Raw genomic sequence first — 69,265 nt, 5'->3', positions numbered from 1 at the left:
ATCCTTAGTAGGTTACTGGCGATGGGAAGTGGCCTTGATCTTTTTAGAGGATTCAGAATCGGCTTGGAGGAGGTGGAGGTCTCCCACTTTCAATTTGCTGATGATACATTATTATTTTGTGAGCCGGAGACTGGACAAGTGAGAAACTTAAAAGCCATTTTGAGATGCTATGAGCTCATTTCGGGCCAAAAATCTAATTTCCACAAGTCTAAAATTTTTGCTTTGAATATTCCTGAGGAGAGGGCTCAGGAAATTGCTGTGATTCTGTGATGTCAGCTGGACTCATTGCCTTTCTCGTATTTGGGCCTTCCGTTAGGGGTTGGTAGACCGAATAAAGATCTATGGGATCCTATAGTTGAGAGGGTCGAGAGAAGATTGGGTACATGGAAAAGGAATCTTGTTTCTCGTGGTGGTAGGCTTGTGCTGGTTAAGGCGGTATTGTCCAATATACCTATATACTTCATGTCTTTATTTAAATGCCCTGTTAGTGTCTCCCTTAGGATTGAACAGATCCCGAGGAGATTCTTGTGGGGTGGGAATGTGGATAAGAGAGGAATTGCTTTGGTCAAATGGGAGGAGGTTTGTGTTCCCATCAAGTTGGGTGGTTTGCGTATCAGGAGAATTAGAGATTTTAATCATGCGCTCTTGGGTAAATGGTTATGGAGAATTGGGGATGAGCACGATCGTTGGTGGGTCAATGTCATTAGTAGTAAGTATGGATGCGATATGGGGAGATGGGAATCCTTGAACTTGTTTGCAAAAAAAGGGTTGTCGGTTTGGAGAGACATTCTAAAATTGTCTTCTCTTTTCAAGTTAAAGGTTAGATTTAGAGTGTATAGGGGTGATAGAATATCATTCTGGCAGTATGTGTGGTGTGGGGATGTGTCCTTTAAATGTAGATTTCCGAGATTATTCAATATGGCTTCAAATAGGGAGGCCTTTGTTAGCGGTTGCTTTGAGTGGAATGAGGGTGTTCTTGTGTGGAACCCTGGGTTTAGAAGATCATTTTTTTAGTGGGAGGTGGAATTGGTCTCTAGCCTGTGGGCTCTTCTTGAGGGTTGTTACATTAAAAGGAATGGGGAGGATAAAAGGCTTTGGATTGAGGAACCTTCTGGGACTTTCTCGGTTAAATCTTTGTATAAAAGTATTATGCCCATTTCTAACCTTTCATGTTCGGCAAAGGTATGGAAGTTTCATTGCCCACCTAGAGTTTGTATCTTTGGTTGGGCGGTTTGTCGTGATAGAATACAAACTATTAATTTTGTGAGAAACCGTGGTATGTGGCTTATTAATCATTGCCCACTATGTCTGCATGATGGGGAATCTGTGGATCATTTGTTTATGCATTGTTCGTTCACCAGGATCATATGGCAATTCATCTTCATGAGATTTGGGATTTGTTGGGTTTTTCCCAAATCTATTCTGTCGCTATTGCACCAATGGGGAGGGGTTCCTTGGAAAGAAAAAGGAAAAACCTTATGAAATTTTTATTTACTAGCTACGTGGTGGTCTATATGGAAGGAGAGGAACTCTAGAGTCTTTGAGGGGAAAGCCATGAATCCTCATTGGATTTACTTGAAGATCATCACCTTGGTTATATCTTGGGTGAGATGCTTCCCGTCATTCCGGTTTGTATCGGCTTTTGATCTTTGGGAAAGATGGCGGGAGGTATGCTTTAGTGTTGAGCGCAGAGATCTTATTTTGCAAAAGTGGAAGCCCCATGCTCAAAACATGTACAAGGTTAATTTCGATGGTGCGAGTTCCGGCAATCCGGGTCCGGCAGGAGTGGGAGGGATTTGTCACAATGATAAGGGGGATCTTGTGTGGGCATACTACGGCTCTATTGGTGTGTCTGATTCCTCAGATACGGAAGTGAGGGCGGCACATTTTGGCATTTTGAATATTGATAGAAGGTTGATGGATCAAGCAATTGTTGAGGGAGATTCGTTAAATGTGATTCGTTGGCTGAAAGGTGGGGTGGCTCCTCCGTGGAGATTTCTTTCGATTTTTTATGAGATTGAGGACTTAACTGTGGGGTCCGCTATCGGCTTTCAGCATGTTAGAAGATCGGCAAATGATAAGGCAGATGCGCTAGCTAAGCGTGGTGTTTCCGGTGGTTCTATTATATGGTTCGACCACCTTCCTCCCTGAGAAGGGGTTGTCTCTGTATTTTGTTTTTTCTTCGTTCCTGTTTCTTTCTTGCTTCATTTTCTAAATATGGGGGGTCCATCTCGGCCTCCTTAATTTGCTTTGACATAAAATTATTGCCATTTCAAAAAAAAAAATCTAGTCAACCCTATTGGTGGTCCATGGAAAACCCAAAAAGTACATGTTGATAAAATATGGTAGAAAAGCTAAAACTAGACTTCAATGCAAAAATACCCACATATCAGAGTCTCTAAGATTTTATTAGGATTTTTTTGCAATAAATTGGCTCTAACAATTGTGAGCATGCCATAGCCTAAATATCACCCACACTCATCAGATCATCCTGGCCTTGTGACGACTCAATGGATTAGAAACGGAATTTTAAGAAACTGACCAAATCATGTACTCAAATCTTACGGTTAGAGTCATCAGATGAGTGCATGTCTAAAATTGAAATTGCTAGATGAATGGTCCCGATCATACAAAAATGACAAAGGTGGGGCAGGTTACCATACAAATTGTCTAGATCATGCCAATTACCTCACAAGTGTCTCATGGATTAGTGAAAGAAATAACTTGGATTATGAAAATTACCTCTTTGTTCCAGTCAGTTCGGAAAGTGAACCATAGAAGAATTATAGTTTGTATCAAAGTACCCGCCATCATCCCAGACCATATTCCCTGCACATATACACAAACACATATGTACAAATGTGTATTCACTCTTTCAAAAATAAGTGTTAATTATTCAAGGATTTTGAAGTGGATATGGTTAACCACAATGAAACTTAACAAGGTTGACTTTCTGATTCCTCATTAAGGGTCAAACAGAAAGGTTAGAACGGAATACTGAAGTCTCAAACAGAAAGAGTGGGTATAATGATAATCAAAGGAGAATGTCAAAACAGAATATTGAGCGGAGGTGCAGTCGAAACTAAATAGTATCAAACAGTAATCAAAGCTAGTATCAAAATAGAAGTCATAGCCAGAATCAAAACAGAAACCAAAGCCAAAAAGGGTGTCCATAATATCAGAACAATAGTCAATGCCAAAGGGTGTTCGAAATTCAAAGTTCAGAATGCAAACTCCACTTCGAGATCATCGGCTTAGTCCAAAAAGCAAGTTATTTTCACCCTGACTAGGGCTGGCAATTTCACCCGAAAAAGCGGGGATCCGCCCCGCCCCGCCCCGTTTGGGGAGGGGATTCCCCGATTTGAAAGGGGAAGGGGAAGGGGAAGGGGATTATAAAAATTCCCCGGTGCGGGGAGGGGAAGGGGAAGGGGATGGAGTTGTCCCCGCCCCGCCTCGCCCCACCCCGCCCCGCCCCGCTAATCAATGCCATTTTTTTGTAAATTTTTAAGTGTTTTTTTTAAGGAAAACTACTAGAAACTCTGTGGATCGGCTACAAGATTCCCCCAAACATAAACTTAGCTTGTCTTTTCCTTTTAATTAGCTTCTGAGAGCATTTTGGGAACTATAATAACCTTTTCACAGATGTTGAAATAATAAAGACAAGCTGAGAGCCTGAGACGCTGAGTGTATGCAATTATCAAAAAATCGTAGTGCCAACAAAATTTTAGGGTTGGATTGCAGGTTTTAATTTTCAACAAGAAAAATTTAGCTACTAGAAATTTGTTTCATGTCAGCACTAGACTGAATTGCAGTTAAAGAAATAAGTCATTTGTTGATTTTGTTCTCTTCTCCATTCTCATTTCTCATGCTCATCTGGGGGTTAACATGCTATACAGAATGAACTAATGAACATTATTTTGCGTGTGTGAGTGCCCACTTATGGACTTTTAAAGTTCATTGTGACTACTGAAATAGTTACTTTTTGCACATTGGCTGTCTGTTAATGAAGGTAATCCTGGTGCTCATTTCCTATTTATCATTCCATAATTTATGCAGAAAATTGCTGAAAGATGAAGTCCTGTTGTTATTTATGTTTGTTGTCTCATCCATGCATTTTTTATTTTGTCCATCTGTTTGTTGATCACATGAATAGAATCATAGCATTCATCACAATATTGTCTGTAATGGACGTAGAAGAAAGAAGCTCTGTTTGCTGGTTTGATTGGGTTCCAAAGAGGGGGCGGGGCGGGGATTTTGTCCCCGAAGGATGCGGGGAGGGGAAGGGGAAGGGGATTAGATATTCCCCGCGGGGAGGGGAGGGGGATTCCCCACCATCCCCGCAGAGGGGAAGGGGAAGGGGAGGGGGAAAATTCCCCGCATAGGGGAAGGGGAAGGGGACCCCAACATCCGGCCCCGACCCGCCCCGTTGCCACCCCTAACCCTGACTGCCGACGGGTCCAAAAAATGAGTTATTGCTTACACCGACCTCCCACGGTGTCGGAACTAGTTCCTAGGTTCACATACCTGTCGATAGGGCCAACGTTTATCCCCATTGGCGGGATCACAGTTCTTATGTTCACATATAGGCTAATGCCCATTCCCCACTGACGAGCATGAACATGAGTTGCATGGTTAGGCACAAAGGCCTACGCCCATGGGCGAGCGCGAGATCACGATTCCCACTTTGAGAAAGCATCAACACATGGATTGCAATGAGATTAACTCAAAACCCACAAACCATAACTCTTTTTCCTTCTCTCTCAAACAAAACCGTATACTTCTCTTTTGCAAAAGAGATAAAGCCCATTCGCCCCTTCTTCTCACAACAGGAGAAAACCAAGGAAAACATTCATTTCTTGTGGTTTTGTGAATAATTAATCAATTTCTCAAAAACAAGTAGTATATGTAGTTCTCTCTGTCCTATGTTATTAGCAAATACATACAAGTCGTCTATGTATATAGTTCTCTTTGTCCTATTTTCGGGAACAAGCCAGGAAAAATTTAAACAAAAGCATGTGTTTCTTTATTTCAAGAATTACACACTTACTATGCATGTTCTAAATAAACATGATTGTGAGGAAAAAAAAAAAAAACATACTGACTATGCATATTTATACCTATTCTTACTAATGCGATACAACTAAGTTGACCAAAAAATAGCTAAATGTATATATTTGGTAGAATATGTTGTGGGTTCATTTCCTACCTTGTCATCTTCTAAAATAATTTTTATCTCATAAGAATTACTAATAATGCATGAGAAATTGATTAATTATTCACAAAATTCATGTTTAACGCAGAACATTCACATTAAATTCAAAAAATGCATGCCTTTTAAATTGTTCGCCCACTTTAGAATTTCAAAACGGGGTATAAAAGACTCTTGATTGTTTCAAGAATAACTCAATTAGTTGAGACTTTTGTAAATATGGTTGCAAATCCTAAAAGGATATATGACAACTGCAAATGAGACGAGTTTAGACAAAGAAGAAGGATAGGTACATATCAAAGCAAGGCGTGGCAATATCGGCTCTCTTCCTAATGAAAATGATAGGACTTAATAATGTGCTCTTCATTGATGTGTGAGCCTCATCTATTATTTTCATCCATTCAATGCAACGACATTTTGAACTATATTAGTCCCAAAAGATGAGTTAAATTTTGGGAGGATTCAAACCTCTTTGAATTTGTTTTGTTTCTTGCAAACTCATGAATAAACAAATGACAAAAAAATAAAGAAAAATAATGTACCTTAGCTCCCAAATCAAACTTAAAGCCGAGAAGAGCACCCAATGGGACACCAACCACGTAATAACATCCCACATTCACATAAGCAACGAATTTTTGCCACCCACAACCAACAGCGACACCTTATAAAAGAAAGATAAATGATTAGAAAACTTGCATTAATCCCACCTAATTAAGCAGAAAAGATTGTTGGAGCTAAATCATAGTTCAAATACTTCTCTATTGTTATTGCTAGATACAAATGTGTACAGCAAGTGCACACCATATAGCTAAGATACAACAGGTTGTATTGAACGAGCAATATGAATTATATTGTTTTTCATATAATTTTTAATGTAAAAAGTTAGAGAAAATAGGATTTTCTCACTAATCTCAGATTAATTACACAGAACCCTAAACAATTCCTATAGAAAGCTCTTAGGAGAGAAACGTAGAGAAATAAATATAAGAATGAAGGATATTATCCTAATCTAACCTACTACCTAGTTTAACATAGTTTTCTAATCTAATACCCAAACAATTCAATGTACAGATCTTCGTATCTGCAACAAATAAATATTCTATACTTCTTTCTTTATTTAAATAAAGTAGGATTTTTATGTGATCAGGAATGTACATCAAAATTGTAAATTGCATAACTTTTCAAAGTATAGTACTAGGAATCTCCAATCAAGGGCCCTTTTCCGGCTCCTTATGCAAGGGCGCCCTTGCCTCTATCATTCGTTAGATACTAGGGATGAAATCATTAAAGGGACTTTGCAAATTTTTATATACTAATCTAAATTAAAAAGAAATAATGTCATAATCTGTCGTATCTTCCTACTAATTAAGAATAAATCTTTCTTATTTAATAAAAATTAAGTAAATAAAACCAAATTTCCAAAAAAATAGTGATAAACCATCTTGTTTTGATATTATCAACATCTTTCTAGTGATGATTATTACAATACCTAAGTAGCTGCAAGAGGTCATAAAAGAATTCAAAATAAGAATATGAATATCCTTCCCAGATTGAGACTGCCCGTGTTAAATAAAATACTTTCCAGCAATGTTGTAAAAAGGTATAGTGTTTTAGAGGCATGTAATGTTGCAACTGTTTGATAGAATAGAACAATTACATTATTAATATTTGAATTATTATCAAATATTTATTATATCAATATTTGAATGAAGAGTAGCAGTTGGTCTTCTCTATCGGTGGGGATCTCCTCCTGTTTCGCTTCTCTATTAATTTAATTCTTTACCATTTAAGTGGGGTGAAATGCTCACCAGATAAAACGGGTTGGACGCCGTTTAGAATGAGGGTAAGGACTAGCAACGGGCAAAGGTCCGAGACTGCTTTAGAAACAATTTCTCCTTCTGTAAAGGCGTAACTGATTACATCGCGTAGTGCGAGGACGATGACGGCTATAATTACGGAAATGATGAAAGCGCATACATTCACCACGATTACAGAGAATGCCGCCGATTTTGGATTTCCAGCTCCTAACTCGTTGCTCACCCGTACACTGTAGCTCAAAATAAACAAACGAGTTGAGTTAATAACACACCAGAAAAGTTGAACATAAAAGAAAGGATAGTTGAGAAATATAAAACTCACCTTGCCGCTGCGTTGAATCCAACTGAGATCATGAAAACCCAGCCATTAATGTTCATGCTGCACGTGACACCAATTAAACATCATTTAATCAGGCACATTCATATCTTTATTATTTTCATATGCATAAAATATAAGAAAGAAAGATACGAAGCCCACATGCAAAGACACAGGGAGAAGGAACATGGATGATGATATCTGCTCTATACAATTTCATCATTTATTGTGGCCCGTTTTCAATCTCCACCGTACATTACCATCTGTAGAGTCATGGGGTCTTAAATAATAAAAGACAAGAAAAGTCAATGCAATTATTAAAACACGGTTGTGGTGATATCATTTCCCAATAATGATTACTAACTAATATGCGCTAAAAGTCTTGACGAAGTTCAAGAAAAAGAATTGGATACAGATATTTGACGTGCACTCAGCTTCATTTATTATTTAATCAGCAGCCAAAAGCTATTACAATCCCCAAAAAGTTGAAAAAGATCTCCAGCATCCAATTAAAATGCAAAAGATAAGGTGAGTTTGTGTCATTATAAAAACATGGTTGTGCAAGTATCGGTCACCAACTTCAAATATTGGCAATAGTTAAGGGATTAAATAAATAAAGGGAAATATTATCAGCACAACCATATTTTGATATTTGCACAAACCCAGATGTATTTTCTTCTTTAATTGGCTCTTGAGAGCTTTTTGGGAAATGTAATAACCTTTTGACAGCTCTTTAAATACTAAAAGACAAGATGAGTTAGTGAAAATATCAAAATATGGTTGTGCCGATATCATTTCCCTAAATAAGATCCAAAGTTTTCTTACCATATGGAAAGAGAGTCCAAGGCTAGTTCCGGATTCTTGAGCAGCCCCGCGAGCAACACTAGTATCTGATAATACCATGCCTCTAGACATAACATCACTGCAGATGCTGCCGATAGTTTCAAGAATTCGGGCAGCCCGGAAAAGGCGCGCATGGAGAACCCCGTCCATGTATACTTACACCGATCGCTGGTTAAAATATAGATGAATTGTGCAATGACCACGATCCACCACGACAAGCTCAAGATAAGCGAAGTTCCGATCAATCCGAGCCCGATCTTATAAACTGCGAGCCAGGTCAAGAAGATATGAAGAACAAGAGTAGCTGATGAGATGTAGGCGCTGGGCGCAATTATGCTTTGAGCTTGCAGAAACTTTTGTATAGGAAAATTGGCCGCGTAGGCGAAGATCTGTGGGATAAGACCGTAGACAAACACTGCGGCCGAGGCCGCGATTGTCTCCGACTGGCCTAGGAGGATTAGGATTGGCTTGGAGAAGACGTAAATTATGGTAAGGGGAATTCCAGTGGCTACTAGAAGGATCGTAGATCTTTGGAGATAAACGCCGAGCATGTCATACTTGCGAGCTCCGTAGGCTTGGCCGCAGAGAGTTTCGACAGCACTTCCCATTCCCAGCTATGAAACAAAACAAAATAAAATAAAAATAAATTAGTGAGTTGAAACTGACTCGTCTGAGTTGACTCAATGTGTTATTTGACAAGATGACGCGCAAGGGAAGAAAAGTGGAAAAACCATGCCTGTGTTTTTCATGCATTTAAATAAAAGAAATCTTCGAAATTTATAAAATTATTAGGGGTGTCAATGGACAGAGACAGTAAGAGCTACTCTTGATTAAGAAACATTCTTGAGTGTTATTTTATAGAAATGGAAGAAGATAAATTAAGAACATGGATTGAAAAGCTTTGACTTGCCATGAGACCATAGGCAAAGACTTGCACACCGGTGCCACCGAGAGAGGCTGCGGCGAGCTCAAGATTTCCCAAGTGACCTGAGAAGATCATAGTAGCCATTGACATGATGTAGTTGAGCATGTATACAACAATGGCAGGTGCCGCGAGTCGGAAGAGGAGCTTTAGTTCTATGAATGTAGCGGATCGGATCCGATACAAATACGGAGTTTCGGCATCGGAAAGGATGCTTTCGAGCTGATTGCTCGATCGATATTCTGCGGCCGATAATGACCTAATCAATGGTGGCGATGATATGAGAGGTTGTCGGAGATTTTCTGAATCCATGGTGGAGGAAGATAGAATGTGGAGAAGGAGTGGTAATGGAGAGCATTTAAAGGCAAGGATAGACCATAGAGAGGTGAGTTTCAAGAGAACAACGGCCAGGATCAAACCACGTGTACCCATCAATGTTATCTTACTCGGGCGAGTGAGATTAGCTTTTCTCGTCTGAATATATTACGGTTTCTTTATTATTATTATTAAAATATAGTAGAGCTTCCCCAGAGGCAACAAACTGTCATTCGCTCGGTCACTCTTGACCATCCAACCATAAAATCAGAATTCTTGGACTCTTGGTTGGTATCAAGTTTCTTTTAACCACTGGTCTCATAAAAGAGCTTAGAGTTTTTATACCGTGCATACAACGTGGAGTACTTCTATTCCCCAAAAAGTACAGTGGGCCCACATGAATGGATGATCTCAACCATTTATTTTTCGGCATCACTAGGATGTAGACCTGGCAAACGGGCGGGCCGGGCCGGATTTGACCCGGCCCATACGGGTCCGGGTCAAACGGGCCGGGTCAAAGTGACCCGGAAAATTCTAGGGTCATTGGCATTGGACCCGCACCCGGCCCGTACGACCCGCGGGTCACCCGGATTTTTGACGTATTTTTTAAGAGTTTTTTTTTAATTTAGGGATTTGCTAGCCACCTTCTCCTGGGCTATTTTTTGGCTTATAGCCCCTCCTTTGCTTCAAAGATTGGGTGAAGTATGGTCTGGGTCAAAGGTGGCTAGCAATAAAGAGAAGTAATCATTACGGATTTTTGAAAGATTCTCAGTTTGAAATGAAAAATTACCGCAAAAAGGCCAAAAGTAAAAAAATTACATATAAAATATGACAATTACCGAGAAAACTACGGAAAAAAGTAAAACAATATGACAATTATAAGAAAAAAACCGTCTTTTGCACTTTTCTACGGGGCACCCGCGGGTCCACCCGACCCGGCCCACTTTTGACGGGCCGGGTGGACCCGCGGGTCAATTTCTAACGGGTCACCAATAGGTGACCCGGACCCGTAAATTTACGGGCGGGCCGGGTGGATCCGCGGGTCCGGGTCACTTTTTGCCAGGTCTACTAGGATGATCCTAACCATTCGATTTGTGGCCTCCATTTTAATATAGCATTATATAGAAAAGCTACACATATCTAGGAGTTAGAATCATCATCTGGCCTCATTTTTAGTACACACCCTATATATATACTAGTAAAAAACCCGTGCGATGCACGGGCCGACAAAGAACTATACGGACCACGTCATAGGTTGATCCAAAGCGTCCATGTGATGGAACACAACTGTAGACACCCCATTTTGACCGGACCCATGTTCATGCTGATTGACCAAAACCCTGTCCAAAGAGTGAATGGGTGCTCCAAATTTAACCCCAGCATAGGTTAGGGTCTCACCAAGGTCTCTGTAAAATTTCATCAAGAACCGAGCCCATTTGCATAGTGAACGAGCTGAGAGAAGGTGCGCAGTAGCAAACTAAAAGGGGGGGTGGATTATCCTAGATGGGGCTGTCCAAGGTAATAGAGGGAGTGCAAATTTGGCATTTGTTTTTATAAAACCCATTTTTTCGTTACAAAAAAGAGAAAAAATTCATTTTCGTGGAAAAATTTCCACAGAGGCAGAGAAAGGGAGTGCAGAGGGTTTCGGATCTCCTCCTCCGGCAACGGTGCCGGAGCTCCGATCATGCTCAAATCTCAGATCTGAGATCTGAGAAGAGAGAAGAAGAGGAGAGGACTGTTCATTCGAAAAAACCGAGAGAGAGAGAGAGAGAGATTGCAGAGAAAAAGGGAAAAAATGGGTTTTCTTCCTCCGTCCGATTCTTCTCCGATCAGATCCATCGGATCTCCGATCCTTCTCCGGCAACCACTAGCTCTCCAATCGCCTTCCCCGATCTTTCTCCGGCCATTTCTGCAAATCCGAGATTCATCTTCTCCGATCTAAGCTCCGGTACTCCTCCTCCTCCGGCCACAAACTCCATCTCCGGCCGATCGCCATCAAATCCGGCTGCCCCATCCAGCTCCCCAATCAAAACCCTTTCTTCGATGATCCTTAATCCCTAGATCTAATCTAAACTCCATTGATTCCGGCAATCTTGCCGGAATCCGGTCATCTTCTCCGTCAATCCTTTTCGACTGACCCTCAACTCCAGCCAATCACTTCCCCATAGCAGCCATCTCATTTTTCCCCATCACCTCCCACCATCTGCAACCCCCATTCCCATTTCCCTATAAATCCACCGCCCCTCCTTGATCTAACCCCGTGGCCTCTTAGCAGTTCATCTTCCCTCTACAATATCAACGGCTGCGGAGCATCCTAATTCTCCGTCAACAACTACGGCAATATCGCCGTCCGGCCACATGGCTCTGAAACCCTACCTCACCAAGAGATTGATCTTATGAAAGTTGTTTAAAAAAAGAAAAAAAAAAAAAAGTTTCAGATCCAAAATCCTTCGGTGGATTAGGCCTTCAATTACCTCTCATAATCCGCTTACCTGATGTTCTAAAAAACCGCCTTCAATCCCTTCAATCTGCATTCGATTTTGCAATCCAATCTCAAGGCTATGATTCTCATTATCAAGGAGTTTATCCTGTGAAATGCAATCAAGATCGATTCATCGTTGAAGGCATCCTAGAGTTCGGATCTCCGTTCAGATTCGGCCTCGAAGCCGGATCTAAACCGAAGCTTCTCCTCGCAATGAGCTCTCTCTGTAAAGGAAGCTCTAAAGCTTTTCTCATCTGTAATGGCTACAAGAAGAAGAGCTTGATACGGTTATCTCCGTTAGCCGGAGACTCGGCGTTCGTCCGGTCATTGGCTTAAGGGCGAAACTGAGAACAAAACATTCCGGCTATTGGATCACTTTATCCGGCATCTTCAACCTTGAGCCTTGGCAAGGTTGCCCCCTCAGAGAGAGGGAGGAAGGGAAATTGCAGAGGGAAGTTTCAAGTTCCACTCTCAGGCCGTCTCGATTCCGAGTTCAATTTTCGCGCTCCAACCACCACCCACTCCAACCTTCGCCAGAATCCGAAGCTCGGTCCATCTCCATTCCAGATTGCAGGTATTTTCCCTCTTTATTTCATTTACATGGGCAAATACATGACCAAAATTGCTTGAAATCATTTCTCCTTTCTGTGTCTTGGGAGTTGATACCAATACAAGCATGTTTGATAATTTGCACTAACCCTCTGCGCTTCTTATGGTGCTATCTTTCTTGGCACATTTGGGAGTTGCTATGGCCACCGTTAAGTATTGTGATGCTTAAAGATAAGTTAGGTCAGTGCAAGTTTGAAGGCCTAAGTGCAGTGGTATCATTTCCCTAAACTCGCATTGAATCGCAGGCTTCATCAGGGGCCCTGTTCAGAGTAGGGGTGGACATGGTTCGGTTCGGTTCGGTTTTGGGGTATACCCAGAACCGAACCATATATAATCGGTTCCCTGAAATTGGAACCGAACCAGAACCATATAAGTTTGGAACCGAACCGAACCAGAACCATATATAATCGGTTCGGTTCGGTTCGGTTCTGGGTTTACCCGATCTTCATCAAATCAACGGAATTTCTTCACAATAGTTGTTTGAATGTTTGGTTTTCTTTTCTTGAGATAGAATAATTTTTTGTTTCCAGCTTGTCATCATCATTATGGGAAAAGCAGAGCACAAAAGTCTCTAATGAAATGATGAATATGACTTTGTGGGGGCGTTATACAAACTACTCTCATAATATTTTACTATTTTTAAAAGCCTTTCACTTTCTTCTTACACTTACAAAAACTTTCAAGTTAATATTAAAAACAAAAAGGATTCCCACATCTTCTTTCCTGCCATTAAAATATTAAGGCTTGTTTGGTGAGATTAAAAATATTTGGGCAAGTGCTGAGATTAAAAAACTTGTTTTCCAGTCTGACTAAGGGTTTTAAGGTGGGTCGGTTCTTGGTTCGGTTCTCGGTTCCGGGATCCAAACCCAGAACCGAACCGAATTTCCATCGGTTCCAGGTTATTAGAACCGGAACCGAACCATATAACTATGGAACCGAACCGAACCGAACCATATGTGCCGGTTCGGTTCGGTTCCTCGGTTCGAACCGGAACCATGTCCACCCCTAGTTCAGAGGTATAGAAATAATCTCTAGTGGTTGTGTCAATGGATGAAAGACATAGATGAAACCTTTGATTAGGACCTTGAATTCATAAGGACCGAAATTTTGCTCATAAATTCGGCAATAGTAGGAATCTGAAATTTTCCTTAAGGCCCTATTCTCTTGTCTCTGTTTGTGATTTTCATGCTTGGATAATGAACTTTTTTATTTAGAATGAATTCCTGAACTCGGTTCCTTGATCCATTATACCTTTTAAGATTTCCCGTTCGAGGACCTGAAAGACTAAATCATTTTCTGTGTCCCCCTTGACTCTATTTGAATGTTGGTTCTTTACCTCTTTGTTGGGTCAGGCGATGAAGGCGTTAGCCCAAGCCCATTCTTAGGGGATTTGCTCAGTCCAAGTAGCAGTCCCCTCTTTTATTTAGTGGGTCAGTCCAGTTTTTTTTATACCATTAGACATAGTAGCCCCTTCATTGCCTTGGGGGCAATGAAGGCGCTAGCCCAAGCCCATCTTTAGGGGACTCGCTCAATCTAAGTAGCGCTCCCCTCTTTTGTTTAGTAGGCGTACTCAACCTTTCAGATATGCCCCTTGTTATGCATCAAAAATTTATAAAAATCAGAAATATCATTGCGTGCATTTGTATAATCTATTAAAAATTTTAATATTCTTCTTTTTGTACTAAACTTTGAGTTAGGTTCTGAAGATGAATGGACTGTCCAGGTGAGACTATTTTGGAAGCTTATTTTACTTAGGCTACCCAGCGGCTGGTCTGGGGTAATTAATTTTATTTCAATAAATTGTTTAATTGAAGGAGGAAATCAGATGACTACTCTATTCGATATTATCGACATGAGTACTGTCTGATTTCAAGGCGGTTTGTAGGAATATTATCCTGTGTATTTGTGATATCAGATGATTACTTTAGCATCATCTGATCTCACCCCCATATCGGGGCAGTGGTACTTGTGGTTGGGCATAGAAGTGTTTAATGTTGTTTCTTGCTTTATTAGGCTATCCAGCGGCTGGTCTGGACTAATTAATGTTGTTTATCATTGTATGATTGCTATTATTACAGATTGTGCACTCTTTAGTTGTAGATCATATTTTGCTGATATTTGATTTGTTTTTATAATAATTGATTGGAATTTGCGATTATCTGGTAGTATTTTCCTCTCTCTTTGATTAGACTAGCACAGTCTTTTAGATTTCTGTTAGATTTCTTTAGATACTATAACTTGTACTAGGAGACATACTCTGTCTCGTTAGGCAATCCTCCTTTGGAGGCAAGCCTCATTTGTAGAATCATCTCTGAGATTGCCTCGATTTTCTCTATGTTAATTAGAGACCAATTTGGTCAATTAGTTGTCTTGGCCTTGCTTCCCCCTTTGCAAGGGCAATGATAAGGTTGCTTAGAGCCCATCTTTGTGTGTTTGGGAGACCCGTCCGGTCTCATTCTCTCGTTAATCCTCTTTGTGTGCTTTTTGGTTTTGGAAGAGCACCCTATTCGGCTTGGCTTCATACCCCTACCCTTATGGGTATTGGGTTGCACATTTGTTGCACCCTGATGGCTAGGTAGCTGTCCGGCCCGGTTGGGTGTTCTACCTTTGCCAAATGTGCACAAGGTCTCTTATTCCTTTTGCTTGTAAGTTTCTCCTTAGTCGATAGTCCATTCGCATAGGAGTCGGCTTTGATTAGAGAGTCTTTGACTCATTCATCCTTTAGATGGTGTTATTAGAGTGCGCCGTTTGGTTTTGGAAGAGCACCCTACTCGGCTTGGCTTCATACCCCTACCCTTATGGGTATTGGGTTGCACATTTGTTGCACCCTAGGGCTAGGTAGCTGTCCGGCCTGGCTGGGTGTTTTACCTTTGCCAAATATGCACAAGGTCTCTTTTTCCTTTTGCTTGTAAGCCTCTCCAGATTCGATAGTCCATTCGCATAGGAGTCAGCCTTGATTAGAGAGTCTTTGACTCATTCGCCTTTTAGGTGATGTTATAGGAGAGTCTTTGACTCATTCGCCTTTTAGGTGATGTTTTAGGAGAGTCTTTGACTCATTTGCCTTTTCGGTGGTGTTGTAGGAGAGTCTTTGACTCATTTGTTTGTGTGATGTTGTTATCAGTGGAGTCTTTGACTTGTGTTGTTGTCAGTGGAGTCTTTGACTCATGTTTCCATCTCTTTTGAAGAGTCTTTGACTCTTGTATCCCTCATTTGCTATCTTTTGAAGAGTCTTTGACTCTAGTATCTCTCAGTTACTCTGTTTGAAGAGCCTTTGACTCTTGTATCTCTCAGTTGCTCCTTTTGAAGAGTCTTTGACTCTTATATCTCTCAGTTACTCTGTTTGAAGAGTCTTTGACTCTTGTATCTCTCAGTTACTCTGTTTGAAGAGTCTTTGACTCTTGTATCTTTCGGTTGCTCTTTTTGGAAGTCTTTAGCTCTTTTATCCTTCAGTTGCTTTTATTAGAGAGTCTTTGACTCATTTATTCGTCAGTTACTGCTATTAGAGAGTCTTTGACTCATTTGCTCTTATAATAGTATTATTAGAGCATAGTTTCCCCTGTTAATCCTAGGGTTCGTCCCTAGGGTGTTGTTGTGTATATTCCCTCCGGTCTTTGGCCAAAAGGGTGAAAACATCAGAAATTTTAAAATCCATAAGCATTGAAATCATTAAAAATCTCAAAAACATTAGAAACTTAAAACATAAAAAATAGTTGATTTGCTGTAAGTGTTTGTTAGTTTGAGAGTTCGTTTCGAACTACGTTGGCTTGATCCTCTTCCACGAGGTACGTAGTGCAGCTTGGGATTCTTATCCCAGGTCCAGCCAAACTTTGTAAATAAATGCTTTAACCCTTCTTCTTCAAAACCTTGTTTTCAGCAAGATCTTCCTCTAGAGTTAGGAGTCTGTCCTAGATAGAGAGTTTTAGAGTTAGGGTTTTTGCCTTTGTTTTGTTGTGTGCTTGTTTGTGATTGTTTTAGAGTTAGGGGTTTGTCCTAGAGTTATAGGAGCGCCTCCGTCCGGTCAGTCGGCGATCCACATCGCCGAGTGATGACTAGAATAGGATTCGCTAGTCCACCCTTGGTTTTCCTTGGGAAATACAGCCTAGTTACACATAGGTTGTAGGAACCACCTGCATTAGCCTAGGGCTAATCTGCATTTAGTTAGGGCATATAGGGTGTCCTAAAAATCCACAATTCACTGGAATTTAAATAATCGTACAATAAACTTTAATAATTGGTCCGGTCTTTTAGATCGAGTTTAGGATAGAGGGCTAGGTGTCTTAGGCATCATAGCTTAGAATAGGCGCGAAGAACTACGTTGCCTTGATTCTCGTGGAGGCGGGGATACGTAGGCTTCTTTGGATGAATACCAGACCATCCGAGGACTCGGGCTAATAATTTAGAGTCTTAGGATTTATTATGTTGTTATTATATGTTTTGATGTGTTTTCTTACTTTCTCGTACTGATCCTATACCTTTTGCTGTAGCTTGCATGTGTTTGCACATCAGAACTTAGACACCCATTAGGTTTGTCACTCATAACCTAGCTATGCTTAGGTGGCACATCTTTCATTTTAGTTTATATGTGTTCATTATCTTTATCCTCAGGAAATGCATGCTTAGGTAGACGATTCTTGAGGATTGTTCCCATTTCAGATGATTTTTACCCAAACTTCTTTGGAGTTAATAATAAATGGCATAAGAGACCAAGTGCTTGCACTCGGACGAATCGGGGGTGCTCTCAGACCTTCCCCATTCGTAACCAGGCACGAACCCATATATATTTCTGGTTATCCATTGCACAGAGGATTTGATTTTAGGGTTCCATGGCATATCCATGGATGGCGACTCTGAGTTTATTTCAGGTATGTCTTGGTTTCGAGCCTTGGCTCCGGATCGAGACATATCTCTTTCTTTTATATCGCCACTCGTGCTATGCTATGAGGGTGGCATCCTTTTTAAGAGTTCCTTGGTAGAGCTCTCCACACACGTGGATGATCCAGAGGATGGTGTTAGGGACCCGTTCCCTCGCCGCCTATCTCGGATCGGGGTCCACAGGCTGGCGACTCTGCTGGGGAGTTCTTGAAACATTGCCTAACTCTATATAAATGCCATTTTTGCTAACTTTGGAGAAATTTGGATTAAAATCATTTTAAATGGGAACTTTTTCGCTTAGAATCCAGGGGCACCAGACAGGTGCGTAATTAAAACGAGGGATTCACACACTGCACATCATGCATTATCATATTTGTTATTTATTTCATTGTTTTTCCTTCTTGGCTCCACGGGATAGATTCAATGCGTACCCGACTGGGATGTCTTCACCCTGATGGTACTGTTGAATCTATTTCCAAGCTATGCGCTAGAGCTGCAGTCGTAGACATTGGGCGTACTTTTGTCTACAGCAGCCGATGAGCAATGAAGCATACTATGTATGACACGGGGCGTACTTGTGTTATACATGTTAAGTATGTTTCATACGCATAGTACCCATTAGATTGAGTCCGGAGCCCTACTTTGTTTTATATATTATGTATATACTTACTGGCCTAGTGAAATCCAACTAGGAAGTACATGTGTTTATATACATCTGTATTGCATTCATATAGGGTTGAACGTGTGTTGCTTACACATGTGGAGCTTAGAGTTAGGAGCTTTGCCCCATTTGTAGACTAGGGTAGTTCATTTTATATGACTACGACAGTCCTTGTACACTTATCAGTCTGTCTTGAGTCGAGATTTTCTTGACTTAGCTAGATTAAAATTAGGGCTGGTGCCCCTGGTCAGGATTTGTGTATATATGTATATACCTATATATATTGATTATATATATTAGGGTTCTCCTCTTAGTCAGAGATTCCTTATTCCTTCTAGTTGGTTATATCTTTTCCTTATTCAGATCTAGATCTAGTTAATGGCTTTTTACTGCCATTTCCTTGGCCAGGTTTGGTCCTTGATCTCTTCATTATAGGATTTGACCTGTTGTTGTATATTCTCACCTTTGGTCAGTCTTTCAGTTGATCACCTTTCTCTGGTAATCATTATTCATATATCTTTGATTGAGTTACGAGGATCCCTTGTCTAGCGCCGTTATGCTGCCGGATTTTATCCAGAATATTTTGAGCATGACCGCTATCTCTTAGAGTTAGGAAAGCCATGAGTTTACCCTACCTTTCTTGTCTAGCGTCGTTATGCTGCCGGATTTTATCCAAGACATTTTGAGCATAACCGCTATTTCTTAGAATTAGGAAAACCATGAATTTGCCTTACCTTGACTTCCTTGTATAGCCGTTGTGCTGCCGAATTTTTCGCAACACATGTTGAGCATGATTGCTATCCTTTGGAGTCAGTCTACTTTGTCTTGATTCCCATATATACATGGCTCAGTAGGATTAGATCCTTACCTGTGTTATCTTGAGATCTGGCCGATAGCTCGGTTGCTGTCCTTATGACCATGGTCTATCATTTCTGATCATATTGATCATACAGTTGTTGATATCCATCATTCAGATTTTAGATCTGGTCCTTGACCCTACTTTTGTCATTCTTATGGCCATGGTTTATTATCTGAGCCATTGATTTTTCATTGATCCATGTTTACCTATCATATATCTTTTATCCTTGGATCATATCGAAATCATTGATGAAAAAGTTTGATCTTACCGGTATTCTTTGAGTGCATGATCATTGCTGAGATCGAAACTTATTTTGATTAGGGATATTTATCGTTCCTGACTCTTTCGCATAAAAATAGAGCAGTTATACCCAAAGAGCACCTTAAGGAGTAGATTGAGAATTCTTTCCAAATTAACATGCCCATTGATGTGCTCAAGATTACTCTATCTCTATTTGTCTAGAATTTTTTTTATCCCGGGACCATTGATCTAGTGTGTGCACTTCCAATTCAAAAGTCTGGGTTCAGCAAATGACTGTCTATCCATAAGACTAACCATTTCCAAACTCTTTTGATTCAGGTAGCCTTTTGCTTCGCTTATTCTACCAGATATAGTCTTCACCTGTTTCGCCCGGTCTTTACTAAATGACTGAATCTGAGGAAGTGTTAATGAAGATAAGAGACATGTTGAAAACCCTCTGCACGGAGGTAACAGGGATGAAAGAAGACATGACTCATTTGAAAATTCAAGCAAAAGAGAAGTTACCAGTTTCTGAGAATCTGATTATCCCAGACTCTTCAATGATTACAAGTTCAAGTCAGCTTGTGAAGTTATCAGTAGATGTTGATGATGCATTGCGTGCCGAAGAGAAGTGTAGCAGAAATATGACCCAGGTGGATAAAGGAAAATCATTGTTAGAAGAACTCGGGCTGTTAGACCTTAATAATGAAGATACAAGAGTTCAGAACGAAAAGGAGCTTGACCTTCACGACTCCATATTTTTCCCAGATGTCACCCTCCCTCCTGAATTTGAGATTCCAGAGTTCGACGAATATGATGGGATAGGATGTCCAAAGAGACATTTGATATTATTCATTACTCTTTTAGAAGGTCAAGGATTATTTCCAGACCAGATGGCATTGCTATTCCCACTCTCTTTAACTGGGATGGCCAGGAAATGGTATGGCAGTTTGAACCCAAGGGAGATTAACAGCCTGAAAGATGTAGTTGAGAGGTTCCTTGATCATTTTTCCTCGGGAAATATAAATGAGTTCTTTAATGGCAGGCAAGAATCACTCAAGCAGAAACGGAGTGAGATGTTTAAAACAGGAATTGGTTTTTCAGAAGGAAAGAAATACCTCAATGCTTCGAAGGACATGAATTACATTGGAACTTCTCATCAGCCGCTAAACAAACCCCTTGTTTTGAAAGAGGAATCAACTGGGAAGCACAGAAGAGAATTCACAAAATTACCCTGTACATATGAAGCTGCTGTAAAGGAGTTGGTCAGAATCAGAAAATTCATTTTGCCTTCCCGTTTAAGCCCTTTGAAAAACTCGGAGAAGCATGGTAGTAAGAGATATTGTTTATATCACCAGTGTTTTGACCATAATACCAATTTTTGTGAGGTGTTGAAATATAAGATCCAGAATGTAATAGACAATGACCCTCATGTTATCCATGAACTCAGTGCTATTCAGAAATCCAGGCCAAAACCTGCATCAAAGCCTGCGCCGAAAAGTGATCCACCTATTCCGATAACTGACAAAGATAAGTTTATCTTGTCTTTCACAAAGCCAGTCATTCCTGCTTCCATTACTCCAGGGCCAAGTGAACCTAAGCGTACTCCATATGTTTTGAGATTTGAAGAAGATGAGCTCATTCAGTGGCAGGCAGAATCAGTTGTTCTTGCTCATACCTCAGCGCCGAGTGACAATAAGACTTTAGAAGGAAAAGAGCTGATGATTGAGAATCAGAAGGAGTTAAGCATAACTAAGAAGACTCCGCCGATGCCAGAGAATGAAAGTCAGTACAAGCCAGGTCATCCGGACTTGGTGGGACTGCCCTTTCCGAGATTCCTACTCCGGGATCGAACTCAGTAGCTGTCACCATGAAAGAAGGCGGGTTACCCATAAACTTTCAGTGCCAATTTCTTGTTCATGAAGATGCGTACAGTTTTTAGAATGTCTTTTTGTTGAATCTATGCCAACTCCTAGGTAGAAAGTTGGTGAGTCTTGTAGTGTCAATGTCAAAAAAAAAAAAAAAAAAAAAAAAAAAAGAAAGAAAAAAAAAAGAAAAAAGAAGAAGAGAGTGTCATGTCTGTCAGTCTTTCTTATATAGAGTCAGTGTTTTATTTTCTATCAGGACTGATGAAGAGCCCGTTGAGGCATGTCAAAAATCATCAATGTACTTACAGTCTTCTATTCAATAAAATTGTTGATTTCGTATCTTTGATACTCTATGATTCACTCTTAGATCTAATGTTTAAAACAACTAAAGACCCCCTTCTCGGATGAGAATGCAGACGAAATTCCCCTCGAGATCTGAAAGATGGTCAGACGAGAGGAAGAGCGTCGAGCATAGCCACTTAAAGAAGAAATTGAAGCCATCGATAGTGGTATCGAAATCCGAAACTCGGGAAAGATGGATTGGCAAAACTTTATCTCCCGAGGAGCGCAAAGAATTGATGAACCTGTTTAGAAGGGTTTGAGGTAGTCTTGCTTGATCCTATAAGGATAAACCAGGGGAATGCCCTGTCATTGAGCAAAGCAAGACTTCATCTGCTTTAGACATCCAGTTGAAGAGTAAAATTTTAAAGAGTTGAACGTCAGACATCCTGTGGAGCTGATGAAATTTTGAGAGAAGATTTTCAGACAAAGTTGTGGTATCTTGAGCATAAATTCGAGATCTTCGAGATGGGAGTGGAGCACAGTGGTTGAAGTTTTGCCAGAAAACCGCCAGACTCCTCGAAATTTTTTTTTAAAGGTTTTGAACCTTAAACAAAAGAGCTTGTACATCAAATACATCAGGAGGCCATCCTTGATCGTTTGAGCTTTTATAGCCAAAATCCTAATGTTTTAAAATCCATTTGTAAACCCTTTGGGCCAAAAGCAAAATTAAAGCAACTTCTTTTCAAACACATTATAAACCCGGGGCATTTATGCACCCGAACTACGTCGGACCTGATCCCCATATCTTCAGGGGTACGTAGGCAACTTGATTTATTCAGGTTCGGTCAAACCTTGGGATAAAATCCCTTTTCAAAATTTTGAAGCTAAATGCTAAACCATTCTTTGAAAAATCCTTAAGCGAACTACGCGGACCTGATCCTCAATTTTTGGGGTACGTAGGTAGTCTGGCTAGACCAGATTCGGTCCAAATCCTTAGAACCTTAGGTATTCAACCCTTTTGAACCCGAGCCCACCTAGAAAGTCCTTCTGGTAAAACAAGTAAAGGTTCGAGGCGAATGAAAAGAAAAACAGAAAGAAAAGAATGAGAGTCTGAAGACCCGCTAGGTTGAAAACCCGAAAGGGCGGCATAGAGAAAGGTGAAAGTCGTTTTTCTTGCTAAGTCAACAAGCAAAATGATTGACTTATCAGAAAGTAAGGGTAGTGGTATGCTGGATTGAAAACTTGAAGAGACAATCTAGTCAGAGGCAAATACTGCCCATGAAAAGTTGAGTTGAATAGAAACAGAAGGAGTTCCTCGGTTACGTAGAATTCCTAAGTTCGAGTGCAAGCAAAAGTTAGGACAAGTAGTCTTTTAGACTGAAAACTTAAAGATTAAAAGTTGTGACTTCTTTTGAAGAGGAGACTCAAGAAGACGGAGAAACAATCACTGCATAGGGTAGGATCTTGGAATCCGAATAGTGTCAGCGAGACTTACTTTGACACCTTTTTTTAAACTAGGGGCATTAAAACCGAGCAACCCAAAGGGGGTAATAACCATGACGGAAATCCCGATGGAGGAAATTAGAGCATCTTGACTTCGTTTTTGAGACTACTCTAAGAGTGGCTGACCTTACCATTTAAAAATGACACATTTGACTTAAGAGTGAATCAAAATTTAGTCAAGTCCCTTGAATATTGTAAGTCTTCTTTGAAAGAGTCCTCAGGAGTTTGTTCCTTGTTTATCATTGTTTTCTTTTAGAATCCAAAGTGTTTGGCACTGAAAAGAATGGGTGTACACCTTCCGAAATGTAAAGAAAAATCTAGAGTAGATCCTGGTTTAAGAATCAAGGAAAGGGCAAGAAACATTTGGTCCAAACCTACCAGAGACATCAAGCCTCAAGTAATATTCAACAAAAAGGAAGAATCTTAGATCTAGCCTTTGTGAAGTTGGTTTTACCACTATACCAAAGAAAGAACCCATGCAAACTCACATTTTTCCTACTTACCTTGGTTCTGCCTTCTTAAGACCTTGTCATAGAAGCACATCATACTAGGGGCATCTTTTATGACTTGCGTCATAAAAGATATTACACAATGATAATTGGGATATCTATTCTTAGCAAATAGAAACCAGAGAAGCTTGAACATACTCTTTGAGTTGAATTCCTTTATCAAGTTGTTTCTTCAGGAGTCAGTTTCAGAAACTTCAATTCCCAGCGGAGTATAGAATCTACTCCTGCATCCTTCAAACCTCATCAGAATGCTTTTCACCTGTTAAAGAGAGTCAGCACCTAAAAATCTCATCAATCTACTTGAGTTTTGCTTTCAGCAAAGATCATGCGCTCTTAGTTATTCTCGGTAAGAGATGACTGGCCCATTAGTGAATTTGATCATAGATGATAAATTCTTCATTCCTTTTGAAAGTTTTTCGATATATCTCCTTGGCTCTTAGCTTTGCTATGTTATAGCCATTGTTTCTTCCCTCGACCTCTAACTTTGTTATGTCAGGTTTTCTGGCTCTCGATTCCAGGATAAAAACTCGATGTATCTCCTTGGCTCCTAGCTTTGCTATGTTATAGCCATTTGTTTCTTCCCTCGACCTCTAACTTTGTTATGTCAGGTTTTCTGGTTCTCGATTCCAGGATAAAAACTCGATGTATCTCCTTGGCTCCTAGCTTTGCTATGTTATAGCCATTTGTTTCTTCCCTCGACCTCTAACTTTGTTATGTCAGGTTTTCTGGCTCTCGATTCCAGGATAAAAACTCGATGTATCTCCTTGGCTCCTAGCTTTGCTATGTTATAGCCATTTGTTTCTTCCCTCGACCTCTAACTTTGTTATGTCAGGTTTTCTGGCTCTCGATTCCAGGATAAAAACTCGATGTATCTCCTTGGCTCCTAGCTTTGCTATGTTATAGCCATTGTTTCTTCCCTCGACCTCTAACTTTGTTATGCCAGGTTTTCTGGCTCTCGATTCCAGGATAAAAACTCGATGTATCTCCTTGGCTCCTAGCTTTGCTATGTTATAGCCATTGTTTCTTCCCTCGACCTCTAACTTTGTTATGTCAGGTGTTTTCTGGCTATCGACTCCAGGATAAAAAAACTCGATGTACCTCCTTGCTCCTAGCTTTGTATTGTTATAGACTTTGTTTCTTCCCTTGATCTCTAACTTTGTTATGTCAGGTGTTTTCTGGCTGTCGATTCCAGGATAAAAACTCGGTGGTAAAAAAAAAAAAAAAAAAAAAAAAAAAAAAAAACTCTTTGAGTGTTTAGTTTTGAACTTGTTTTGGACGAGTTTCAATACATTGGTCTTTGGCCTATTTTTGCAGGTTTTTAAAAAGGAAAAACTCTTTGAGTATTTCGAGTTATACTTGTCTTAGACAAATTGCAATGTGGTTTCTAAAAAAAAAAATTAAAAAAAAAAAAGAGAAGCTCTTTGAGTAATTAAAGTGATTGGTTTGTTAGTTTGGTTTGTGCTCTTTAAGCAATTGTTATGTTTACTTTGGCTTAGCCTGATAAAAAAAAGAAGAAGAGAAGTGTTTGTGTTTTTGTAATCGTTCGTTCGTTTTTTTTGTTAACTAGTTTAGATAGTTGAGTCATGAGTATTAGGGAGAGACTATCTCTTTGAGATGTCTTAATTGCCGAGTTAAGAGTCGGTGAGAGGCTATCTCCCTTTTGTTGGTAGAGTTTTATCTTTGTGAATATCATTTTAAAACTGAAAACCCAAAAATTTGCTTTACTTTCGGGTCGGTCAAAATGTGTCGTCTGTTCAGCTTTGCCATTCGCGTGACAAGCACGCTCTGCCAAAGAGGGGCATCTGTAGACACCCCATTTTGACCGGACCCATGTTCATGCTGATTGACCAAAACCCTGTCCAAAGAGTGAATGGGTGCTCCAAATTTAACCCCAGCATAGGTTAGGGTCTCACCAAGGTCTCTGTAAAATTTCATCAAGAACCGAGCCCATTTGCATAGTGAACGAGCCGAGAGAAGGTGCGCAGTAGCAAACTAAAAGGGGGGGTGGATTATCCTAGATGGGGCTGTCCAAGGTAATAGAGGGAGTGCAAATTTGGCATTTGTTTTTATAAAACCCATTTTTTCGTTACAAAAAAGAGAAAAAATTCATTTTCGTGGAAAAATTTCCACAGAGGCAGAGAAAGGGAGTGCAGAGGGTTTCGGATCTCCTCCTCCGGCAACGGTGCCGGAGCTCCGATCATGCTCAAATCTCAGATCTGAGATCTGAGAAGAGAGAAGAAGAGGAGAGGACTGTTCATTCGAAAAAACCGAGAGAGAGAGAGAGAGATTGCAGAGAAAAAGGGAAAAAATGGGTTTTCTTCCTCCGTCCGATTCTTCTCCGATCAGATCCATCGGATCTCCGATCCTTCTCCGGCAACCACTAGCTCTCCAATCGCCTTCCCCGATCTTTCTCCGGCCATTTCTGCAAATCCGAGATTCATCTTCTCCGATCTAAGCTCCGGTACTCCTCCTCCTCCGGCCACAAACTCCATCTCCGGCCGATCGCCATCAAATCCGGCTGCCCCATCCAGCTCCCCAATCAAAACCCTTTCTTCGATGATCCTTAATCCCTAGATCTAATCTAAACTCCATTGATTCCGGCAATCTTGCCGGAATCCGGTCATCTTCTCCGTCAATCCTTTTCGACTGACCCTCAACTCCAGCCAATCACTTCCCCATAGCAGCCATCTCATTTTTCCCCATCACCTCCCACCATCTGCAACCCCCATTCCCATTTCCCTATAAATCCACCGCCCCTCCTTGATCTAACCCCGTGGCCTCTTAGCAGTTCATCTTCCCTCTACAATATCAACGGCTGCGGAGCATCCTAATTCTCCGTCAACAACTACGGCAATATCGCCGTCCGGCCACATGGCTCTGAAACCCTACCTCACCAAGAGATTGATCTTATGAAAGTTGTTTAAAAAAAGAAAAAAAAAAAAAAGTTTCAGATCCAAAATCCTTCGGTGGATTAGGCCTTCAATTACCTCTCATAATCCGCTTACCTGATGTTCTAAAAAACCGCCTTCAATCCCTTCAATCTGCATTCGATTTTGCAATCCAATCTCAAGGCTATGATTCTCATTATCAAGGAGTTTATCCTGTGAAATGCAATCAAGATCGATTCATCGTTGAAGGCATCCTAGAGTTCGGATCTCCGTTCAGATTCGGCCTCGAAGCCGGATCTAAACCGAAGCTTCTCCTCGCAATGAGCTCTCTCTGTAAAGGAAGCTCTAAAGCTTTTCTCATCTGTAATGGCTACAAGAAGAAGAGCTTGATACGGTTATCTCCGTTAGCCGGAGACTCGGCGTTCGTCCGGTCATTGGCTTAAGGGCGAAACTGAGAACAAAACATTCCGGCTATTGGATCACTTTATCCGGCATCTTCAACCTTGAGCCTTGGCAAGGTTGCCCCCTCAGAGAGAGGGAGGAAGGGAAATTGCAGAGGGAAGTTTCAAGTTCCACTCTCAGGCCGTCTCGATTCCGAGTTCAATTTTCGCGCTCCAACCACCACCCACTCCAACCTTCGCCAGAATCCGAAGCTCGGTCCATCTCCATTCCAGATTGCAGGTATTTTCCCTCTTTATTTCATTTACATGGGCAAATACATGACCAAAATTGCTTGAAATCATTTCTCCTTTCTGTGTCTTGGGAGTTGATACCAATACAAGCATGTTTGATAATTTGCACTAACCCTCTGCGCTTCTTATGGTGCTATCTTTCTTGGCACATTTGGGAGTTGCTATGGCCACCGTTAAGTATTGTGATGCTTAAAGATAAGTTAGGTCAGTGCAAGTTTGAAGGCCTAAGTGCAGTGGTATCATTTCCCTAAACTCGCATTGAATCGCAGGCTTCATCAGGGGCCCTGTTCAGAGGTATAGAAATAATCTCTAGTGGTTGTGTCAATGGATGAAAGACATAGATGAAACCTTTGATTAGGACCTTGAATTCATAAGGACCGAAATTTTGCTCATAAATTCGGCAATAGTAGGAATCTGAAATTTTCCTTAAGGCCCTATTCTCTTGTCTCTGTTTGTGATTTTCATGCTTGGATAATGAACTTTTTTATTTAGAATGAATTCCTGAACTCGGTTCCTTGATCCATTATACCTTTTAAGATTTCCCGTTCGAGGACCTGAAAGACTAAATCATTTTCTGTGTCCCCCTTGACTCTATTTGAATGTTGGTTCTTTACCTCTTTGTTGGGTCAGGCGATGAAGGCGTTAGCCCAAGCCCATTCTTAGGGGATTTGCTCAGTCCAAGTAGCAGTCCCCTCTTTTATTTAGTGGGTCAGTCCAGTTTTTTTTATACCATTAGACATAGTAGCCCCTTCATTGCCTTGGGGGCAATGAAGGCGCTAGCCCAAGCCCATCTTTAGGGGACTCGCTCAATCTAAGTAGCGCTCCCCTCTTTTGTTTAGTAGGCGTACTCAACCTTTCAGATATGCCCCTTGTTATGCATCAAAAATTTATAAAAATCAGAAATATCATTGCGTGCATTTGTATAATCTATTAAAAATTTTAATATTCTTCTTTTTGTACTAAACTTTGAGTTAGGTTCTGAAGATGAATGGACTGTCCATGTGAGACTATTTTGGAAGCTTATTTTACTTAGGCTACCCAGCGGCTGGTCTGGGGTAATTAATTTTATTTCAATAAATTGTTTAATTGAAGGAGGAAATCAGATGACTACTCTATTCGATATTATCGACATGAGTACTGTCTGATTTCAAGGCGGTTTGTAGGAATATTATCCTGTGTATTTGTGATATCAGATGATTACTTTAGCATCATCTGATCTCACCCCCATATCGGGGCAGTGGTACTTGTGGTTGGGCATAGAAGTGTTTAATGTTGTTTCTTGCTTTATTAGGCTATCCAGCGGCTGGTCTGGACTAATTAATGTTGTTTATCATTGTATGATTGCTATTATTACAGATTGTGCACTCTTTAGTTGTAGATCATATTTTGCTGATATTTGATTTGTTTTTATAATAATTGATTGGAATTTGCGATTATCTGGTAGTATTTTCCTCTCTCTTTGATTAGACTAGCACAGTCTTTTAGATTTCTGTTAGATTTCTTTAGATACTATAACTTGTACTAGGAGACATACTCTGTCTCGTTAGGCAATCCTCCTTTGGAGGCAAGCCTCATTTGTAGAATCATCTCTGAGATTGCCTCGATTTTCTCTATGTTAATTAGAGACCAATTTGGTCAATTAGTTGTCTTGGCCTTGCTTCCCCCTTTGCAAGGGCAATGATAAGGTTGCTTAGAGCCCATCTTTGTGTGTTTGGGAGACCCGTCCGGTCTCATTCTCTCGTTAATCCTCTTTGTGTGCTTTTTGGTTTTGGAAGAGCACCCTATTCGGCTTGGCTTCATACCCCTACCCTTATGGGTATTGGGTTGCACATTTGTTGCACCCTGATGGCTAGGTAGCTGTCCGGCCCGGTTGGGTGTTCTACCTTTGCCAAATGTGCACAAGGTCTCTTATTCCTTTTGCTTGTAAGTTTCTCCTTAGTCGATAGTCCATTCGCATAGGAGTCGGCTTTGATTAGAGAGTCTTTGACTCATTCATCCTTTAGATGGTGTTATTAGAGTGCGCCGTTTGGTTTTGGAAGAGCACCCTACTCGGCTTGGCTTCATACCCCTACCCTTATGGGTATTGGGTTGCACATTTGTTGCACCCTAGGGCTAGGTAGCTGTCCGGCCTGGCTGGGTGTTTTACCTTTGCCAAATATGCACAAGGTCTCTTTTTCCTTTTGCTTGTAAGCCTCTCCTTATTCGATAGTCCATTCGCATAGGAGTCAGCCTTGATTAGAGAGTCTTTGACTCATTCGCCTTTTAGGTGATGTTATAGGAGAGTCTTTGACTCATTCGCCTTTTAGGTGATGTTTTAGGAGAGTCTTTGACTCATTTGCCTTTTCGGTGGTGTTGTAGGAGAGTCTTTGACTCATTTGTTTGTGTGATGTTGTTATCAGTGGAGTCTTTGACTTGTGTTGTTGTCAGTGGAGTCTTTGACTCATGTTTCCATCTCTTTTGAAGAGTCTTTGACTCTTGTATCCCTCATTTGCTATCTTTTGAAGAGTCTTTGACTCTAGTATCTCTCAGTTACTCTGTTTGAAGAGCCTTTGACTCTTGTATCTCTCAGTTGCTCCTTTTGAAGAGTCTTTGACTCTTATATCTCTCAGTTACTCTGTTTGAAGAGTCTTTGACTCTTGTATCTCTCAGTTACTCTGTTTGAAGAGTCTTTGACTCTTGTATCTTTCGGTTGCTCTTTTTGGAAGTCTTTAGCTCTTTTATCCTTCAGTTGCTTTTATTAGAGAGTCTTTGACTCATTTATTCGTCAGTTACTGCTATTAGAGAGTCTTTGACTCATTTGCTCTTATAATAGTATTATTAGAGCATAGTTTCCCCTGTTAATCCTAGGGTTCGTCCCTAGGGTGTTGTTGTGTATATTCCCTCCGGTCTTTGGCCAAAAGGGTGAAAACATCAGAAATTTTAAAATCCATAAGCATTGAAATCATTAAAAATCTCAAAAACATTAGAAACTTAAAACATAAAAAATAGTTGATTTGCTGTAAGTGTTTGTTAGTTTGAGAGTTCGTTTCGAACTACGTTGGCTTGATCCTCTTCCACGAGGTACGTAGTGCAGCTTGGGATTCTTATCCCAGGTCCAGCCAAACTTTGTAAATAAATGCTTTAACCCTTCTTCTTCAAAACCTTGTTTTCAGCAAGATCTTCCTCTAGAGTTAGGAGTCTGTCCTAGATAGAGAGTTTTAGAGTTAGGGTTTTTGCCTTTGTTTTGTTGTGTGCTTGTTTGTGATTGTTTTAGAGTTAGGGGTTTGTCCTAGAGTTATAGGAGCGCCTCCGTCCGGTCAGTCGGCGATCCACATCGCCGAGTGATGACTAGAATAGGATTCGCTAGTCCACCCTTGGTTTTCCTTGGGAAATACAGCCTAGTTACACATAGGTTGTAGGAACCACCTGCATTAGCCTAGGGCTAATCTGCATTTAGTTAGGGCATATAGGGTGTCCTAAAAATCCACAATTCACTGGAATTTAAATAATCGTACAATAAACTTTAATAATTGGTCCGGTCTTTTAGATCGAGTTTAGGATAGAGGGCTAGGTGTCTTAGGCATCATAGCTTAGAATAGGCGCGAAGAACTACGTTGCCTTGATTCTCGTGGAGGCGGGGATACGTAGGCTTCTTTGGATGAATACCAGACCATCCGAGGACTCGGGCTAATAATTTAGAGTCTTAGGATTTATTATGTTGTTATTATATGTTTTGATGTGTTTTCTTACTTTCTCGTACTGATCCTATACCTTTTGCTGTAGCTTGCATGTGTTTGCACATCAGAACTTAGACACCCATTAGGTTTGTCACTCATAACCTAGCTATGCTTAGGTGGCACATCTTTCATTTTAGTTTATATGTGTTCATTATCTTTATCCTCAGGAAATGCATGCTTAGGTAGACGATTCTTGAGGATTGTTCCCATTTCAGATGATTTTTACCCAAACTTCTTTGGAGTTAATAATAAATGGCATAAGAGACCAAGTGCTTGCACTCGGACGAATCGGGGGTGCTCTCAGACCTTCCCCATTCGTAACCAGGCACGAACCCATATATATTTCTGGTTATCCATTGCACAGAGGATTTGATTTTAGGGTTCCATGGCATATCCATGGATGGCGACTCTGAGTTTATTTCAGGTATGTCTTGGTTTCGAGCCTTGGCTCCGGATCGAGACATATCTCTTTCTTTTATATCGCCACTCGTGCTATGCTATGAGGGTGGCATCCTTTTTAAGAGTTCCTTGGTAGAGCTCTCCACACACGTGGATGATCCAGAGGATGGTGTTAGGGACCCGTTCCCTCGCCGCCTATCTCGGATCGGGGTCCACAACAACATAAATAGGTTGTGCCCCAAAAATCATTTACATAGGCCGATCCTAGCCCTCCAATCTATAGATGTTTCCATAATTCCTCTTATCTTAAATCGGATGGTCAAGATCACCCTATAGTTTTTTAATTAAAAAACCATAAAGGAGGGGGATAAGATCGAAATTATATGGCTTTAATGGGTGCCTTTGTTAAAAGCATAAAGGAGGGGGTAGGATTGAAATTATATGATTTAATGGGTGCCTTTGTTAAAAGCATAAAGGGGGGTAGGATTGAAATTATATGAGTTGAATGGGTGCATTTGTTCAAAAAAGTCAAAAAATGTGACGTGTAATTCTCATGTGATTTTCAAAAAAATGGAAAATATGTGCCCCAAAAATCATTTCCATAGGCTGATCATAGCCCTCCAATCTATAGAGGTTTTCATACTTCCTCTTAAATCGGATGGTTAAGATCGCCCTATAGAATTGTTATTAAAAAACCATAAAGTAGGGGGGTAAGATTGAAATTTTGTGGCTTTAATGGGTGCCTTTATTAAAAAGGCACGGGGATTTATAGCATGGGTTTGAAGTGGTTAGACCCAACCTTATAACACATGATGCGGAAAAGGTGGCTCCTATCCAATACAAAAGCCCATGTAAAATGGTAGGCCGATGCCATCCATGGTTGGGCCCCGGGTCACCCGTGCTATGCATGGGTTTAAAGTGGTGAGATGCAAAGTAACAAAAATGATGTGCAAAAGGTGGACCCTATCCACTAAAGAAGCCCATGTAAAATGGTAGGGCCATGCTATGCATGGGTGGACCTGCAGGCCACCGGATGCATACTATGCATGGGTTTAAAGTGGTGAAATTACATGTTTTCGTCGATAGTTTGATAGGTGCCCACAATCCGTATTTAAAATAATTGGATTTCATCAATATTTTGAAAAGCGTCCCAATCCGTAATATTTGGCGGGAAAATACGAAGGCCATTTTGGACGGAAAATATTGTACGGGATAAACTTTTCCTGGAAAAGACAGAACTTGTCGTTGAAATGACGAATGACATTTTGGAAAGTTGATAGTTTACAGGTGAGTATTTTGGAGAAAAGCAAAGACAGCTAAGGTGTTAAATCCACAGATTTTACAAACAAATCAACATTGAATGGTGCTTTTGTTAAAAAGCATAAAATCGAAAAAAGAAGTCATCATTACGATTTTTTGTGATTTGCTAGCCACTTTCTCCAAGGCCACTTCTCGGCCTGTGGCCATCCATTATTGCAAAGATTGGCAGAAGTGAAAGGTGGCTAGCAAAAGCATGAAATCGAAAAAAAAAAGTCATCATTACGATTTTTACGATTTTTTGTGATTGAGTAAGTTTTAAATGAAAAATTACCTACAAATGGAGCTAAAGTTGGAAAATTACCCCGAAAGTACGAATAGGGTGTATTAAGATATGACAATTACCTAAAAAAGTACGATGAAAAGGGTATGTCTTCTGCTTTTCCGGGCAAAACCTATCTCCCAAGCCAAAAAACAACTCCTGTTAAAGAGGGAAATCAAAATTTGTTGGAGGGCTGAACCGTAAAGAAGCAGACAAAAAGCAGCTGGGGGAGGAAGGGACGATGACACGCGGCAGGGGTGAACAGTAAAAAAGGCTTCCGGCTTATTATAGTAGATATATATATATATATATATATATAGACCATCCATTCATGTTGGGCCCTATTGTAGTCATCTTAGAATTACTATGAGTGTTAGTGGACCGAGGCAGTACAATGGGTATAAGGGTTCGAATGTTAATGGACAGGATTTGGGCGCAACAGTTGGATCTGAACCATGTCCCCTGGATTCATATCCCACAGTCCGAAATTATTTTGCATTGTGACCCAGACGTCGCTGCCAAATAAGATGGAGCATCCTAGAACCGAATGGAGGGTGCCAATGTATGAAAATATTCTTTATATCCTTTGTGTACGGCTAGAAAAAAAATTGTATTTATAAGATTTTATATGATGTAATTATTGTTTTATGCTCGTTCTACAAATGAAACAGCCTCGTGGACAAAAAAAGATATCATTTTCATTTTAAATGGATGTGCAGAAAGCTAATCTTACTTCGGTTAGGATCATCTAGTCAATCGATGAGAACCACCAGATGGACGGTCCAGATCATTTGTTTGATCATGTATATGGTGAATAGAATTGGGTTGTACTCCTAGGACAGCAATTTCTAAAGATTAGATTTCGAATCTCACCTCTCTCTCACCTTCATTAAGCAAAATTAAATTAATTATTGTGCACAAAACACTTATGCATTCATACTTGAATGAATTTGGAGGAAATGTAAAAAAAAGATGGAAGTTTGGTCTGATTCTGAAATGCCATGTAGCAGTGTTCTAATGGTACTTGAAAATTTGTATCCGTTCTCTTTTTGCAACTCTGTTCATTCCTTGAACTGAAGAAGAGGAGAAGGATTGGGCTGTTCATTCCTTGATCCTTTCTTGTCATTCCATATCTCCAATCTTTTCTGGGCCTCTTCCACCTGAAATCCAAATCAAACGGCAAAGGTTGTCAATGACTAAAACACCATCTATCCATACACATTAAAACATTGGATTGTTGAAACTAATCCATTATTAAAGGGAAGTATAAAAAAGTGCTGAAATTGGTCCTTGTAGAATGTAGACCAAATTTAAGGCCCTGTTTATGTTAGATTTTGAGAACCGATTGTGAGCACAGAACTGATTATTAGACTCATATTTATGTTTAATTTTGAGTCCAACAATCAGTTTTGGACTCACAATCGGTTCTCAAAGTCCAAAACAAGCAGTATAAAGTGTAAATGGATTTTACGGTTCAATCTGTGCACATTCGTTGTTGAAGGAATGGATTAAGGAGAAAAGAGTGTCTGACTCTTGCAGAAAGAATTGGTTGGAAAGTAGGATTGTAGATCTAAGGAGATTTAGAGGAAGAGGGATTGGGGAACATTGTTTCAAGGGAGGAATTGGGGCGTTTTCGGGAAGAACATAAAAGTATTCTTCTATATGAAGTGATATCCATGAGGCAAAAGTCGAGGGTCAAGTGGCTGAAGGAAGGTGATAAAAATACAGCTTACTTTCATGCTATGGCAAGTGCTAGAAGAAGGGGTAATAGGATTGTCTCATTGATGGTGGACGGGGTGGTGGTTTCCGGAAAGGAAGATATTTCGAGTGCTATATTGAGCTTTTATAATGCCTTATATACATCAGATGGTATATTGAAGCCTATTCCGGAGGGTGTGGATTTTAATCATTTAGAATGTGATCAGAGTAGGAAATTGGAGGATCCGTTTGAGGTCGAAGAGATTGAGAGGGCTGTTTTCTCTTTGGGTAGAGATAAGGCTCCCGGGCCGGATGGTTTTTGTTTGGCATTTTTCCAATCTTGTTGGGAATATGTCAAGGGTGACCTAGTGGTGTTTTTTCATGAGTTCCATTAGGGTATGGAGTTGGAGAGAGGTACAGGGGCTACTTTCATAGCTCTAATTCCTAAGGTGGAAGGTGCTAGTAGGATATCAGAGTTTAGGCCTATTAGTCTTGTGGGATGCCTTTATAAGGATTTGGCTAAAGTTTTAGCGGATCGCTTAAAGACGGTACTTCCATCAATCATATCGGATTATCAATGTGCTTTCGTAGAAAAAAAGACAAATTTTAGATTGCTCCTTGATTTCAAATGAGGCTATTGACTCATATCGCAAACTTTGTAAGAAAGGCATCCTGTGTAAGTTGGACATGGAAAAAACTTATGATAGAGTGGATTGGGGATGTCTGGATTACTCCCTTGAGCGTATGGGATTCGGATGTCTATGGCGTTCGTGGATGAAGAGTTGTGTGTTATCTGGTTGGTTTTCTATTCTCATTAATGGATCTCCAAAGTGTTTCTTCAAGTTGTCTAGAGGGCTTAGACAAGGGGATCCTTTATCCCTTTTCTTGTTTGTCATTGTGGCGGAAATCCTTAGTAGGTTACTGGCGATGGGAAGTGGCCTTGATCTTTTTAGAGGATTCAGGATCGGCTTGGAGGAGGTGGAGGTCTCCCACTTGCAATTTGCTGATGATACATTATTATTTTGTGAGCTGGAGACTGGGCAAGTGAGAAACTTAAAAGCCATTTTGAGATGCTATAAGCTCATTTCGGGCCAAAAATCTAATTTCCACAAGTCTAAATTTTTTGCTTTGAATATTCCTGAGGAGAGGGCTTAGGAAATTGCTGTGATTCTGGGATGTCAGCTGGACTCATTGCCTTCCTCGTATTTGGGCCTTCCGCTAGGGGTTGGTAGACCGAATAAAGATCTATGGGATCCTACAGTTGAGAGGGTCGAGAGAAGATTGAGTACATGGAAAAGGAATCTTGTTTCTTGTGGTGGTAGGCTTGTGCTGGTTAAGGCGGTATTGTCCAATATACCTATATACTTCATGTCTTTATTTAAATGCCCTGTTAGTGTCTCCCTTAGGATTGAACAGATCCCGAGGAGATTCTTGTGGGGTGGAAATGAGGATAAGAGAGGAATTGCTTTGGTCAAATGGGAGGAAGTTTGTGTCACCATCAAGTTGGGTGGTTTGGGTATCGGGAAAATTAGAGATTTTAATCATGCGCTCTTGGGTAAATGGTTATGGAGAATTGGGGATGAGCATGATCGTTGGTGGGTCAAGGTCATTAGTAGTAAGTATGTATGCGATGTGGGGAGATGGGAATCCTTGGACTTGTTTGCAAAAAAAGGGTTGTCGGTTTGGAGAGACATTATAAAATTGTCTTCTCTTTTCAAGTTAAAGGTTAGATTTAGAGTGTATAGAGGTGATAGAATATCATTCTGGCAGGATGTGGGGTGTGGGGATGTGCCCTTTAAGTGTAGATTTTCGAGATTATTCAATATGGCTTCAAATAGGGAGGCCTTTGTTAGTGATTGCTTTGAGTGGAATGAGGGTGTTCTTGTGTGGAACCCTGGGTTTAGAAGATCATTTTTTGAGTGAGAGGTGGAATTGGTCTCTAGCCTGCGGGCCCTTCTTGAGGGCTGTTACATTAAAAGGAATGGGGAGGATAAAAGGCTGGATTGAGGAACCTTCTGGGACTTTCTCGGTTAAATCTTTCTATAAAAGTATTATGCCCATTTCTAACCCTTCATGTTCGGCAAAGGTATGGAAATTTCATTGCCCACCTAGAGTTTGTATCTTTGGTTGGGCGGTTTGTCGTGATAGAATACAAACTATTAATTTACTGAGAAACCGTGGTATGTGGCTATTGATCATTGCCCACTATGTCTGCATGATGGGGAATCTGTGGATCATTTGTTTATGCATTGTTCGTTCACTAGGATCATATGGCAATTCATCTTCATGAGATTTGGGATTTGTTGGGTTTTTCCCAAATCTATTCCGTCGCTATTGCACCAATGGGGAGGGATTCCTTGGAAGGAAAAAGGAAAAACCTTGTGGAATTTTTGTTTACTAACTACGTGGTGGTCTATATGGAAGGAGAGGAACTCTAGAGTTTTTGAGGGGAAAGCCATGAATCCTCATTGGATTTACTTGAAGATCATCACCTTGGTTATATCTTGGGTGAGATGCCTCCCGTCATTCCGGTTTGTATCGGCTTTTGATCTTTGGGAAAGATGGCGGGAGGTGTGCTTTAGTGTTGAGCACAGAGATCTTATTTTGCAAAAGTGGAAGCCCCCTGCTCAAAACATGTATAAGGTTAATTTCGATGGTGTGGGGTCCGGCAATCCGAGTCCGGCAGGAGTGGGAGGGGTTTGTCACAATGATAAGGGGGATGTTGTGTGGGCATACTATGGCTCTATTGGTGTGTCTGATCCCTCAGATACGGAAGTGAGGGCAGCACATCTTGGCATTTTGAATATTGATAGAAGGTTGATGGATCAAACAATTGTTGAGGGAGATTCGTTAAATGTGATTCGTTGGCTGAAAGGTGGGGTGGCTCCTCCATGGAGATTTCTTTCCATTTTTTTATGAGATTGAGGACTTAACTGTGGGGTCCGCTATCGGCTTTCAGCATGTTAGAAGATCGGCAAATGATAAGGCGGATGCGCTAGCTAAGCGTGGTGTTTTCGGTGGTTCTATTATGTGGTTCGACCACCTTCCTCCCTGAGAAGGGGTTTTCTCTGTATTTTGTTTTTTCTTCGTTCCTGTTTCTTTCTTGCTTCATTTTCTAAATATGGGGGGTCCATCTTGGCCTCCTTAATTTGCTTTGACATATAATTATTGCCATTAAAAAAAAAAATCTAGTCAACCCTATTGGTGGTCCATGGAAAACCCCAAAAAATACGTGTTGATAAAATATGGTAGAAAAGCTAAAACTAGACGTCAATGCAAAAATACCCACATATCAGAGTCGCGAAGATTTTATTAGGATTTTTTTGCAATAAATTGGCTCTAACAATTGTGAGCATGCCATAGCCTAAAAATCACCCACACTCATCAGATCATCCTGGCCCTTAATGGATTAGAAACGGATTTTTAAGAAACTGACCAAATCATGTACTCAAATCTTACGGTTAGAGTCATCAGATGAGTGCATGTCTAAAATTGAAATTGCTAGATGAATGGTCCCGATCATACAAAAATGACAAAGGTGGGGCAGGTTACCATACAAATTGTCTAGATCATGCCAATTACCTCACAAGTGTCTCATGGATTAGTGAAAGAAATAACTTGGATTATGAAAATTACCTCTTTGTTCCAGTCAGTTCGGAAAGTGAACCATAGAAGAATTATAGTTTGTATCAAAGTACCCGCCATCATCCCAGACCATATTCCCTGCACATATAAACAAACACATATGTACAAATGTGTATTCACTCTTTCAAAAATAAGTGTTAATTATTCAAGGATTTTGAAGTGGATATGGTTAACCACAATGAAACTTAACCAGGCATATCGTCGACTTTCTGATTCCTCAATAAGGGTCAAACAGAAAGGTTAGAACTGAATACTGAAGTCTCAAACAGAAAGAGTGGGTATAATGATAATCAAAGGAGAATGTCAAAACAGAATACTGAGCGGAGGTGCAGTCGAAACTAAATAGTATCAAACAGTAATCAAAGCTAGTATCAAAATAGAAGTCATAGCCAGAATCAAAATAGAAACCAAAGCCAAAAAGGGTGTCCATAATATCAGAACAATAGTCAATGACAAAGTGTGTTCGAAATTCAAAGTTCAGAATGCAAACTCCACTACGAGATCATCGGCTTAGTCCAAAAAGCAAGTTATTTTCACTCCGACTGCCCACGGGTCCAAAAAATATGTTATTGCTTACACCGACCTCCCACGGTGTCGGAACTAGTTCCTAAGTTCACATACCTGTCGATAGGGCCAACGTTTATCCCCATTGGCGGGATCACAGTTCTTATGTTCACATATAGGCTAATGCCCATGCCTCACTGACGAGCATGAACATGAGTTGCATAGTTAGGCACAAAGGCCTACGCCCATGGGCGAGCGCGAGATCACGATTCCCACTTTGAGAAAGCATCAACACATGGATTGCAATGGGATTAACTCAAAACCCACAAACCATAACTCTTTTTCCTTCTCTCTCAAACAAAACCATATACTTCTCTTTTGCAAAAGAGATAAACCCATTCGCCCCTTCTTCTCACAACAGGAGAAAACCAAGGAAAACATTCATTTCTTGTGGTTTTGTGAATAATTAATCAATTTCTCAAAAACAAGTAGTATATGTAGTTCTCTCTGTCCTATGTTATTAGCAAATACATACAAGTCGTCTATGTATATAGTTCTCTTTGTCCTATTTTCAGGAACAAGCCAGGAAAAATTTAAACAAAAGCATGTGTTTCTTTATTTCAAAAATTACACAGTTACTATGCATGTTCTAAATAAACATGATTGTGAGGAAAAAAAAAAAAAACATACTGACTATGCATATTTATACCTATTCTTACTAATGCGATACAACTAAGTTGACCAAAAAATAGCTAAATGTATATATTTGGTAGAATATGTTGTGGGTTCATTTCCTACCTTGTCATCTTCTAAAATAATTTTTATCTCATAAGAATTACTAATAATGCGTGAGAAATTGATTAATTATTCACAAAATTCATGTTTAACGCAGAACATTCACATTAAATTCAAAAAATGCATGCCTTTTAAATTATTCGCCCACTTTAGAATTTCAAAACGGGGCATAAAAGACTCTTGATTGTTTCAAGAATAACTCAATTAGTTGAGACTTTTGTAAATATGGTTGCAAATCCTAAAAGGATATATGACAACTGCAAATGAGACAAGTTTAGACAATGAACAAGGATAGGTACATATCAAAGCAAGGCGTGGCAATATCGGCTCTCTTCCTAATGAAAATGATAGGACTTAATAATGTGCTCTTCATTGATGTGTGAGCCTCATCTATTATTTTCATCCATTCAATGCAACGACATTTTGAACTATATACTCTATGTTAGTCCCAAAAGATGAGTTAAATTTTGGGAGGATTCAAACCTCTTTGAATTTGTTTTGTTTCTTGCAAACTCATGAATAAACAAATGACAAAAAAATAAAGAAAAATAATGTACCTTAGCTCCCAAATCAAACTTAAAGCCGAGAAGAGCACCCAATGGGACACCAACCACGTAATAACAACCCACATTCACATAAGCAACGAATTTTTGCCACCCACAACCAACAGCGACACCTTATGAAAGAAAGATAAATGATTAGAAAACTTGCATTAATCCTCCCTAATTAAGCAGAAAAGATAGTTGGAGCTAAATCATAGTTCAAATACTTCTCTATTGTTATTGCTAGATACAAATGTGTACAGCGAGTGCACACCATATAGCTAAGATACAACAGGTTGTATTGAACGACCGGTATGAATTATATTGTTTTCATATATTTTTTAGTGTAAAAAATTAGAGAAATTAATTACACAGAACCCTAAACAATTCTCATAGAAAGCACTTAGGGGAGACATAGAAAAATAAAGATAAGAATGAAGGATATTAACCTAATCTAACCTACTACCTAGTTTAACATAGTTGTCTTTCCAGCAATGTTGTAAAAGGGTGTAGTGTGTAATGTTGTAATTCTTCAGCATTAAGAAGAAAGTAGTTAGCGGGGTGAAATCCTCACCAGATAAGACGGGTTGGACGCCGTTTAGAATGAGGGTAAGGACTAGCAATGGACAAAGGTCTGAGACTGCTTTAGAAACAATTTCTCCTTCTGTAAAGGCGTAACTGATGACATCGCGAAGTGCGAGGACGATGACGGCTATAATTACGGAAATGATGAAAGCGCATACATTCACCACGATTACAGAGAATGCCGCCGATTTTGGATTTCCAGCTCCCAACTCGTTGCTCACCCGTACACTGTAGCTCAAAATAAACAAACGAGTTGAGTTAATAACACACCAGAAAAGTTGAACATAAAAGAAAGGATAGTTGAGAAATATAAAACTCACCTTGCCGCTGCGTTGAATCCAACTGAGATCATGAAAACCCAGCCATTAATGTTCATGCTGCACGTGACACCAATTAAACATCATTTAATCAGGCACATTCATATCTTTATTATTTTCATATGCATAAAATATAAGAAAGAAAGATACGAAGCCCACATGCAAAGACACAGGGAGAAGGAACATGGATGATGATATCTGCTCTATACAATTTCATCATTTATTGTGGCCCGTTTTCAATCTCCACCGTACATTACCATCTGTAGAGTCATGGGGTCTTAAATAATAAAAGACAAGAAAAGTCAATGCAATTATTAAAACACGGTTGTGGTGATATCATTTCCCAATAATGATTACTAACTAATATGCGCTAAAAGTCTTGACGAAGTTCAAGAAAAAGAATTGGATACAGATATTTGACGTGCACTCAGCTTCATTTATTATTTAATCAGCAGCCAAAAGCTATTACAATCCCCAAAAAGTTGAAAAAGATCTCCAGCATCCAATTAAAATGCAAAAGATAAGGTGAGTTTGTGTCATTATAAAAACATGGTTGTGCAAGTATCGGTCACCAACTTCAAATATTGGCAATAGTTAAGGGATTATATAAATAAAGGGAAATATTATCGGCACAACCATATTTTGATATTTGCACAAACCCAGATGTATTTTCTTCTTTAATTGGCTCTTGAGAGCTTTTTGGGAAATGTAATAACCTTTTGACAGCTCTTTAAACACTAAAAGACAAGATGAGTTAGTGAAAATATCCAAAAATATGGTTGTGCCGATATCATTTCCCTAAATAAGATCCAAAGTTTTCTTACCATATGGAAAGAGAGTCCAAGGCTAGTTCCGGATTCTTGAGCAGCCCCGCGAGCAACACTAGTATCTGATAATACCATGCCTCTAGACATAACATCACTGCAGATGCTGCCGATAGTTTCAAGAATTCGGGCAGCCCGGAAAAGGCGCGCATGGAGAACCCCGTCCATGTATACTTACACCGATCGCTGGTTAAAATATAGATGAATTGTGCAATGACCACGATCCACCACGACAAGCTCAAGATAAGCGAAGTTCCGATCAATCCGAGCCCGATCTTATAAACTGCGAGCCAGGTTAAGAAGATATGAAGAACAAGAGTAGCCGATGAGATGTAGGCGCTGGGCGCAATTATGCTTTGAGCTTGCAGAAACTTTTGTATAGGAAAATTGGCCGCGTAGGCGAAGATCTGTGGGATAAGACCGTAGACAAACACTGCGGCCGAGGCCGCGATTGTCTCCGACTGGCCTAGGAGGATTAGGATTGGCTTCGAGAAGACGTAAATTATGGTAAGGGGAATTCCAGTGGCTACTAGAAGGATCGTAGATCTTTGGAGATAAACGCCGAGCATGTCATACTTGCGAGCTCCGTAGGCTTGGCCGCAGAGAGTTTCGACAGCACTTCCCATTCCCAGCTATGAAACAAAATAAAATAAAATAAAAATAAATTAGTGAGTTGACACTGACTCGTCTGAGTTGACTCAATGTGTTATTTGACAAGATGACGCGCAAGGGAAGAAAAGTGGAAAAACCATGCCTGTGTTTTTCATGCATTTAAATAAAAGAAATCTTCGAAATTTATAAAATTATTAGGGGTGTCAATGGACAGAGACAGTAAGAGCTACTCTTGATTAAGAAACATTCTTGAGTGTTATTTTGCAGAAATGGAAGAAGATAAATTAAGAACATGGATTGAAAAGCTTTGACTTGCCATGAGACCATAGGCAAAGACTTGCACACCGGTGCCACCGAGAGAGGCTGCGGCGAGCTCAAGATTTCCCAAGTGACCTGAGAAGATCATAGTAGCCATTGACATGATGTAGTTGAGCATGTATACAACAATGGCAGGGGCCGCGAGTCGGAAGAGGAGCTTTAGTTCTATGAACGTAGCGGATCGGATCCGATAAAAATACGGTGTTTCGGTATCGGAAAGGACGCTTTCGAGATTATTGCTCGATCGATATTCTGTGGCCGATAAGGACTGAATCAATGGTGGCGATGATATGAGAGGTTGTCGGAGATTTTCTGAATCCATGGTGGAGGAGGATAGAATGTGGGGAAGTAGTGGTAATGGAGAGCTTTTAAAGGCAAGGATAGACCACAGAGAGATGAGTTTCAAGAGAACAACGGCCAGGATCAACCCACGTCACGTGTACCCGTCAACATTGTATGTAGCGGGCTGGATCAATATATTACGGTTTCTGTTTTTGTCTTCTTCTTTAATATAGTAGAGCTTCCCGAGAGCAAACGAACAGTCATTCGCTTGGTCACTCTTCACCATTCAACCATAAAATCAGAATTCTTGGCCTCTTGGTTGCTATCAACTTCATTTAAAACCATATATACTCAAAGTTTCTTTTAACCAATAAATACCTTATAAATTTAAATTTCTAATAGCTATTAAATATTTTAGACATAAAATGAGAAAACTTGCTTCTTTTTTTATCTCATAAAATTAATCATAACAGCAGTTTTTTTTTTTTTTTTGCACGAATATGTTCACGCATAGGCCCTCTTTGGATTGCAAGAGTAACATTTTTTTATGAAACTTTTATCTGGAGATTTTTTTTCTTTCTGCAATTTAGAGGGAAATAATTTAGGGGGCAACTCGGGTTGGGTTGGGTCGGGTTGAGGCCAACCCTATCCCAACCAGAGCCTCGGGTTGAGGATGGTCAACCCTAACCCAACCCGCCTCCAAATCAGATAGGGTTGTGTCGGGTTGGGTTTGGGTTGGGATCGGGTCATCTACGACCAAATAGAAAAATACAAGAAAGAAAAAACATAATCTTGAAAAAATCATGATAAAATTAGAAGACGGAGGTCAGGCTGGGGTCGGGTCGGGTTGCCAAGGCCTCAACGCTAACCCAACCCGAATTTAAATCAGGTTGGCTCTTCCCAACCCTAACCCAACCCAACCCGAGAAAATGCCAACCAAACCCGAGCCAAAATCGGGTTGAACCCGTCGGGTTTGGGTTGAGCCCGACCCAAGTTGCAACCCTAAATAATTTGATTAAGGTTAATTTAGAGGATATATTCATAAATTGAAGGTCCTTCTAAATAAAAATTGATTAGGGCTGCTTCAAGTTATCATTGTTCTTGTGTAAATAAAAGGAAATTTTATAAATATTTTCCTTTCCAAACTTTACCAAAAAAATTCTTGCAATAATCCAAACAGGGCCATTTGGTGTTCTATTCCTGTAGCAATAAGTACATTACATTTTAATCTTGGGCCCCACTTCACCTTTTTGTAGGCGCTAGACGGTCAACATATCATATAAGATTTCCTGGAGAGTGTCCATACCATAAAAAAAAAGTGCAACCGATTGGCTAGGGGGGAACCACGTGCATCCGGTGGGCCCTAGATGCACGTGCTGATCTAACGTCCATTCAAGTTCCGAGTATCGGGAGTTATCTCCTCTCTTGATTTTGATACTGGCACCCCTCCGTCTGTCACTCCGTTGACATACAAAGTTGCGGAGAGTTGTTAAAAACTGCACAAAAACCAATGAACGGAAGAAGGAAGCTCGTATCTCTAGGGAAATTATATCCACACTACCTCTTTTTAATAAAAGCATTCCTCTGTTTTATTTAACACTTCTATCAAGAATGAAGGGTGTTACTATCAAAACAAAAGGAGTAGACAGCATTCTTTAAAAAGGTTGTTCCTTTCTTCTACCAATGTTTCCAATTTGCTACAGTTGGCTTGTTGAACTTAACTATGGCAACTCATTTATAAAAGGTTAATTGGAAAAATTGTTCAAAAAGATAATCAGTTTCGAGGGATTTGCTAGCGTGTCCATTTACTAACTCACAGATTTTTTTTACTTAACTTACTCTTTCTTACTATGATTTAACTTACATCGCGAAGTTAGCTCAGCGGGTGACGAATTGGAGGGGTAATCTCATTTGAAACTTAGCGCTTGAGTCTCTTTCTTTGTATAGTATGTTCGTGTGTTTGGGCCACTGGACGCCGTGTGGTTAGCTGAAGCAGACAATCGTAGTATCGCACAAGGCAGTTCGAGGATGGCCTGTTGCATGTGAGAGCAGCCACACTGGCTCACTTTTCAGAAGATTTTGTCTTCATTCACATGGTGTATGCTCTCACATGCAACAGCCATCCGCAGAATGCCTTCAGCGGGGACGGTTCAGATCAATCAAGAGTGGGAGAGTGGAACCCACTCTGCAGTAGTAGAATAGCATTTTCTTTAATTATAATTGGCTGTGTCTGAAAACCAATGTTTTATAGGTTACGTTCATCTAGTGGATCAATGAGACCCACCAGATGGATGGCCCAGATCATTTGTTCGATCATGAGTATGATTAATAAGGACAGGAATTGTGTAATGTTCATGGGACTGCAATTTCTAAAGATTAGATTTCAAATCTCACCTTCATTAAACAAACTTAAATTAATTATTGTGCACAAATACTTTAGCATTCAGACCTGAATGAATTTGAAGGGAATGAAAAAACCACAAATTTGGAAGTGTAATCTAATACTGAACTGTCAACATATTCTCAGATACTTTCAAGTGTTGAGCAATCCTCGATGACTTGTAACAATGTTCTAAAGATGGTTTAGAGCTTCAAAATTGTGTTTTTGGTGTGAAGCAGGGTCCCATCCAATTGTCTCTGCACATGCACACAATCGGCATGCATTGTTTTTAACTTTGCTCATTCCTTGATCTGAAGAAGAGGAGACCGGTCGGGTTGTTCATTCCTTGAGCCTGTCTTCTCATTCCATACCTCCAATCTTTTCTGGGCTTCCAACACCTGAAATCCATATCAAACGGCATGGGGTGTCAATGACTAAAACAACATTTATCCATACACCAAAAGCCCTCTCCAAAACTTATTAAAAGACTCAAATTTACGTTAATGCTCTGTTCGTTTAAGAACATGACAATCGATTGTGAGATCAATTGAGTGCCTTCTAATTTTAACAAAAGAATTCTATTAGAAGCTCCTAGCTTGTACTAGGATTTCCACTTTCTCAATAAATTGGCTCATAAGTCATAACCATTGTGAATATGTCATAGCTTAAAAATTACGACCCTGGATAAGAAAACAGATTTCTAAGCAATTGTTCAAATCTCGGTCGTCCAATCTTATGGTCACAAATATCTGATGAGTGCATCTCTACAAATGAAGTTGCTGGACATATTGATTGCCTAGATCATGCTAATGTCAAACGCAGGTGGGGTTCACTCATAATTACTCTTCAGCATATTGTCTTATTCATTTAATTCATCTGATGAGGCTCGTCTAATGCCAAAGTCAGCTGTGAAATGGCTTTCCACGAATTTGCCTAGCGAACCCCTTCCCCCAAAAGCTCTTAAAAGCCAATTTAAAAAATAGAAGTAAAGACAAGGTAATTTAGTGCAATTATCAAAACAAGGCAATGCCATTATTGCCAATATCAGTGTCCTTAGAAAAATTACCTCTTTGTTCCAGTCAGTTCGGAAGGTGACCCATAGAAGAATTATGGTCTGCATCACGGTACCCGCCATCATCCCTGACCATATTCCCTGCCAATTGATACACAAACACATATCTATACATATAAGTATTCACTTCTTCAAAATAAGCGTTACTTAATTTTCTCAAGGATTTTGAAGTGGATATGGTCAACTACAATGAAACTTAACAAGGAACAAGGCATCTTTAATTTGAGGCACATTTGACCACCATGAAAATTATTCCATGGAACATTTGACAGCCCAATGGTGAGAGACAAGCAGAGAAGGTGGGAGAGGACATGAGTGGAGAAAACATGGGAAGTTTCGAAAAAATGGTGAAAAACACCCTAAAGAAATTTGTTTTTTACCTATTTTTTCAAGGGACTATTCATACTATCCTCACACCCACTCTATATCAAGTCTCTCTCACTCACCGGCTCATACTAACACATATTACTCGGAATAATTTTTTAATAGTTGCCAAACATGCCCTTAATGTTACAAGCATAGAACAATTTTACAAGTCAAATTTTCAAAAAATTAGAGCAATGTTCGGGAAGAGGCCAGGAAAAATTTAAACAAAAAGCATGTGTGTTTTCTATTTAACAAATACATATTCACTATGCATGTACTTATTCTTACTAATGCCATACAATTAAATGGACCCAAAAAGAGCTAAATGTCTATACTTGCAAGAATATGTTATGGATTCATTTCCTACTATGTCATCTTCTAAAATATATTTTATCTCACAAGAATTACTAATAATACATGAGAAATTCATTATTTATTAACAAAATTCATGTTTAATGCAGAAAATTTACACTAAATTCGAAAAACGCACAAAATTTGAATTATTCGTCAACTTCCAAATTTCGAAACAGGGCATAAAAAGATTGTTGATCGTTTCAAGAATTATTCAATCAGTTACATACTTTTGTAACTATGGTTACAAATCCTAAAAAGACGTGAACTACAAATCAGAAATAGAGAATGTTGTTGGGGGTTCCATGTGAAAGCAAAGATCCGACATCGGTAAAGTGAGAGATGTGGATGGGCTTTATAAGAGCTTGGGCACCCTCCCCTTAACGGCTAGCTTTTGAGGGTGAGTTATACCCGGGTCCGGGTCCGAACAAATGGTACATATCAGAGCAAGTGGTTAATTTAATCTGATGAGACTTAATAATGGGCTCCTCATTTATGTGTGAGCCTCACCAATTATTTTCATCCATTTAATGCAACTGCAGTTACTATGGTATACTTAATGTTTGATAAGAGAATTCCCAAAAGATGAGTGAAAAGCAAGCATTCATCTAGTGGGCAACCTCACTTCTAGCAAGCTCCACCGGCGACAAAATTTAATTTCAGAAGTCAACTTTACGGGCAGTTCCGAAATTTTGGGACTCAAAACCAATTTGTTTTGTTTTGTTATAATATAAATATAACTAAGGGCAGTGATAAATCGACTCCCCATGTGTCTATCTCTCTCCTCTTTCTCTCTCTAACATAGAGGAGGGAGAAAGGCACATGGGGAGTCGATTTATCACTCCCCTATAACTAAATAGAGACAAAACACAGGGATTAGCAAATGAATAAAGAAACAAATGAAAATATAAAGAATTGTATTTTACCTTAGCTCCCAAATCAAACTTAAAGCCAAGCAGAGCACCCAATGGGACACCAATCACGTAATAACATCCCACATTCACATACGCAACAAATTTTTGCCACCCGCAACCAACAGCGACACCTGACAAGAGTAAAATTATTAGAAAACTCGCGCTAATTTCCTAATTTTACGACGTAAATGGGTGTAAAACTAATTTTACTTCCATTTTCTACTTAAAAATTGATGTTAAATTTGTTTTACGCCCTTTTTACACACAGAGAAAAAGAGGCTAAGCAGAAAAGGTTGTTCGAGCTAGATCGTAATTCAAATACTTCTCTATTGTTATTTCCAGTGACAAATCCGTACAAATGAGTGGACACCATGTGGCTAAGATGCAATAGGTTGTATTTAACGAGCAATATGAATTAAATTGTTTTCATATGGAAATTCTTTATGTAAAAATTACAGAAAATAAGAATCACTCACTAATCTTAGATTGATAACACTGAACCCTAAATAGTTCTAATATTGACCACTTAAGAGATAAACACAAAAAGATAAACATAAGATGAAGATAATATTTGATAGGGCACAAATACGGTGGGAATGTTGGATCTCACCACGTGTCACCCGTGTGGCAGAGGAATCTAATCATGATTAGGAAAGGCATTAATACACGGTAAGACCACGTGATCTTGCTACGTGTCACCTCCCCGCCTCCAAAAACTTCATCATCACGATTATGGGCAAGATTACACAACAAAGCCAAGCGCGCCGTCGAACCAGGGGGGCAACCCAATCCAACAAAAGATGGTTTTCTCTTTGAAATGATAAAAATGTCCATGTGGCGCCCCATGAAGAGGATTTGCATACAAGATCAAAGTATAAATACGCCATTAAGTCCCTAAGAAGATGGGGCCGATCTAGCCTAAGAAAAGGAATGACTTTAAAAAGGGAGGCCATTAGAAGAAGCTCTAAACCATTAGTAAGATTTTCCAACTTTAATCAAGAGAGGGAAGAGGCGTTGGACGCCTTATCCCTCCCTCTATCCTCGGCCCCCAACTCGCCCACCCAGATATCAGAGAAAGAACCCGTACGTTGGTCCTGGTAAACTTGATTATACCTTCGCCATTTCTTGTTGTTCTTTATATCGTTGGTTCAGAATCTGACTTGGGTGTTGAAGTGGTCGTCCGGGACCCACCATGGACCTCTCTGACCCCACTTTGTTTGTGATTGCAGACCCCAGTGGAGGCTCTCTACCCACCGCGCGATCGCGAACCCGAATTCTGGCGCCATCAATATTTTCTTAATCTAAACAACTACCTAATGTCAACATGCTAGGTTTGAGACTTCCGAAGTTAAATAAAATACTTTCCGGCAATGTTGCAAAAAGGTCTATATATCAAATATTTAGGGGAACCTTTAACGTTTTTCTTTGCATTTAAAACTTAACGAATAAAATTGGGGGGGGGGGGGGAGGATATTATTTCCCAATATTTACTATTTTGGTAATTGAATGAAAAAGTACGTAGTAGGGTTTAAATGTTTAGACAATTTGATATGATGAAGGAACAAATGGTGGAGAGGCAAATAATCAAAATAACAAACACTGAGAAAATAGAAAGAAGTACACAAATGGAAGATAGGCAAGACAAACTAATTAAAGCTTTCTCTTAAAGACTTATTTTCCTACTTATGCAGGTGGCTACCATAAAATTAAATATTGACTATACAATGCTTGTACTATGATCAAGGGCTGCACCCCAAGTTCAATAGGACCTAGCATGCCGAACTTAGAGAAAAAAGAGAAGAGTGAACAGGAGTGTCAATATAAAACATTGAGAGTAAAAATACTATACTCAAAAGATCATTTCTCACTTTAAAAAAAAAAATGAAACCCTGAGCCTTCTTTTATAGAAGATAAAAAGACCCGAAGGCACCCTTCACAAATAAACAAGATACCTTTTCACAACAAAAGTTTCCTTTGAATGGGAATACCATTTCACAAATCGAATTGTCACCGTGAATAAATCAAAAATAAAATATTTTAAAATTATTCAGGAGTAAATTCTTACCAGATAAAACGGGTTGGACACCATTTAGAATGAGAGTGAGGCCTAACAATGGGCAAAGTTCTGAGACCGCTTTAGCCACAGTTTCTCCTTCTGTGAAGGCGTAGCTGATGACATTGCGAAGTGCGAGGACTATGGTAGCTGCAATTACGGCAATGATGAAAGAGCTTACATTCACCACAATCACAGAGAATGCCGCCGATTTTGGATTCCCAGCACCCAACTCATTGCTCACCCGCACACTATAGCTCAATATAAACAAACGAATTAATAACACATACAAATAGTAACATGCCAGAAATTTACAAAGGACAGCAATTTTACTCCTGATTATGCTTTAGGCCCTGTTTGCTTTGGACTTTGAGAACCGATTGTGAGTCCAAAATGGATTAATGAAACTAAATTTGTGTTAAATTTTGAGTGCAACAATCAGTTTGGGACTCACAATCGATTCTCAAAATCCAAAACAAAAAGGGCCTGAAGCATGAAATAAGAGTTAGATTAAGGTCCATCTGATTATTAAGTAATGGCCCATCAAAGTGGCGACCCATATTTGACTATGTAAATCAAAGAAAGTGTATATGAATTTGAAAGTACATGATAGAAAGAGCTTGTAATTAATTGAGTTGAAGGTCTAAAATTATGTCACTAATTATAATTAGAGATCAATTTTATTTATAATAAATGTTTGCAAAATTGAAAATGCCGAAATTATGCACTGACACTCATCTAAAGAGTGGAATTTGAAAAATCCAGCAACCTAGAATAGCATTGAATTGAAGTCTGTGTACTCAGATGACAATGAAGCACTAACAGTGATGTTCGTGTTAGCATTTTCTTGTAAATACCTATTGAAATGTGTTTTAGATAAGGAGAATGTGTTTATCAAAACAATATGTACGTGCAAATATCAACCCCTCTAGAAAAAGACTAAATTGTTACATTTAAAATAAAATAAAGGGCACCCAAGATTCATTGAAGACATGGTGGATAAGGACTAGAAAAAGTAAATGAATTAAATAAATAAGGCTACTGAAATTTCATCCTACACAATCGAAGTTCCGATCTTTATGATCGTCAGCTAATCGCTTCCGCGACCGCTTGCATAATCGCTTGGAATTAATTTAAAGATTTACCCAAAAACAAAGGGAATTTGGCCATTTGGTACGTTGGACGCAAGATTCAACTCCCACCTACTAAGCACTTGTTTCTTGTCTGTTTGAGCAAGTGTAGAGAAGCTGGGTGCAGCTCCTCAATCTCTAATACATATGGGAACATAAAAGAAAGCGTAGTTGAAAAATATAACTCACCTTGCAGCTGCGTTGAATCCAACCGAGATCATGAAAACCCAGCCATTGATGGTCATGCTGCATGTGACAACAATTAAACATCATTTTGTAACTCACATTCATGTATTATTTTCATTATTATAAGCATAAAATATAAGAAACTAAGATATGTAGACGACGGGATACAGTGGGAAATAAATGGCAACGACTGATTAACCAACTCGGAGGCCCTGTTTGGACTTTGGATTGCCAGAAAAAAACATTTATCTTTTTCCGTGTGTAAAAACAAGTAACTTGTACAAATATTTTTCCTTTCGAAACTTTTTCAGAAACAGAGCCGGAGGAAAAGATGAAACAAAGTACATCATGGACAATGATATGTTGAAATGTAGACTCTTAGCACAAAGTAGTTTTGGACTGTTCCTTGGATGAAACATGGAAGTTGATCTGTATTCTGTGCTAACTCATTTCATTGAGTTAAGAAAAACAGCAGCAATAATAGGAGGGTTTTGCTAACGAGTGAGTGGCCTTGCCGCCTTGGTGCATATGAAAATGATATTTTACAGACAGTACTACATCCGGGGTGCCAATGCATATTTTACACACATGTTTTGATAATGAAGTCTTTGAATAAGTGTATTTTACACTAGTTAAGGTGCATTATTAAAATTATTTTACGCATGCCTTTCTGGGTAAATATCATTTTACACAAAAAAAAATTACACTTGTTAAGGTGCATTGGAAATGATATTTTACAATCATTTTACTCATGCTGTGATAGAAAATACACTTATTCTGAGACTTTAATATCAAGACATGTGTAATATCATTTCCATATACACTTTAACGACTGCCCTTATGCCACTCGTCAGCAAAAACCCATAATAATAGGCTACTGATATTGGCACTACCATGTTTTGTTACTTGCACCAACTCTCCTTGCCAATTCTTATTCTTTAACTTCTCAAGACTTTTGTTCATTTTAGTTAGTCATCATTATTATTAGGCTAATTATTAGGGGTGTAAATGGATAGTCGGAAATTCGATTACCGTCCGCATCCGAATCTGTTTAAAGTGAATATTATCCGAATCCGTTTCAAGCGGATATTATCCGAATCCGTTTTCGAGATATCCGGCTCTTAGCGGATGCGAATCTGGTAAATGGTATATCCGATCCGTTTAACATCCGAATCCGAGAAGTAAATCATTTTTATTTATTATTAATAATATCATTAATATTTATTTTTAGTAATGACACACTATCTTTTGTTTCTATAAGAAAAGTGAATATTCTTTTTAGAAAAATAAAAATAAAAACAAAAATAGCCCAAACCCATTCCATCATATACAAAAAAAAAAAAAAAAAACCCCAAAGACCACTACCAACACTATCATCCATCCCCATCCCCATCGCCTCCCTCTCTCTCTCTCTCTCTCTCTCTCTCTGCCTTTGTTTTAAAAGGAAGAAGATGATATCATATATTTTAGGATTTGAGAGTTAATTTTGTGAAGAGAATGTAGAGGTCTAGTTTTAGGGTTTGGAAAATTCATTCGAGTAAGTAAGAGAAAAAAGATAAAGTGCTGCAATAAAGTGTTCGAATTTTTCGGATAAACGGATACGGATAATATCCGAATTCGAACAATATCCGACGGATACGAATTCGGTAATAGATATTAAATATCCGTCGAATCCGAATTCGGATAGTGTATATTGTAATCGAATTCGGATATAGCCATATCCGCTCCGAATTCGATCCGTTTACACCCCTACTAATTATAGAACTCTCCCACATGACCGTTCGGTCATCACAACCTTTCATTGTGGTTCTTCATTACACCTCTTCTCTCTCTCTCTCTCTCTCTCTCTCTCACACACACACACACACACACACAATCCAACGGCTATGTAAACGATTCATTCAGTTACATCTCCCACCCTGCCACCGCCTCACCTCCGTCTCACCTGCCCTCAGACTTAGGTGGAATCCACCTAACGATGCCCCCACGCCAAGTCATAAACTGACGTGGCAGATCGACACCATTTCCCATTGATGCACGTGCTCATTCATGTTGCGAAAACAAGGTTGAAACCATTTTTTTATTATTAAAAATAAATACATAATATATAGATAGAAAACCATGCATGTAATTTCTTAATACAAATGATGTTGGGAAAATATTTTATGACGAAGGTTATTAACCCATTCGTCACATCCATCTGATCGAGAGCTGATATCACCTATATCAGGAATTTCCTTCCAATGAAGGCTAACTTGCCAATTGATCGTACATCACGATTTCACCACATAATTCATTGTGTTTTTTTGTGATCGTGATACGATCTTCCACAGGGGTTTAACTTACAATGAGGGTTATATCTACTCTCCCATTGCGGATTTGCCATACAACGAGAGTTTGTTGCGGATATTCAATCGAAGGCTAACTAGCCATCAATTCCTAAAAAGCTCTCGACAGCTAATTAAAAAAGAAACGACAATGTGAGTTCGGCCTATTTTCAAAATAAGGCAGTACAAATATAGCCCCACGTTCGTTTTTGTACCATTCCACACGATTTGTACATTTTGAAATGAAAAGCTTCATCAGTTTGTAAACCAACGAATGACTGAAAAGTCTCAGTTCAAAATAAGAAGCGGAGTTTATAGGTACTGAAATAAGCAATTGTGATAGGGTCTGTAAAAAGTCAAAATTAGAAAGAAAACAACCTTTGGTTAAATATCCACTACTAATTAATAGCATATAATCTTAGGCTACTGATATCTGCAGGAGCATGGTTTGATAATGGGACGAACCAACCTCATTTTGCATTTTTAGCCAGCTTTCAAAGGTTATTACGAAAAAAATTGTGTCTGAAATTACTTAAAAAAGAAAGAAAAATGGAATTGCAGGTTTTGCGGAAAAGGTTGAACTGTTGTGACCGATGGCGGGTCCCACCGGATATTTTATGGGATGGTAAAGCTATTAGCAGAATGATAAATTCGCACCCATGCAGGATGATTCGCCTCCTCTCTTAGGTCAAGGAGCTTTACAAGGGTGCGTATTATCCTACAGGGCGTGCGAATTTATCATTGCCCGACCATTAAATGGGTCGAATGTACCAAAAAAGCTGGCAGGCGTAGCCTTCGCCTCGGGACTGTGAATACACATTCATTGTACACACGAGAATCACGTGGATCTAATTTTAAACAAACCGAGGTTATTTAAATTTTTAGGGTACGTGTGAGACGTGGACATGATCCGAATGGATGATCCTAGCCCTTCAAATAATCAAGCCTTGATTTAAGGTTCCCATTAGAAGAATCTGAGCTGTTGATTTTCGTAGTCATTTAGCATAAACCAGTTTAGTTGGGAAGCAAGACCCATGTTGGTCTGCAAGATAAATGGTTTTGATTACCCATTTATTGGCATATGGACCCAAAAATAGACCTTTATTATAGATCCGACCGTCCATTTGATGGACAGCTGACGAATGGCGTTTGTGGAATGTTTTAATTAAATATTCGCATAAGAAAATGATTCAAATAAAATGCTACTGATATTTGCACTACCATGTTTTAATAATTGCACAAACTCAACTCGTCTTTTCCTTTTTAATTGGCTTTTTAGATATTTTTTGGAAAAGGGCTTTACCAGGCAATTTCAGGGAAAGCCATTTTGCATTTGACCTTTGCAGGAGCGAACAGCCACCTCGTACCAGTTAAATTAATAAGACAAAATCAACTTAAAAGTGAGCTTATGTGGCTGCTCTCTCGTGCAGAAGTCAGCCGTGAAAAGATAATATGATATAGTGTAATTATCAAAAAATGGTAGTGCTAATATCAGGAAGCATAAATAAAAACGAATATTTTGCTTACCAAATGGAAAGAGAGTCCAAGGCCACTTCCGGATTCTTGAGCAGGCCCGCGAGCAACACTAGTATCTGAAAATACCATGTCTCAAGACACAACATGACAGCTGATGCCGCCGATAGTTTCAAGAATTCGGGCAGTCCGGAAAAGGCCCGAATCGAGAATCCGGTCCATGTATTCTTACACCGATTGCTGGTTACAATATACACGAACTGCGCTATAACAACAATCCACCAGGACAGGCTCAACACGAGCGAAGCTCCGATCAATCCGAGTCCGATCTTATAAACCGCGATCCAACTTAAAAAGAGATGAAGCACGAGAGTCGCAGATGAGATGTAGGCACTAGGCGCGATTATGCTCTGTGCTTGGAGAAACTTTTGTATAGGAAAATTGAGGGCGTAAGCGAAAATCTGAGGGATCAGACCGTAGACGAACACTGCGGCCGCAGCCGCGATTGTCTCGGATTGGCCTAGGAGGATTAGGATCGGTTTTGAGAAGATGTAAATTATGGTAAGGGGAATTCCGGTGGCTGCTAGGAGGATCGCAGATCTCTGGAGATAAACTCCGAGCATGTCGTACTTTCGAGCTCCGTAAGCTTGGCCGCACAGAGTTTCTACAGCACTTCCCATTCCAAGCTGACAGAAGGAGAAAAAAAGAGTCAGTGAGTTGAGAACTTGAGATTGATCTCCTCGAGTCAAGTTCGAACTCGTCTGAGTTGACTCAGCCAGTTTTTTTTTTTTTTTTTTTTTTTTGACTATCAAGGGAAGATGCACTAGAGCTTTTATCGAGTCAGTAGCCACTCGTTCGAGTTGACTCGACTCAACAATTTTCGAGCTGATCTGAGTTTTCCAGTTTTCGAACTATAAACACTCACACCGATCGCCAGAAAGAACTACAACTCTTGACTAGTAAACATTCTTCACTGGTATTCTTGCAAAAAAATGAAGAAGACGAATTAAGAGTAGATTGAAAAAGTGTAACTTGCCATGAGTCCGTAGGCAAAGACTTGAATTCCAGTGTTGCCGAGAGAGGATGCAGCGAGCTCAAGATTTCCAAGGTGACCGGAAAAAATCTGAGTAGCCATAGACATAATATAGTTGAGAACGTAGACGAGAATAGCTGGTGCCGCGAGTCGGAAGAGGAGCTTTAGTTCGATGAATATAGCGGATCGGAGCCGATAAAAATAGGGAGTTTCGGTATCAGAAAGTACGCTTTCCAGCTGATTGCTGGATTGATATTCTGCAGCCGAGAAGGACCGCATGAACGGTGGAGATGGTGGTGGTGCCGCTGGTGGCGATGATAAGATAGGTTGGTAGAGTTTTTCTGAATCCATGGAGGAGGAAATTAAGAATGTTAGTGGAGAATGATATGGCAATGGAGAGGTTTTAAAGGCTTGGATAGAGAGGTAAGTTTCTCCAGAACAACGGTCAGGATCAAACCACGTGTACTTAATTCTATTCAATGAATGTAGCTGGGGGGATAATATCTTACTCGAGCGATTGAGATTAGCTTTTTTCTTACCAACATATTAGTCCCATTCTCTTGGTCTTGACTCTTGACTGAGGCGGCTGTTGTGTTCCAGACTTCCAGCCATATATCTTGGTTGGTATCCGAGTTTATTTAAAACCATGTATAATGAAACTGAAATTTTTTTTAACCATTAAACATAGGGCAAATCCACCCCCAAAATGATAAATCGACTCCCCTCTCTCTAACCCAGAGGAGAGAGAAAGACACATGGGGAGTCGATTTATCATATTTGGGAGTCGATTTATCACTCCCCTAAATATATTATAAATGTAAATTTTAATAGCTATTAGATATTTAAACTAGGCACATAATGAGAAAAGTAGGTTCTATTTTATTTTCCAATTAACAACTTGTTTTTTTGGCATGAATATGTTCACGCATAGGATGTGAGATTCTTTCAGCTTTAACTACCTTATATTTCATTTTGAGGAATGATAGATGCAAGAGCCCCTTTGCATAAAGAGCTGGAAAAGGGCCCTTGATTGGATCACGTCATTTTCGCTAACCTTTTAAAATCAGTTGAGAAAGTAAAATCAGTTGCAATTAGATCCAATGAAGGGCCCTTTTCCGGCTGTTTATGCAAGGGCGCCGTTGCATCTATCATTCCTCATTTTAGTATCGGTTTCTATTTTACCCCATAAAATTAATTATAACAGCCGGTTTTTTCGCATAAACATCTTCACATATAGTTTGTGATTTTCTTGTAATTACAAAGAGTCGATAATTCTACCTAAGTTGGAGGTGGAGGGGTTAAAATCAATGCTGTTGATCTTGTTGACATCATTAGTGCTGTTTGTTGAACATCATTAAATGACTCACATGTCATGGTCCCATAATTATAAACAATGCCTTCTAGGAAGACGTGTAACAACTCTTCTCTTTATTCATTTTCATTATATATAAAACAAGAAGGGAAATGCTGTTTCTATTTTGCTTGTTTTTGTCCCAAGTGAGGAAAAGTTAAAGAGATGATATGGAAAGACGAGTTTTTATATGGACGGTACCGCCCTTCATATTTGATCCAACGGCAGAGCACCTTTTTTAAGATGCTGCTGTTGGATCAATATCAAAGGTGGTACTTTTGAAGTACCACCTTCGCATGACTTAGAAATGGAAATACCATTTTAAAATAGCTTGTGTGGTACCATCACAAGCTACTTGTGATGGCCACCTACTTAGGTTCCATCACACTCAGCGAGCAGCTAATGTAGAGGCGAACCATCTAGCTCGTACAGGAGTTGATCGCCCCCTGATCAGAGATCTTCAATTTCTTACCACCGCTATTTTGTAGATTTTGTTTGCTCTTTCTCTCTGTCTTTCTCTTTTATTTTCTATTAAAAGCCCACCATTTCAAAAAATAAAATAAATAAATAAAAGCACATGCCTTTCACATAGGGGTGTAAACGAGCCGAGCCGAGCTTGGCCAGGCTCGGCTCGGCTCGTTAAGCTCAAAAGGTGGGCTCGGGCTCGGCTCGGTCAGGCTCGCGAGCCTTATTGAGCTCAAATTATATTAATTTTACACCCCTCATCTTCCCTGGACAGCCCTATCTAGTGTTTTTTTACTACTCTTTTTACACTAGGGGGGTGGTCCAAGTAACAAATGGGGTTCCAAAAAAGAAGTGACATATTTTGCCTCCCCCTTTCACTCCCTAGACAACCCTTTTAGTGTATATATTAATATATAATATATATATATTTAAATATATTAAATTCTTAACGAGCCGAGCCGAGCCGAGCCTGGCCTAACTCGGGCTCGGCAAGCTTAACCAGCCGGCTCGGCTCGTTAAGGATTCGAGCCGAGCCGAGCGAGCTTCCGAGCCCGAGCCAAAATTGACACCCTTACTTTCACAACTCGTGGCCATTTTTGGTTTTAAAAACAAAGAGAGGCTATCTAGGTGTGCAAAGCTTTTGCTTAAAACTGAAACGGAATTAATGCGAAGCTGACCCGATCTTATGGTAAAAGCTCAACCGAAATTCTCAAAAATTAACCCAAGTTGCGCCAGTACCATCTTTCACCAAATTTGAAGTTGCATTAACATATGCGGCAATCACAAATTGATGGGCCACCACCGCGAGGGCAGCGGTACGTAGCCACTAGACCGGGCAAACGGGTTGGTCGGGTAGCGGGTCATGCAGGTGCCGGTCACGCGGGTTGCGGGTCAAAATGACCTGCATTCCTACGGTCAGCAACTAGGTGACCTGTACCTAGTGCGGGTGAGTCGACCCGCGGGTTACCCACATGTTTTTCCAAAACAAAGTTTTTATTGGGTGATGATAAATTCACCCCCTTCTATTGAGGAATTCACCCCCTAATTTTCAAAATGGACGGTACAGCATACACCATAGGATGATCCAAACCGTCCATTTGATGGGCCACAACGTAAATAGATCGTGCCCTAAAAATCATTGCCATAGGATGATCTCAACCGTTCGATCTATAGAAGTTTCCATATTGTCAGTCCCTCGTTAGATCGGAGGGTTAGAATCATCCTATGCTAATGATTTTTTGGGCACAACCTATTTACATTATGGCCCATAAAATGCACGGTTTGGATCATCCTATGGTGTGGGCTGTACTGTCCAATCATCCATTTTGAAAAATAGGGAAGGGCTGATTTCCAGACACAGGTGCACTATTCTAGCTCCAATCTATTGACAATACTTCAAAAATGCTTTATTGATTAAAATATAGAACAATGACACTGAACTTGTGTGTTAAAAAACAGACTTCAAAAGCTACAATAGAGAGAAATGGCCCTTGATCTTAGCCCTTGATCTTCTTTTCTCTTTTAAAATAATTAAATAAAAATGTTAAAAAAAATGCAAAAAATGCGCGGGTTGACCCGACCCGTGTTTTTGAGGGTTGGGTCTCCCGCGGTTCGGTTTTGATGGGTCACTAAAAACCCGACCCGTACCAGCAAATTTGCAAGTGGGTTGGGTCGACTGGCGGGCACGGGTCGCGTTTGCCAGGTCTAGTAGCCAGTGGGACATAAATTATTGTCGTTTGATGATCCAAAAGCAGAGGAATGCTAAACTGAAGGGCACCCTTGAGATCTGTCGCAGGGTGTCACCAGAATGCACTTTGATCGAATGAGGGCGTACTTGATGTTGATTTTTTTCAAGGGCACTCCTCTCAACACTATTAATTTAGAATGTATTTTTTTTGTGCTTGAATGTGTACATGAATATTGGAATGGCCCTCAGCTAGTAGCCTAGTACTACTAGGGTCTCACTCGTTTTTACATCAAGCTGTGGTTTTTGCGGAGTGAATGATTGAGTCCTAGGGGTGGACATGGTTCCGGTTCGAACCGGGGAACCGACCCGAACCGGCACATTTGGTTCGGTTCGGTTCCAGCTATATATGGTTTGGTTCCGGTTCGGAAAATTTGGAACCGGTGGATATTCGGTTCGGTTTTAGGTTTGGGATTCCGGAACCGAGAACCGACCCTACTTGAGGAATTGGTTTAATTTGAATTTTGCATTGGATAATGGATATTAGGGCCTGTCTGTAGCCCATAATTCCATACATAAATGTTAGCCCAAATTTGAAAATGGATATTAGGAATTGCCCAAATTTGTAGTTCATAACTTCATATATAATTTGATAGGGCCTGTTTGTAGTCCGTATATAAATGTTATCCCAACTTTGATATGCATTGGATAATGTATATTAGGAATTGCCCAAAACTTTGATATGCAGGTATATATAATTGTTTGTAGTCCAGATATACCTGTTCACATATAATTTGATAGGGCCTGTTTGTAGTCCATATATACCTGTTTGTAGTTCGGTTGGGTAAACCTAGAACCGAACCATGTTCACCCCTACGAATGACCACGTCCATGTGGGGCCCACTTGATGGAGGGATAAGATCACTAGTCTCCATCAGCATGTACAATGCGGTACGTCTTTAATACTCTCGATGAATGCTTCTTCGAAGAACAGAAATACAGACTTGGGGATTAGTAATTGCATGCTGAAGGTTGAGTAATTAGCATAATTAGTATTGTCAACAGACTTGAATCGGTAGATAGATAAAAATCATCCGAATTCAAATTGTGGGAGGCATGGACATAATTTATGAGTCCGTTTGTGGAGAAATTATATGGTGCCCGACCCTCAATTCTCATGTGGGCGGCACGTTAAAAGTACCTCCCTTGATGTTTGATCCAACAGCAGTCTCTTAAAACATGTGATATTGACACGAGACTAATTAAGTTGGATGTGACCTAAGGTACTGAAAAAAAAAAAAAAAAAACAACGGTTGGGGTGCTCCCAGTTCGTAATTGATTTTGCCTAAATATGAAATATCCTCCATATTTGGTAAACATGAGTTTTTTTTACCAGATGATGTATAACTTAGTAACAATTCTAATATTTCTTAGTTTTGGTTGGAAGCAAATCCTCTCCTTCTTCTTCATCTTTTTAATCTACCCGAGGGCCGGCTGAACCCTAAAATTTTTCTTCTTTGCCGAATCTCTAAAATCCAAACTGAAAATAACAACACAACTCAAGGTGGGTCAACTTATCTCATTATCTATCGTTTCTTCTCATGTCCTCATCGAAAAAATCAAAAGAATAAAGAAAGAAGAGAACACGAATGTTGATAGAAAGTGAAGTGCGCACACTAAGTATATTGTGGGACCCGATCTTGAATCGTTTAAAATTCGCACCAAGCGAACAGTCCTTAAGTCAATGAAATGCAATTGTGGTGGTGAATGTGCATGGTTTGGGTTGTCCAGTTGGTGTGAATTTTGGGCGTGGACATTGGATGTATCAGAGTTCAAATAAGTGGTTAGGATCAACAAGGGTGGGTCCCACTGTATACTTGTGAGCGTGTCCCTTCCAGGTGGACCGCACTGTTAAGGAGCCTTTTTTTTGTGTTGCGGATGGACCCCACAGTTAAGGAGCTTTTTCTTTGAATTATTATTATTTTTTTCATTTAATATCCAAGGGAATCGGAATAGGATACTGATTCAATTTCCTGATTCCAGCAATCCAAATGCTGCCTTAGTACGATTGATGAGACCCTGTAGTGTTTCACATTGTCTGTGAGATATTTTCCATACTAGTCATCTGCCCATACTATATTAGTAGAGGCAAAGAAAAATTAGTATTCTAAAAAACTATCTATAACCCTCTCTCTATCTACGGAGTTGTAATTTTTTTAAAAAAAAATTTCGTGTGTATCTATTCATAGAAGTCCAATATGCATTACTCTCCATAAATATAGCGTCTATCTAATCTATACACACAACTTCTATGTATGTCTCTTTTAAGAGAGAGAAAAATATACATGCCAGTTCTGTGTATAGACCCTTAATTTTAGGCGATATTTCTATTCTTTGATTTTGGCCTTTTTTTTCAAATCCAAAATAAGAAGCGTATTTTACTATTTTATGAGATTTAATCTGTGGAGAGATTATTTTGATCAATTCTTGATTTTTGGCGATATTTCTATTCCTTGATTTTAGACGTTTTAAATTCCAGGTGCTACATCCTCTTAACACGTTTTTAAATTTCGTTATTAAGGTTACGTGTGATAGAGGAATACATGTGAATCGGTGTGTCACATTCCCTTAATGCATTATTAAATTTCGGAATGCAGTGAGGGTGACACGTGGCGCGGCCTGAGCTTCCCACATTCAGCTTTACTTATATATATATATGAGGAATAAGATTGTACGCTCGACCGTACCTAAAGTTAGGTACGGTAGAGTGCCAAATCACATGGGTCCCACATTTTTGGTGAGCATCTAAACCATTCATTTGCAAGACCCCATCATAGATAGGGTGCATACCAAAAATCAGCTCCATAGGATCATCCTAACCCATCCATTTGTGGAGGCCAAAATGGACAGACAGTGTTTGTCCACAAATTTGCCCATTTTGACCTCCAGTTTTGGAGGGGTTAGGATGATTCAATGGTGCTGATTTTTGGTATGCACCCTATCTATGATGGGGCCTTGCAAATGAATGGTTTAGATGCCCACCAAAAATGGGGGACCCATGTGATTTGGCACTCTACCGTACCTAACTTTAGGTACGGTCGAGTGTACAATCCTTTTCCTCTATATATATATATATATATATATATATATATATATGTATAGAGGAAAGTGAAGCTACACCACCGGTGTAGCTAACTTAGCTACACCGTCGGCTTAAAATACAATGGGCCCACATTGTTTTGGTGATCCAAACCATTCATTTTATTGGCCCTCACATAGATAGGGTGTCCACCAAAAATCAGCTCCATAGGATCATCCCAACCCTTCAAACTGTGGAGGCAAAAATGGACAAATTTGTGAAAGTTTTTACACGTTCATTTTGGCCTCCACAAATCGTAGGGTTGTGATGATCCTATGGAGCTGATTTTTGGTGGACACCCTATCTATGTGAGGGCCAATCAAATGAATGGTTTGGATCACCAAAACAATGTGGGCCCATTGTATTTTAAGCCGGCGGTGTAGCTAAGTTAGCTACACCGGCGGTGTAGCTTCACTTTCCTCTATATATATATATATATATATATATATATATATATATATATGAGGAAAGTGTCTCTAGTCTCTCCCCTAGATAAGCTTATCTACTCCTCCCTTTAAAAAAAACACAGTGGGCCCACGCTGTTTGGATGATCCAAAGCATTCATTTGATAGGTCCTAACATAGATAGGGTCTGCCCAAAAAATCAGCACCAAAGGGTCATCCTAGAACTTCATTTTGTTCGGCACACCGTGTCCAAAATGGACGCATATAAACGTGGACGTTTATATGTGTCCATTCTGGGTACCACAAGGCATCGCAAAACGAAGTTCTAGGATGAACCTTTGGTGCTGATTTTTTGGGCACACCCTATCTATGTTACGACCTATCAAATGAATGCTTTGGATCATCCAAACAGCGTGGGCCCACTGTGTTTTTTTAAAGGGAGGAGTAGATAAGCTTATCTAGGGGAGAGACTAGAGACACTTTCCTATATATATATATAGGAAAAGGTGTGTGTACTCGGTCGAGTAGATAAGCTTATCTACTCGGTCGGGTTAAAAACAGTGGGGGCCCACATTTTTGGGGTGATCCAAACCATTCATTTGAAAGGCACTTACCTAGATAGGGTGTCCACAAAAAATCAGCCTCATAGGATCATCCTAACCCATGCAACAGTGGAGGGAAAAATGGGGAAAAATGGACAAACACAGCTTGTCCACAAATCTGCCCATTTTTCCCTCCACTGTTGGATGGGTTAGGATGATCTTATATGGCTGATTTTTTGTGGACACCCTATCTAGGTAAGTGCCTTTCAAATGAATGGTTTGGATCACCCCAAAAATGTGGGCCCCCACTGTTTTTAACCCGACCGAGTAGATAAGCTTATCTACTCGACCGAGTACGCACACATTTCCCTATATATATATATATATCATAGTGGACCATTAAACTGGTTGGATTTATCTTAGATCTCAAATGCCTGACACGTTATATTGAATTAAGAATCTCAAACATCCAATCAGAAGCTTACAAATGAACGGTTGAAATGAAGGACAATGAGGTATTGGCACACTGCAGCAAAAAGGTAAAGTAGACCAACTTAATTGAATGATCTAAACCATTCATATATTGGTTTCCTCTGTTGATAGGCTGTGCCCCATAAATCTTTCTCCATGTGATGATCGTTGTGAAACAACCAGTTACTACAAAAGCTTAAGCTGTAGGAGATGATGTGGCCTCTCGTTTTAGGGTCTGTATTCACGTGGCACATGTGAGCCCTCTTTTGGGTTGGCCATTCCATGTTGTTTTTTTATATCAAGGAGGTTTGAAGTCGGGACCTTTACTCTGATACCATGTGAAACAACCGGTTACTCCAAAAGCTTAAGCTGTTGAAGATGGCATTATTTAAACTCTTATACTTTAACGATCGTAGCCCTACAATTTTTAGAGTTTTCTATTTAGTGCCGTCCATCTTATCGTAATACGGAAGATTTTGGAGTGTTAGGATCATCCTATATAGGGAAGATTTATGGGGCGTAGGCCTGGTCCATTTATGCTAACCTCACTACTTTTTGGTGCATCTGCACTCACAGGCACAACCACCTATTAAAAACTCTATTATTATTTTAGGTATATACTCTAATCATCTACATTATAAAATCTCTATATTATTCTAGAGAATAGTGTTTCTGAGCTCGAGCGTCAAAGACTCATGTGGGCCCATTTTTTTTGGGGATCCAAAGCGTTTATTTAAAAGGCCCTATCATGGATAGGGTGTGTACCAAAAATCAGGTCCATAGGATCATCCAAACCATTTCATTTGTGGAGGAAAAAATGGACATATACTGTTTCTCCACAAATCTGCCCATTTTCTCTCCACAAAAGGAAGGGTTAGGATGATCTAATGGAGCTGATTTTTTGTGGACACCTTATCGATGATAGGGGCTTCCAAATGAATGCTTTGGATCCTCCAACAATGTGGGCTTACACCTGTTTCTGAGCTCGAGCTCAGATAAGCTTATCTGAGCTCATTCTCATTATTCTATGTATATATAGTGAGGTAGTCTAAACTGAAGGGAGCCCTTGTTTGACTTTTCAGCTCATTCTCATTATTCTATGTATATATAAGCTACCATCATGTTTGACTTTTCAGCCATTATTAATGCATGATGGTGATGTGTAGCCAATAGGAGAGCCCTTTCACCTCTTTTTTGCAAGGGCTCCCTTCAGTCTAGAATTCCTCATATATAGTAATCATAAAAAACTATTATATCAAATATCAGACATAAAAAATCTATAAAGAAAGAATGTATATATTATTATAAAGTATATTATATAACATAGATAAAATATAAGTATACATTGTAGCAACAAAATCTCCTAAAAGGAAGAGAACTTATGTTAGATAATCTAAATCCAAGGTCGCATCATGAGGGTCCGCCAAATCAATAATCTTAATCACTTGTATTTTTTGCCTTATAAAATTTCAAACATAGAACTAAGTCAATACATTTTTTGCCCAAAGCACATGCTATTTTCTAGAAGCGGTAGAGTCGTAGCGGGCTTACACTTGACCAGACAATAGCTGAATATTGAAGGAAATAAAATAATAACTCCTAAATGGATAAATCTTTTAGTATTTGTATTTATAAGTTTTTAAATAAGTTGGGGTGTGCGTAGCAACTGTCAATTTCCCCTTTTACATACTCTCTCTCTCTCTCTCTCTCTCTCTCTCTCTCTCTATACATATATATATATATATATATATATATATATATGTGTGTGTGTGTGTGAAAATACACTTACAGAAAAAAATACAGTGGGCCCACCTATTTGATGATCTAAATAGGTCATTCATTGATCTCCAATTCTCCATCGTAGATAGGGTGTACCTTCGAAATCTTCTCCAAATTGAAGGAATATGATCATCCAATAGGGAAATTTATTTTACAGCATCACCTCTACCGGCATTAAATATGTATTGCCATTAGGTCCCTACTTTGTAAAATTATTGCTAAATAGTCCTTAAAATTTTCATATTTGTCAATTAGTCCATTCCTTCCATTGAAACTTTTAAAAAGGCAAGATTACCCACAATCTTCTCTCTAGCATCAACACTCTATTGACTCTTTGACATGAATCCGTTTCATGGGAAGTGATATATTCGGCCGCTTTTCTTCACGAAGAGGTTGGAGACGTTTTCTTACAATCTCTATTATAGGTAAATCAGGCTTCTTATATAGGGGTGCAACTCGGCTCGGGTTGGGTCGGGTTGAGGCCAACCCTAACCCAACCCGAGACAGCATTCCCTCAACCCTAACCCTAACCCAACCAAACCCAACCCGAGCCTCGGGTTGAGGATGGTTTTGTTTGGGTTCATCTAGGGCCAAACATAAAAATACATGGAAAAAACATAATCCTATGAAAATCATGAAAAAATTTGGCTTTTCCCAACCCTAGAGTTCAACCCGACCCAAGTTGCACCCCTATTCTTATAATCAGTGGGTTATAGATTCAGAGTGCTCTGCTCTGTTCATGTATGATTTTTAAACTCTTTATTTCTTTTGCATATTTGTGATTTTTCTTGATCCACTAATAATATCAAATTCCACCTTTTCAGTCTTGATTTATTGGTTGGACATTATAGTTTTGTTCCCACACAGCCACACCACACCACACCACACCACACCGTTCAACTGAGTGAACCCTACCTAGATGGATGATCCAAACCTTTCATTTAATTGTACAGATGGCTCCTATCTATTATTTTTTTATTTTGTCAAAAGTTTAATCATCATACCTACCCCAAAAAAAAGTTTAATCATCAAAGCCAAAAAGAAAACAATTTTAAATAAGAAGGGGGAAAATGTGGGGTCCATCAAAAGCACTTGCTGCTAGACCTGGCAAACAGGCGGGCCGGGCCGGGTTTGACCTGGCCCGTATGGGTCCGGGTCAAAATGACCCGGAAATTTTTACAGGTCACTAAACTTGGACCCACGCCCGGCCCGTTCGGGCTGGATCGACCTGCGGGCCACCCCGGTTTTTGACATATTTTTTGTTTGTATAGGGATTTGCTAGCCACCTTCCCCAACGATCCTTCGCAATTATCATGTGATTTTAGCCCATTTATGTTGACTTTTTGAGACATTTCATCTTAGTCTGACATGGTGCAAACTGGAAAGATTGCGTAAGTACATTTGTGAAAAGGTGGCTAGCTTAAATAATAGCAATAAATAATAATCATGCGAGTACTAAGTTTTAAATAAAAAATTAATGGAAAATAAATTAGGAAAAAAATACCAAAAGAATGTAGTAAAATATGACAATTACCGAAACAACTACAGAGAAAATTAAAAAATTATGACAATTACGGGAAAAACAAGTCCAAAATAAACCTCTTGCACTTCTATACGGGCACCCGCGGGTCAGCCCGGTCCGGCCCAGTTTTTACGGGCTGGGTGGACCCGCTGGTCAATTTCCTCAGCCGGGTTCTTTATATGGGTTGCTCTAGGAATCTTTCTCAGATATAAGAGATGTTTTAATGTTCCAATGTAAGGGGAGTGTAGTAGTGATTTTGAGCTTTTCATGTGTTTTTATCTTGGTAAGTCTGTTTAAGACAATTTTCTTTTCATTGAAATCTTGTTAATAAAATTTGTTCTCGTTCTGTTTTTGAGCTCAGCAAAAGGTTTCTCTGCTTCGATGGAATCAATGGATGGTAATATTCTTGACTTATTTGGATTGAAAGTATTACTATTTTTTAATGTTTTTTTATGATAGAAAGGGTTATTTTTTATATATATATTTATTGAACTTTGTTTTATTTTCAGAGCTGGCACAGATAATAGGTGGGGGAGTAAGATGGACGATAAAGAGCTTCTCTACAATATTGAAAAGCAATGTTCACTACTCCGACATTTTTGTGACTGTAAATGGTACTCATATCACCTTCTACTCTTCCTACTTCCACTTGTTTCACAAGCGATCTGAGATATTCTTATGTATTGCTGATTCGTCGAGCTTGCCGGTCGGGTGGAGTCGAGATGTGAATTATAGCTTCTCTGTAATTGATCAACTTCACAACAAGTCTACACTTAAAAGAAGTACTCTCTCTTTTAAGAAAGATATTTTTTGTTGTTTGAATGGCAATTGATAGATAAATAGCATTATCAAAACTAGATAGTGAAGATATCTTCCATTAACTGTGCGTTCAATATGGATATTGTGAAGTCGTGAACTGGTTGTGATAATTATAGCTTCTCTCTTTTATGTAGGCTCGGAAAGTACTGGAAGATTCCATGCTGGCCGGCCTGTTCTGGGTTACTCATCATTCATGTCTTTCACTAAACTACAAGACCGAGCCAAAGGATATATTATGAATGATACATGTATAATTGAAGCTGAAGCTACTGTCCTTGATGTTGTTCCAAAGAACCAAGGGCCGTCTTTCATGTTCATCCCCACCGACGTGAAGGAGTACCCCAACTCGTACACCATCTTGGTTGAACTACCTGGTCTAAAAGGAATTTATGACTTTAATGTCCAGTTGGTGGACGACAACAAGGCGATGCTCATAAGTGGCGACCGAAAGAGGGAGAAAGAGGAATTAGTCAAGTACGTGACAACCGAGAGGAAGTTCGGCAACTTCTCTCGATAATTCTTCCTTCCAGAGGACATGAATATAGAAGCGATCTCTGCCATTTATAAGGATGGAGTGCTGACTGTGACTGTAGCTAAGTTGGAACCCAAGAAACCCCGGACCACCAATATCCAGATTGCTTTTGCTTGAAATTTTGATGCTGTTTTTTTGGGTTCTCATTCCTTTTCGGGTGCATGAAAATTTAGTTGTTTTTATAACCAAGAGTTAATATTAACAGCTTCAGACTCTATTATGTTCATGTAATGGTTTCTTTTACCATCATTGTTATGTCTCCTCTTGGCTATTTTTGTGCTTATCTTTTCTTAAATGTTTTAAACAAAGAAGACACTTTTAAACACAACCCCATTTTGGTAAATAAAATGATACCAATAATGACAAAAATACCCTTATTTAAGGATTGAATTTTCAAAGAAATGCCACGCCACTAAGCCCACACCTGCGGAATTTCTCCGCCAAAAATCGAAAGATAGCTAACATTATATTTGGGGATTCCCAGGGCTCTCATATGACGCCACATTAGCTGTAGTAGAGATTCTGGTACACAGTAGTATCATCTGGCAGCCAAAAATTGCCTGCTATGG

At 39.6% G+C, this 69,265-nt stretch overlaps 4 protein-coding genes across 4 annotated transcripts in view; 1 reads left to right on the top strand and 3 right to left on the bottom strand.

Moving 5' to 3' along the window:
• LOC143846462 (protein DETOXIFICATION 40-like) overlaps positions 1–9,419 on the bottom strand; it is an 11,099-nt gene extending 1,680 nt beyond the window's left edge. Inside the window, exons 1-6 of the mRNA XM_077354895.1 lie at positions 9,096–9,419; positions 8,168–8,799; positions 7,349–7,405; positions 7,018–7,256; positions 5,752–5,870; positions 2,743–2,829 (exon numbers count right to left, since the gene is read on the bottom strand). Of these exons, the coding sequence (XP_077211010.1) occupies positions 2,743–2,829; positions 5,752–5,870; positions 7,018–7,256; positions 7,349–7,405; positions 8,168–8,799; positions 9,096–9,419 (1,458 nt within the window). The remainder of the gene's footprint in view (positions 1–2,742; positions 2,830–5,751; positions 5,871–7,017; positions 7,257–7,348; positions 7,406–8,167; positions 8,800–9,095) is intronic.
• Positions 9,420–33,373: 23,954 nt separating this feature from the next.
• On the bottom strand, positions 33,374–42,743 carry LOC143846459 (protein DETOXIFICATION 40-like). The gene is made up of 7 exons (XM_077354894.1): positions 42,420–42,743; positions 41,492–42,123; positions 40,671–40,727; positions 40,340–40,578; positions 39,781–39,899; positions 37,916–38,002; positions 33,374–33,741 (listed from the first exon to the last, which is right to left on the bottom strand). Exons 1-7 carry the CDS (start codon positions 42,741–42,743, stop codon positions 33,643–33,645), a joined length of 1,557 nt encoding a protein of 518 aa, XP_077211009.1. The 3' UTR covers positions 33,374–33,642.
• Positions 42,744–45,079: 2,336 nt separating this feature from the next.
• LOC143892906 (protein DETOXIFICATION 40-like) lies at positions 45,080–56,374 on the bottom strand. The gene is made up of 7 exons (XM_077397816.1): positions 55,992–56,374; positions 55,010–55,641; positions 51,159–51,215; positions 49,852–50,090; positions 47,799–47,917; positions 46,150–46,236; positions 45,080–45,481 (listed from the first exon to the last, which is right to left on the bottom strand). Exons 1-7 carry the CDS (start codon positions 56,337–56,339, stop codon positions 45,383–45,385), a joined length of 1,581 nt encoding a protein of 526 aa, XP_077253931.1. The 5' UTR covers positions 56,340–56,374; the 3' UTR covers positions 45,080–45,382.
• An 11,352-nt stretch (positions 56,375–67,726) lies between these two features.
• On the top strand, positions 67,727–68,681 carry LOC143892134 (ubiquitin C-terminal hydrolase 12-like). The gene is made up of 3 exons (XM_077396595.1): positions 67,727–67,742; positions 67,855–68,127; positions 68,299–68,681. Exons 1-3 carry the CDS (start codon positions 67,727–67,729, stop codon positions 68,679–68,681), a joined length of 672 nt encoding a protein of 223 aa, XP_077252710.1.
• Positions 68,682–69,265: the final 584 nt, after the last annotated feature.

This window comes from Tasmannia lanceolata, unplaced genomic scaffold, assembly GCF_043159265.1.
Source record: "Tasmannia lanceolata isolate RefF3 unplaced genomic scaffold, GAP_Taslan_0.1 ptg000015l, whole genome shotgun sequence".
Lineage (NCBI taxonomy): Eukaryota > Viridiplantae > Streptophyta > Magnoliopsida > Canellales > Winteraceae > Tasmannia > Tasmannia lanceolata.
The sequence above is the reverse complement of the archived record's forward strand: the minus strand, read 5'-3'. Positions and strand labels throughout refer to the sequence as shown.

Excerpts from the sequence above, each read along its gene's own strand:
- LOC143892134 (XM_077396595.1), top strand. Across the intron at positions 68,128-68,298 it reads CAAGTCTACACTTAAAAGAA|GCTCGGAAAGTACTGGAAGA; the intron begins GTACTCTCTCTT and ends TCTTTTATGTAG.
- LOC143892906 (XM_077397816.1), bottom strand. The coding sequence starts at position 56,339 with ATGGATTCAGAAAAACTCTACCAACCTATCTTATCATCGCCACCAGCG. Across the intron at positions 51,216-55,009 it reads TTGGACTCTCTTTCCATTTG|CATGACCATCAATGGCTGGG; the intron begins GTAAGCAAAATA and ends TGTCACATGCAG. Across the intron at positions 47,918-49,851 it reads TGTCCAACCCGTTTTATCTG|GTGTCGCTGTTGGTTGCGGG; the intron begins GTAAGAATTTAC and ends TACTCTTGTCAG.
- LOC143846459 (XM_077354894.1), bottom strand. The coding sequence starts at position 42,743 with ATGGATTCAGAAAATCTCCGACAACCTCTCATATCATCGCCACCATTG. Across the intron at positions 39,900-40,339 it reads CGTCCAACCCGTCTTATCTG|GTGTCGCTGTTGGTTGTGGG; the intron begins GTGAGGATTTCA and ends TTCTTTCATAAG. Across the intron at positions 38,003-39,780 it reads AGTTTGATTTGGGAGCTAAG|GGAATATGGTCTGGGATGAT; the intron begins GTACATTATTTT and ends TTATATGTGCAG.